Source organism: Gopherus evgoodei, chromosome 1, assembly GCF_007399415.2.
Source record: "Gopherus evgoodei ecotype Sinaloan lineage chromosome 1, rGopEvg1_v1.p, whole genome shotgun sequence".
In the NCBI taxonomy this organism is placed as follows: domain Eukaryota; kingdom Metazoa; phylum Chordata; order Testudines; family Testudinidae; genus Gopherus; species Gopherus evgoodei.
This window is the reverse complement of record NC_044322.1, coordinates 107,874,241-107,946,329: the sequence shown is the minus strand read 5'-3', so window position 1 is coordinate 107,946,329 and position 72,089 is coordinate 107,874,241. Positions and strand designations below refer to the sequence as shown.

At 42.7% G+C, this 72,089-nt stretch overlaps 1 protein-coding gene across 2 annotated transcripts; it reads left to right on the top strand.

Moving 5' to 3' along the window:
• Positions 1-17,518: 17,518 nt before the first annotated feature.
• Positions 17,519-71,212, top strand: CARS2 (cysteinyl-tRNA synthetase 2, mitochondrial). 2 transcript variants are annotated; one of them, XM_030568610.1, is made up of 15 exons: positions 17,519-17,918; positions 18,212-18,262; positions 26,966-27,083; positions 31,597-31,668; positions 32,257-32,362; positions 33,172-33,255; positions 34,047-34,176; positions 34,531-34,664; positions 40,716-40,783; positions 43,893-43,959; positions 53,868-54,006; positions 56,222-56,345; positions 58,800-58,898; positions 60,640-60,900; positions 70,997-71,212. In XM_030568610.1, the coding sequence occupies exons 1-15, from the start codon at positions 17,650-17,652 to the stop codon at positions 71,069-71,071; spliced, it is 1,797 nt and encodes a 598-aa protein (XP_030424470.1). In that variant the 5' UTR covers positions 17,519-17,649; the 3' UTR covers positions 71,072-71,212. The 2 variants fall into 2 exon arrangements, with proteins under 2 accessions (XP_030424470.1, XP_030424479.1); XM_030568619.1 differs by lacking the exons at positions 17,519-17,918; positions 18,212-18,262; positions 26,966-27,083; positions 31,597-31,668 and having other exon boundaries at positions 32,345-32,362; positions 33,200-33,255.
• The last annotated feature ends 877 nt before the right edge of the window (positions 71,213-72,089 follow it).

The following is a 72,089-nucleotide window of genomic DNA, read 5'->3' as shown; positions in this document are numbered from 1 at the left end:
TCTCCCACTGCAAAGATCTGACCACCTCGTTTCCCGCCCCACTCTTCTGCACTACTCTGACCTTCCCTTTCCTTCTACAAGCAGCAAGAGGAGAAAGGGTGAGCTCGCAAATTAAAAAGGTCCCTCGCAGAATAATCGCTTATTCATTGAGGGATAGAAGAAAATCTTTTGGAAATTTAGTTCTTGTCATGTACACCTTGTCCATGGTAAGTTGCAGGGCTGTTACTAGCAGATCAAGCTTCTGTGCAGATATCTCAGATAGATATACACCAGATGTGTTCAATATAAGATCTTTCAATGTGTTTCAGGTATGGCTGAGGATAACTTAAATAAGCTATCAGGTTTCAGAGTGGTAGTCATGTTAGTCTGTATCAGCAAAAAGAATGAGGAGTACCAGCAACGGAAACAACCCCATCACCTACATCACTTCCAGAGGGACCAAACCCAAGTCCACAGTCTAAGGAAGAACTGGTGTCTCTAGCTTCAAGGGAACAGTTCCAGACTGAGCAGGAAGCAGATGACAGCCTTCAGAAAGCTTGGGCGGCGACACGGAGCACCGCACCGCCTCTCAGCTCTTCTAATCAATCCCGGTTTGTTATAGAACAAGGACTTTTATACAAGGAGACTCTTTCTGGTGGACACCAGGAAGACTGGCATCTGCAAAAACAGTTGGTGGTTCCAACTAAGTACTGGGAAAAGCTCTTAAGCTTAGCCCATGATCATCCCAGTGGCCATGCTGGGGTGAACACTGGGAGGGGATGGGCAAGGACGTTGCCAACTGTGTCCGGTCTTGTGAGGTATGCCAAAGAGTGGGAAAACCCCAGGACCAGGTCAAGGCCCCTCTCCAGCCACTTCCCATAATTGAGGTCCCATTTCAGCGAGTAGCTGTGGATATTCTGGGTCCTTTCCCAAAAAAGACACCCAGAGGAAAGCAGTACGTACTGACTTTCGTGGACTTTGCTATCCGATGGCCGGAAGCAGTAGCTCTAGGCAACACCAGGGCTAAAGCTGTGTGCCAGGCCCTAACTGACATTTTTGCCAGGGTAGGTTGGCCCTCCAACATCCTTACAGATTCAGGATCTAATTTCCTGGCAGGGACCATGAAAGAACTGTGGGAAACTCATGGGCTGAACCACTTGGTTGCCACCCCATACCACCATCAAACCAAAGGCCTGGTGGAAAGGTTTAATGGAACTTTGGGGGCCATGATACGTAAATTCGTCAACAAACACTCCAATAATTGGGACCTAGTGTTGCAGCAGTTGCTTTTTGCCTACAGGGCTGTACCACATCCCAGTTTAGGGTTTTCACCATTTGAACTTGTGTATGGCCATGAGGTTAAGGGGCCATTACAGTTGGTGAAGCAGCAATGGGAGGGGTTTACGCCTTCTCCAGGAACTAACATTCTAGACTTTGTAAGCAACCTACAAAACACCCTCCGACACTCTTTAGCCCTTGCTAAAGAGAACCTAAAGGATGCTCAGGAAGAGCAAAAGACCTGGTATGACAAACATACCAGAGAACGTTCCTTCAAGGTAGGAGACCAGGTTATGGTCTTGAAGGCACAACAGGCCCATAAGATGGAAGCATCATGGGAAGGGCCATTCACGGTCCAAGAGCGCCTGGGAGCTGTTAACTACCTCATAGCATTTCCCAATTCCTCTCTAAAACCCAGAGTGTACCATGTTAATTCTCTCAAGCCTTTCTATTCCAGAGACTTACAGGTTTGTCAGTTTACAGTCCAGGGAGATGATGCTGAGTGGCCTGAAGGTGTCTACTAAGAAGAAAAAAAAGATGGTGGCGTGGAAGAGGTGAACCTCTCCACAACCCTGGAATGTCTGCAGTGGCAACAAATCAAGGAGCTGTGCACTAGCTTCGCCCCATTGTTCTCAGCCACCCCAGGACGGACTGAACGGGCATACCACTCCATTGACACAGGTAATGCTCACCCAATTAGAACCCCACCCTACCGGGTGTCTCCTCACATCCAAGCTGCTATAGAACGGGAGATCCAGAACATGCTACAGATAGGTATAATACACTCATCTATCAGTGCATAGGCATCACCAGTGGTTCTGGTACCCAAGCCAGATGGGGAAATACGCTTTTGCATGGACTACCATAAGCTAAATGCGGTAACTCGTCTGGACAACTATCCAATACCACGCACCGATGAGCTATTGGAGAAGTTGAGACGTGCCCAGTTCATCTCTACAATAGACTTAACCAAGGGGCATGGGCAAGTACCGCTAGATGAACCTGCCAAAGAGAGGTCAGCATTCATCACCCATGCAGGGGTGTATGAATTTAATGTCCTTCCTTTCGGGCTGCGAAATGCACCCGCCACCTTCCAGAGGCTGGTAGATGGTCTACTAGCAGGACTGGGTGAATATGCAGTTGCCTACCTCGATGATGTGGCCATTTTTTCTGACTCCTGGCCCGAACACCTAGAACACCTGGAAAAGGTCTTTGAGCGAATCAGACAGGCAGGACTAACTGTTAAGGCCAAAAAGTGTCAAATAGGCCAAAACAGAGTAACTTACCTGGGACACCAGGTGGGTCAAGGAACCATAAACCTCCTACAGGCCAAGGTGGATGCTATCCAAAAGTGGCCTGTCCCAAAGTCAAAGAAATAGGTTCAATCCTTCTTAGGCTTGGCCGGGTACTACAGGCGATTTGTACCACACTACAGCCAAATCGCTGGCCCACTGACCGACCTGACCAAAAAGACCCAGCCAAATGCAGTTAAGTGGACTGATGAGTGTCAAAAGGCCTTTACCCAACTTAAGGCGACGCTCATGTCTGACCCTGTGCTCAGGGCCCCGGACTTTGACAAGCCATTCCTAGTCATCACAGATGCATCTGAACGTGGTATAGGAGCAGTTCTCATGCAGGAAGCAATGGATCACAACTTCCATCCTGTCTTGTTTCTCAGCAAGAAACTGTCTGAGAGGGAAAGTCACTGGTCAGTCAGTGAAAAGGAATGCTATGCCATTGTGTACGCCCTGGAAAAGCTACGCCCATATGTTTGGGGACGGCGGTTCCAGCTACAAACTGACCATGCTGCGCTAAAGTGGCTTCATACTGCCAAGGGGAACAACAAGAAACTTCTTCGTTGGAGTTTAGCTCTCCAAGATTTTGATTTTGAAATTCAGCACATTTCAGGAGCTTCTAACAAAGTAGCTGATGCACTCTCCTGTGAGAGTTTCCCAGAATCCAGTAGTTAAAAAGTGTTCTTAAAATGTAAAAGTCTGTTAGTTATATACTTATTGGTATATGTAAAGGTGCATGTGTTGTATTAATCTGTTTATTTTAAAGTTCTAGGAGGAAATCGCCGCCAGTGAGGTTCCTCACTGTCTGCAATTTGGGGGGCGTGTCATAAACAGATAGCTAAGGGTTAATGTCTCTTTCACCTGGAAAGGGGTAACAAACAACACCTGACCAGAGGACCAATCAGGAAACAAGACTTTTTCAAATCTGGGTGGAGGGAATTTTGGGTGTGAGTCCTTTGTTCTTGGTCTGTTCTCTTTCTGGGCTCTGAGAGTGACCACAGGAATCTCCAGGCTTTCTAATCTTCTGTTTCCAAGTTGTAAGTACAAGGATAGTAAGACAATAGGTTTATATATATTTTTTGTATTTACATGTGTGTAGTTGCTGGAATGTGTTAAATTGTATTCTTTTTTAATAAGGCTGTTTATTCATTTTTTTCCTTTAAGCAATTGACCCTGTATATTGTCACCTTGATACAGAGACCAATTTTATGCCCTTTTTCTTTCTTTTTATATAAAGCTTTCTTTTTAAGACCTGTTTGAGTGTTTTTCACTGGTTAAGGCTAAGAAACGAAGGGAGGAGGAAAATCTCTTTGTGTTAGATTTACTAAGCCTGACTTTGCATACCCTCTGGGTGAGGGGGGAGAGAGATTTGATCTCTCGGTACTTGTGTTTCAAAGACTTGAAGCAGGGAGGGTGGAATCCCTTTGTTTAGATTCACGGAGCTTGAATCTGTATATCTCTCCAGGAACCCAGGGAGAGAACACCTAGAGGGGAAGAGGGAGAAGGGAAGTGGGTTATTTCCCTTTGTGGTGAGACTCAAAGAATCTGGGTCTTGCGGTCCCCTGGGAAGGTTTGGGGGGACCAGAGGGTATCAGGCCCTAAAATTCCTGATTGGTGACAGCGCTATCAGATCTAAGCTGGTAATTAAGCTTTGGAGGTCTCATGCTAGCTTCTCATGTTCTGAACTCTAAGGTTCAGATCTGAGTAGGAGAGTTATGACACTCACTCTCACAGATCTTGGGAGACAGGCCAGTCCTCACTTACAGACAGCCCCCCAACCTGAAGCAAATACTCACCAGCAACCACACACCACACAACAAAAACACTAACCCAGGAAGCAATCCTTGCAACAAAGCCTGTTGCCAACCCTGTACACATATCTATTCAAGGGACACCATCATAAGACCTAATCACATCAGCCACACCATCAGAGGCTCACTTCTAATCAATGTGATATATGCCATCATGTACAAGCAATGCCCCTCTGCCATGTACATTGGCCAAACTGGACAGTCTCTATGCAAAAAAATAAATGGGCACAAATCAGACATCAAGCATTATAACATTCAACAACCAGTCGGAGAACACTTCAACCTCCATGGTCACTCAGTTACAGACCTAAAAGTCACAATTCTTCAACAAAAAAACTTCAAAAATAGATTCCAATGAGAAACTGCAGAACTGGAATTAATTTGCAAACTGAACAACATTAAATTAGGCTTGAATAGAGACTGGGAGTGGATGGGTCATTACACAAAGTAAAAACTATTTCCCCAAGCTAATTTTCCCCCTACTGTTACTCACACCTTCTTGTCAACTGTTTGAAATGGGCCATCCTGATTATCACTACAAAAGTTTTTTTCTCCTGCTAATAGCCCACATTAATTGATTAGTCTTGTTAGAGTTGGTATGGCAACACCCATTTTTCATGTTCTCTGTGTATACATATATTTTCCTACTGTATTTTCCACTGCATGTATCTGATGAAGTGGGCTTTAGCCCACGAAAGCTTATGCCCAAACAAATTTGTTAGTCTCTTTGTTAGTGCCACAAGTACTCCTCGTTTTTTTTAAATAAGGTATGTTATACCCAATGCCACCTAGTGGCTAAACATCATAATAAAGTTTAGCATTCTATTACCTCTCCTCCTTTAAGTTCAACTTTCCTAACATTTATAAAATTTACAATATCATGGTGTCTTTGAAGTATCAGTCTGTTAAGTGTGTCTGAATCATACTGTTTTTTTAATTACTTGACCCCAAACTTGGTCATCTGGCTGTTAATTAATTGCAACAATTGGCTGTGGTTGGTTTGGAATTTTTTAGTCTTCTTGTTCTGCAGCTGCCATCTGTAGAATTTGCTCAGTTGACTGTTTTTTCTGAGGAACAAATCATAAATGTCAACGGTTTCTGTTGAAGTCTCCATTGTCAGTCTCAATCACATATGACCTGGGTGATGAATTATTTGTCTTTATGACAGCTGAAGTTGTCTATCCTTTTTCTCCATCCAGTTTGACATGAATACAGTCACCAGGTCATAGACCTGGCAGTTCTCTAATTGAGTCTCACCATTAGTAAACATGTCCATAAGCTTTTTTTGCCATTTTATCTGATTTGGCTACTCTCTTCATGTCTGGCCACTTTAGAGAGAGATTCTTTTCCAAAGTTGGAATGGTAGTTCTGAGTTGTCTTCCCATCAGGAGTTGTGCTGGACTATATTCCGTAGCAGGTATCTGTGTTAATCTATAACTCAGAAGAGTAAGAAATGAATCTTCCTGCTGCAGGATTTTCTTGGCTATCTGAATAGCTGTCTCAGCCTCTCCATTTGCTTGTGGGTAATGTAAGCTGCTACAAAATCGTATTTCATTCATAATGAATTAAATTCTGCTGCAGTGAATTGTGATCCATTGTCCATCACTTGTTGTTTTGGAATATCAAAGTAAGCAAAAGTGCACTTCAGTTTCCCGAGAACACTGTGACATGTTACAATATGCAAGAAGTATATTATTTCTATACATCTGGAAAAACAGTCCACTATGACCAGGTAATGATATCCTTTATATTCATATAAATCTGCAGCTAGTCTCCTCCAAGGTCTGTTTGGTAGAGAGATATGTTATTCAAGGTTATTTGTATTGTGTTGCTCTACTAGTTCTACAATGTTCACAAACAAAAACTTTATGTCCTTGCTGATGCCTAACCACCAGACTGACTGGTTGACCCATTCACAACATTTAGTTAGTTTAGGATGTCTCTTCTTATTTTGTAAAAGCAGCAAAGAGTCCTGTGGCACCTTATAGACTAACGGACATATTGGAGCATGAACGTTTGTGCATGAATACCCACTTCGTCGGATGGATGCTCCAATACGTCCGTTAGTCTATAAGGTGCCACAGGACTCTTTGCTGCTTTTACAAATCCAGACTAACACGGCTAACATGGCTACCCCTCTGATACTCCTCTTATTTTGTTTGGAATTACAATGCAATCACCTGTAATCATGAGTCCATTTGCCTCACTTAATTGTCCATGTACTGCAAAGGAGTTTCTTATCATTTCCCTATTATCCTTTAGATCTTAGACCAGCCAACTCTAATGTAACTTAGAACTTCTTTAAGTTGTGTGTCAATTAATATTGCTCTTTGCGTCTGACGAAGTGGGTATTCACCCATGAAAGCTTATGCTCCAATAAAGCAACCAACATCTGTTAGTCTTTAAGGTGCCACAGGACTCGTTGCTTTTTACAGATCCAGATGCACGGCGACTCCTCTGATACTTGACTCAAATCCATGTTGTTTCAACAATACATCACCTAAGCCATAACTACTTGCATGCACACTGACCATTGTGGGTGTGTTCACATCCTAGTAGTTAAGAACTTGCGCTGTTGAGATAATTTCTGTTAGCTTTTTGAAGGCAATTTCTTGATTTGGCTCCATAACCAAGATGTGTTGGACTTTAACAGTTCATTCAGTGGTTTTGTCACTGAGGAAAGGTCTTTTAGGTCCCTTCTGAGATGACTGTGACATCAGCTCCTAAGTCAGTTTTAAAGTCAATCATCTTTCTATGAATATTCAGTTTCACTCTCCAGGCAGGTTCTGTGTCATCACATGTGACATTACATGTTCTGTGTCATCACATAGATACCACAAATAATGTCTCTTTCTTGTATTCATATTTAGCGCTCTCACTGCCTTAGTGAGGCAAACAGCTGCAAAATGTCCATATTTTGTGCCTTTATTATGTATTGCACCTTTAGCTGGACACACAACTTGAGCTATACAATTTTCCACATCTTGTACATTTATTCTGAAAGGCTTTGTAGTTTGCCTGAAATTTCCTCATAGCCTCAGGGCTTTTAAGATAAAGACTTTTAACGTTCATGTGTCTGTGTATGGCTTAGGGTTAGTTTACCTGAAGCTAATCTAATTTTAGGTTTTTAAAGCTGCTTCTGCCTTTTGTTCTGCTCTTTGATTAGTTTAAACTGTTTGCTAGTTGTATCGCTGTGTTTAGGATTAAGTCTGGTCTTAATTGTAGATGCTGTGAAAGATTTTTATCTGTTAACCCGCTTCTCTCTGATATTGTCTTGTTAACCAGCCTCTCTCTGATATTGTCGTGTTTTGCAGCCCCAAAATCACAGTTTTCAGACAATGCATGCAGAGTTCTTATTTAACATTCAGCATTTCTCTTGGTTCTTGAATTCACTGGTGAAAACATGCTCTGTCATAAATCACATTTCTCTGAGGTATAAAGTGTGCCTCAAACTCCTTCAAAAGCATCATTGTGACTGTCTTCAGTAAGGTAAAAGATTTAAAGATATGCTCTGCTTGATTCCCAATAGCATAAATTAAAGAGGATACCTGTATATCTTCAGTTTCCTATGAAGTTTTGTAGCAATTTGAAATCTTGCAAAATACTGCTTCCAGTCTGTCCATTGTGAGGGTTTGTCAAAGCTTTACATTCTCTGGGGCATTGAAGAGTGGCATCTTGATGAGATCCCGCAATCTTTGTTGCTTTATGCCTTCTGTTTGCAACCTGTGTTGCTCTTTTCCTTTTGTTTCTGTTCTCCTCTGGCACTGGTTTGTTCCTGACACCGTGTCGTGTCAGAAGTCACTGTAGGCTGCAGGGCTGTTACCAGCAGGTCAGGGTTCTGTAGCAGATAAGGACTGGCCACAGAACTTCCTTCTCAGACAGATACATACCATATATGTTCAGTATAAGATCCTTTAATGTACTGGCACGTATGGCTGAGGTTAGCTTAAACAAGGTACAGTAACTCCTCACTTAAAGTCGTCCTGCTTAATGTTGTTTCGTTTTTACATTGCTGATCAGTTATGGAACATACACATTTAAAGTTGTGCAATGCTCCACTCTTATGTTGTTTGGCTGCCTGCTTTCTCCACAGGGTTCAGCCCCCTGCCCCTGGTGCTTGCAGAGTAGGGGAAGATGCCCTAGACCCTAACCCCCCTATTTACATTAATTCTTATGGGGAAATTGGATTCACTTAACATCATTTCATTTAAAGTTGCATTTTTCAGGAACATAACTACAACGTTAAGTGGAAGAGTTACTATATGTGACACACAGTACTATCTAGTGGCTGAATAGTATAATACAGTTTAGCATCCATTACAGTTGTAATGTAAGCTCTAGTCACCAAACTAGGGTTTCAAAAATATATTATTAATTATTATTATTATTATTTATTTGTATTTTAGTAATGCCTAGTCATGGATCAGGACCTCATTGTGCTAGGTGCTGTGCAAACACAGAACAAAAAAGATGGATTCTGCCCCAAAAGTTTTACAATTTATACATAAGACAAGCGACAAAAGATGGATACAGACAGATGGCGGAGTACAAGGAAACAATCAGACAGTATTGGTCAGCATGACAGGCTGTAGCCACAGCACACCAGCAGCCTAGTCCTTGTCTTGTTTTTGCATGCATCACAGCCAGCAGGAGTTTTAAGAAGGGATTTGAAGGTGAACAATGATGTGGCTTTACAGTTGTTTATGGGGACCTCCTCTCAAGTGTGAGGAGCAACATGAGAGAAAGCACAAAGATGCTTGTTTGAAAATTTAACAAATGGGTGATGGAGGATGGCATCATGGACCAATTAGAGATGTGAGTTAATATTTTGACAGTGCTTGAGAGATGATAGGTAATTTGGGGACAGGTTGTGAAGGGTGTTGAAAGTGAAGACAAGTGGTTTATGTTTAATGCACCAGAGAAAGAGAAGCCAGTGGAGGGATGAAAGACAGGGTTAAGGCAATGGGCTAGGAAACATACAAACATAGGAACAGCCATACTGAATCAGACAATGGTCCATGTATCCTGTCTTCCAACAGTGGCAGGTGCCAGATGTTTCAGAGGGAATAAACAGAACGGGGCAATTGTCAAGTGATCCATCTCCTGTCGTCCAGTCCCAGCTTCTGGTAGTCAGAGGTTTAGAAACACCCAGAGCATGGCGTTGCATCCTTGACCATCTTGGCTAATAGCCATTGATAGACCTATCCTCCATGAACTTATCTAATTCCTTTTTTGAATCCAGTTATACTTCTGGCTTTCACAACATCCTATGGCAATAAGTCCCGCAGGTTGACTATGCATTGTGTGAATAAGTACTTCCTTAGAACTTCACGCAGTATTCCAGGTATGGGCATACCATGGATTTATATAACGGCATAATGATAGTTTCTGTCTCATTATCTATCCCTTCCCTAATGTTAGCTTTTTTTTACCGCTGCTGCACATTGAGCAGATACTTTCAGAGAACTATCCACAATGACTCCAAGATCTTTTTCTTGAGTGGGACAACCTAATTTAAACTCTATCATTTTGTGTGTGTCATTGGGATTATGTTTTCCAATGTGCATTACTTTGCAATTATCAACATTGAATTTCATCTGCCATTTTGTTGCCTATCACCCAGTTTAGTGAGATTCCTTTGTAACACTTTGCATTTAGCTTTGGACTTAACTATCTTCAGCCTGCAAACTTTGCCACCTCACTGTTTACCCCCTTTTCCAGATCATTTATCAATATGTTGAACAGCACAGGTCCCAATACAGCTCTTTGGGGACCCTGCTATTTACTACTTTCCATTGTGAAAACTGACCATGTATTCCTCCCCTTTGTTTCCTGTCTTTTAACCAGTTACTGATCCATGAAAGGACCTTTCCCTCTTATCCCATGACTGCTTACTTTGCTTAAGAGCCCTTAGTGTGGGGCCTTGTCAAAGGCTTTCTGAAAATCCAAGTACACTATATAAACTGGATCGCCCGTGTCCACATTCTTGTTGACACCCTCAAAGAATTCTAACAGATAATGAGGCATGATTTCCCTTTACAAAAGCTGTGCTGATTCTTCCCCAACATACTGGGTTCATCTGTGTTTCTGATAACTCTGTTCTCCTGTAGTTTCAACAAATTTGCCTGTACTGAAGTTAGGTTCACTGGCCTGTAATTGTCAGGATCTCTCCTGGAGCCTTTTTAACAATCAGTATTATATTAGCTATCCTCCAGTCATCTGGTACAGAGGCTGATTTAAGAGATAGGTTACAAACCAAAGTTGTAATTCTGCAATTTCATATTAGAGTTCCTTCAGAACTCCTGGGTACATACTGTCTGGTCCTGGTGATTTATTACTATTTAATTTATCAATTTGTTCAAAAACCTCCTCTATTGACGCCTCAGTCTGGGACAGTTCCTCAGATTTGTCTCCTAAAACGAATGGCTCAGGTGTGGGATCTCCTTAATATCCTCTGCAATGAAGATCTATGCAAATAATTCATTTAGCTTCTCTGCAACAGCTTTGTCTTCCTTGAATGCCCCATTAACACCTTGATTGTCCAGTGGCCACACTGATGTTTGGCAGTCTTCCTGCTTCATAAATAGTTAAAAAGATATTTGGCTGTCATGTTGTGTGTCTTTGGTATTTGCTCTTCAAATTCTTTTTTGGCCTGCCTGATTATACTTTTATACTTCCCTTGCCAGAGTTTATGCTCCTTTCTATTTTCCTCATTAGGATTTGACTTCCAATTTTTAAAGGCTCCCTTTTTGCCTCTTACCATCCCTTTTACTTTGTTGCAGTACTGGACTTACCATGGCACCGGGCTCACTCTCCAAAGGGGCCCTGGCCCAGCCCACTTTTCTCTGCCTCCTGCCCACCGCTCTCTCCTGTGGGGGCAGCGGACAGAAGCTTGGTCCTGCCAGCTCCTGCTGCAGCAGGGAAGGCTCCGCCAGCAGCCAAGCGCCTCCCCCGCCTCTTCCCCTGAGTGTGCCGAGTTCCTGCCACTCCCCCTCCCAGCACTTCCACCGCCGCCGAATAGGTGTTTGCCTGCGTGAGGGAGGGGGAGGAGTGGAGCCGCAGTGCGCTTGCCGCTTGGGGAAGGAGGCGAAGAGGTGGGGGCGGGGCCTTGGGGAACGGGGTGGAATCAGGGCATAGCCCCTCCAGCCCCCTGCCATGAGCCGCTCAGGCAGGGGGCTTGGAGCACTCCCATGACTCCAGCCCACACCCCCAGCCCTCTGCCCTGACTCCTGCACCCCTCCACACACCTACATGACCCCAGCCCTGAATCTTGTACCCCCACACATACCCAGCCCCCCACACCTCATACCTTGACTCCTGCATCCCCCTCACACACACTCAGCCCCCAGTCCTGACTTCTGCATCCCCCACAATATCCAGCCCCCCCATGCCCTGATTCCTGCACCCTCCCCATTCCCACCTGCACCCCTCACTCCAAATGGGAGCTGCCCCAGGTAAGGGCTCCACACCCCAGCCTATTGCCCTAACCCTGAGCCCCCTCCCTCACCCTAATTCCTGGCCAGACCCTGCACCCTAACCTGCTCCTGCACCCTAACTCCCTCTCAGACCTTGCACCCCCAGCTCTGTGCTCAGTGCACCTTCACCCTCAGCTCAGAGGAGAGAGAGACAAAGAGAATGGGCTAGAACCAGCGAGAAGGTAGGTACCCACTGTATGTGGGCAGGGGAAGGGGGGGATCCTGTTTACCCCCTCCCCAGCCCTGCACTGCTTCCAGTTTACCCCGGGCCCTTCCCTTGCTCCAGGGACCAACCATAGCTCGTACCCCACTGTGCTTTTGTCCCCAGCCCCTGCCTTGCTCCGGTCACCCCAATCTACACCACATGCCCCACTGTGCTCATCTCACCCCTGGCCCCAGCCTCACTCCAGCTGGGGACCAATTCTTCCCGCCCCTCATGCCCCACTGTGCTCTTGCCCCTGGCCCCTGCTTCACTCCAGCTAGGGAACAATCCTTCCCCCCACCATGTCCCACTGTCCGGGTGGATAAAAATCAATGACTTTTTAAAAAAATAATCAAAAACTCGGATTTTTTAAATTTAAATTGGATTTTTGAGGAAAAAATCTATCTAAATATAGTTTTAATTAAGATACATTATATCTCATCATGGAATAGGGATTATAAATTCTAATGCTATACTATGAGACAATATATTCATGTAACGTTTAAGAAAAGGTTTGTAAATGAGTTCTAATAGTTCATGTTAGGGACTCAATTTTATGGAGTTCCAGGAGCTTCTGTATAGATTATTTAGGTTAATCTTTCTATCTACCCAATGGGACTCAGTGCTCAGTCTAGAAGATAGCATCAGAGATGCTTAGTTTTGCAGTTCTCAAACTGTGGATTTGTGTCTCCAGAGGTAACATGCTTGTTAATGGCAAAAATGTTTTTAAACAAACAAACAAACAAACAAACAAACAAACAAACAAACAAACAATATACAGAGGTGAGAAATAACACACCTCAACTCTATTGTCCCTCTGCAGATTTGTGTACACAGAGTCAATCCGTTAACTCTCTTTAAAAGTTAAAAGTTGCAAAAACTTCAGTGAATAGAAGATTGTTGGGGGTGGAATAGATCTGGACAAGAATAGAAGTCTGGAAATAAATATGAGAAGCGAGGGACTTATGCTTTTTTGTTAAAATATTGTTTGCCGTAGAAGAAAAAAATCCAGAATACTTAACATTGTTGTTTTAATTAAATAAAACAATTTTAATGTCTGTCTGTCTGGTGATGTTCTCCTTCTAATACAGCCTGGCAATAAAATCTTTCAAATATTAATGATTAGCCTCTGTTGAATTGCAGATAGTTCACCTCCCAAGGACTTCATAAATATCTGCTTCAATTACCTTTGATAAATGAAACAACCAAACAATCATTCATTTTCTGATATAGCTGTAAAACTAATCTGAAAAGTTTTCAAAATAAATCACTCTTTAAAAATGTATCATGTGTACCTTCTAAAAATGAAGAATATGTATTGAGGCTATAACAACCAAGAAGAATGCACTTTTACGTAGAAATGCACTTTTACGTAGAAAAACATGATTAAATCGAGTCTTCCTGACTAGTGATTTAAATCAAATCCACCCCGCTGCTCTTGTCCCTGGCCCCTTCATTTCCCAGGGGGGCCACAAATGTTTGGTGCCGGGCCCACAAAAAGTTAATCCGGCCCTGCTTTGTTGTTTAGCCATGTTGGGATTTTTTGGTTCTTACTGTTTTTATTAATTTGGTATATATTTAGGGTATGTCTGCACTTAAAATGCTATTGCCTACCTGAGAGGTGCTAGTTAGGTAGATAGAAGAATTCTTCTGTTGACCTAGCACTATCTACATGGGGATTTAGGTTGGCTTAACAACGCCACTCACTGGTGTGGATTTTTCAGACTGAGCAATGTAGTTATGCTTACCTAATTTTCTAGGCCTTAATTTGAGACTCTGTTATGGTGTTTTTAAATAGTTTCCGCACAGTTTACAGGCATTTCATTCTTGTGATTGTTCCTTTTAATTTCCATTTAACTAGCTTCCTCATTTTTGTGTAGTTCCCCTTTCTGAAATTAAATGCTACTGTGATGGGTATCTTTCATATTTCCCCCCCTACAAGAATGTTACATTTAATTGCATTATGCTCACTATTACTAAGTGGTTCAATTGTATTCACCTCTTGGGCGAAATATTGTGCTACACTTAGGACTAAATCAAGAATTGCCTCTCCCCTTGTGGATTCCAGGATTAGCTGCTCCAAAAAGCAGTCTTTAATAGCATCTAGAAATTTTATCTCGGCATCTCTTCCTGAGGTGACATGCACCTAGTCAACATGGGGATATTGCTGTATGTAAAGTAAATAAAGTTTTTAAAATGTTTAAGAAGCTTCATTTAAAATTAAATTAAAATGCAGAGTCCCCTGGACCAGTGGCCAGGACCCAGGCAGTGTGAGTGGTGCTGAAAATCAGCTCGCGTGCCGCCTTTGGCACGCGTGTCATAGGTTGCTTACCCTGTCTTAGACCAGGCTCATCACCATACTATTTCAGAGCCTTTCAATTGTGCATTAAATAACATGACTAACATCTGCCATGTGTTTGTTCTCTCAGCTTTTCCCTTTGGCGAGAAGCATATGCAGTGGAGTGACTTGTTTTAGGAGGACTTTTTATTTTTAATAATAATAATACCTATTTCTATTTGTGTGTATGATAAAGAAGGCAAAGTCAAAGAAGAGCACCTTATGCCTGAAGAAGAAAGTAGTGAGGTTTGTGATGGCCTTTAGTTCCTCAAGGAGTTCATGCCACAGTCTCAGACCAGCCCTGAGAAAGGTGTCCCACACAGACAAGCTTTACCCTTATTGTAGAGAGTTCCATTGTGCCAGAGGATCAAAGCTGTCAACTATAGTCTTCATCTGGGAGTTTAGGTGGTCTTTTCGAAATCTTGGGCCCCAGCCATGGAATACTTCAAAGGTAAGGACTGATAGCTGGAATATGATTTGAAATTATTTGGGAAGCCAGTGTAGTGAGTAGAGCACAGGTTTGATGTGCTCTGAAACCATCTGAAGAAAAAAAATAAAAAAGTAGTTCTAAATGCATTCTTCTGATCAGTCAGCAATTTTAACCGTGTCAGCCAAACTAGGAAATGAGTTAAAAACATGCCATTAACTCTTATTTATTAATCATTTGAACTTTGCCAAAGTGATTTGCACTGTACAGAACAAAGATCACAGAGTTAATGACAACTCTTCTATCAGGATGTGCATGGAATTATACAGGAATAAAAGAGATCAGACAATAAAAAATGTTCACAATGGAAACTAAAGTAATTGGCCTGTGAAGCTTCACAAAAATATAGAAAGCATTATGTTCACACAGGTTCTTGGACAGTATCTTTGATTTCATCCCAGCAAGACTCAAAACAGTGAACCATGCATTAGTGAGGTTTCTTCCTCAATCAAAAATCTGAAATTGTTAGATCTAAATATTGTGGAAAATGACATGTTAGGGGAAAAAATAACTGCTGGAAGAATGCCAGGGCCCTTCCATCTTACTCTGTAAATCAGAATGAGACTCAGACATAGACAGTTTTGATGAAGAGAGATTTCTATTATCACACAAAGGCAATGAATGAAATAATCATAAATCCCAGAAGATTTATCTAGACCTATCCTTTATAGCTTTGAGGGGAATGTATAGGTTCACTTCAGGCCCTCCATGAGGCAGCATACCACAAAGAGACTTTCTATAATGTCCAGTCAAAACGGAAGGTTGTGGTCATTTATTTCTAACTAGAGCTGAGTGAAAAACTGATTTTTTTTTTTTTTGGTTTAATGGCAGTCCCAAAAAAATAGAAGAAAAAAAAATCAGGCCTGGTCAAACTAAATCTGATTATTATTATTATTTGAATTTTCAGTGAACTGAAAAAAAAAATCACTTCAATTCTGAAACACATCCTAGGGCGGGGATTGGCAACGTTTTGCACGCGGCTCACAAGGGTAAGCACTACTGGGTCAGTTTGTTTACCTTCTGCATCCACAGGTTCAACCGATCGTGGCTCCCATTGGCTGCGGTTCTTCACTCCAGGCCAATGGGGGCTGCAGGAAGCGGTACAGGTCAAGGCCAAGGGATGTGTCAGCTGCTGCTTCCCACCGCCCCCATTGGCCTGGGACAGCAAACCGCACCCAGTGGGAGCCACAACCCCACCCCTTCTTGCCGCTGTTCCTCCCCCACCCTGAACACCTCCTGCACACTGCTGAAGAGGACTGGGGAAGGGGGGTGGAGTGGAGGGAGTTTGGTGCGGGGTCTCGTGGTGTTTACTGTGGCTCCCAGGGTGGGGCTGCCAAGTCCCTGCAGCCCCTAGGTGCCTGGGTAGCCAGGGAGGCTCCATGCACTGCCCTTGTGCCTGCAGGTGCTGCCCCCACAGCTCCCATTGGTTGCAGTTCCCAGCCAATGGGAGGTGCAGAGCCTCCCTGGCCACCCCTTTGCCTAGGGGCTGCAAGGACCTGGTGGCCGCTTCTGGGAGCCACATGGAGCTAGGGAAGGCAGGGAGCCTGCCTTAGTCCTGGGCGTGGGCCTCTTTTCGACTGGGTGTTCCGGTCAGAAACTGGAGCCTAGCAACCCTAATGGACACTTATTTCAGTTTAAACTAAACTGAAATAAACAGTTTAAGTAGATTATGAACAAGATTAAGATAAACTGAAATAAATCACTTCTCATTCAAATTGAGTGTTCACACAAGGGTTTGCAACAGTTCAAGTAAATTGATTTAGAAGACAATTTAGGTTCAACTCAGACAACTTTCTCATGTATGCAAGACCTTTGTAAAGTTTACCTATCTGTCCTGAAAATTTGACAAAAATAAAGCTATTGTACTAATACTTAGCATTTATGTATTTTTATTCAAATTGTTTGACATTGGTTTATTATTCTTAATAAAAGCTTCTCCAAATCTAAGAGGAAGGATAGTCCAGTGTTTGGGGTGCTACCTGGGGAGCTGGGAGACACAAGTTTATTTTTCAGCCCTGGTGTGACCTTGAGCAAATTACTTAAAAAATATATATATCACTCCGTGCCTCAGTTTCCCCAAACCATACAATGGTGGGGGCGGGGGTAAGAGCACTTCCCTGCCTCACAAGCGTACTGCAAGTCTAAATATATTATAGATTATGAGCCACTATGATGGGGGTAGGGCGGCGCACACACGCAGATATACTTCCTTTGTTAGATATAAATTAGGCTTTCACCCTGCGAACCTTTAGGCACGAGTTTAACTTCAAGTAGCTGAGCAGATTACAGGCGAAACTGCAGGCAGCGACGTTTTTTACCGCAAGGGCAAGTCTAACCCCTCCCGTCCTTCCTATGTCCAGGCGGGCATGGCCGCTGCTCAGGCGCTGGAAGTTTCCCCTGCGAGCCCAGCTGGAGGAGAGCGAACCAGGCGCCGCTGCAGCATCATCAGCACAGCCCCAGGCGGCCCGGCTGAGTACCCCGCGCTGCTCTTCTCAAGTCCACGCGGGGCGGGGCCGGCGCTGGGGCAGAGCCCCAGACCCCTCCCCTTCCTGCCGCTCGGGCTGTAGCTACACCGCTCCCTCCCTGTGCCCGGCACAGGCGCTCCGGCTGCTGTAGCTACACCCGGCGCGGGTTGTGCCCCGGCTGCAGCTCCGCCTCTAGCCGAGACGCCCCAGCCCACCTGGAGCGGGCGCCGCTCTCCCAGCGCAGCTGGAGCCTGCAGCCTGGCGAGCCCCGCGCGGAGCTCTCGTCGCCCCGGGGGTGGTTGCGCGGCGCGGGACGAGCATGCTGCAAGCGCGGCTGGCTCCCGGGATGGCCGCTGCCTCCCGCTGCCTGCTCTCCGCGAGCCGGGAAGAGCTCCCCGGGGCAGCCGGCCGAGGGGTTGGTGCGGAGGCCGGGCTGGTGCGGAGTCGGGCCTCCCCGCCGAGGTGTTGCTCTGGCGTCAGGAGGAAGTGGATCAAACCCACAGGCCGGGATACTGGGATTCAGACCTACAACAGCCTGAGCAGAAGCAAAGAACCCTTAATACTGGCCAATGCAGGAGTGGCGACCTGGTAGCGGTTTAAATAGCATTAATCATTGGGCAGCCCAATACAAAATATAAAAGGTTATACTGGGCAGCCCTCTAAAAATAATGCTGCTGGTGAGATCGGGGAGGGCCTGTCAGTGTTCCCCTGTTTTTAAACTGATTGCAAAGGGATCTATCCTGCACAGCTGATCACCTTACTGTGATATTCAGTTTGATTAATGTATCTATTTTTAGTTGTCCATAGCAGCAGGTAATATGTCAAACAGTCTTTGACTGTTTTATGATTTGTTCTTCACTGGATCTTCACTTTGTTCACAGGTATAGCTGTGGGCCAACAGTGTATGATCATGCACACCTTGGGCATGCTTGGTGAGTTGTTTTTAAATTCTAGGAGGAAGACTCCGCATTAATGTTTTATGATGTCAGGAGACTGACTGCAGGGTAGGACTAGAAGGAACCTAAGGTATGTCAGTGCAGTAGTTAAACACTGACTCAGGCTCCAGTGCTCGGGCTATGGGGTTAATTCTGAAATAGATGTTCAGGTTCGGGCTGGAGCACAGGGTCCCAGAACCGGGCACCAGTCAGAGTCCAAATGTCTACACTACAGTTAAAGAGCCCTATGCCTGAGCCCCGTGAGCCCAAGCTGGCTGACATGGGCCTGTCACAGGTTTTTAATTGCAGTGTAGACAAACCTCTAGTGTCCAGCAGTCCAGGACAACCAACATCCTGAGGTAGATGAATGAAATGTAATTGCTATCCAAAGGACAAGCTGCTTTTCTTCACCTAAGAAAGATGGTACCTCTTACCAGAGGCAGAAAATGAAAGCTAGCATCATGCAATTGTTTCCTGGTGAAGTCTATTCAACAGTGAAACAAACGGCTCGTTTTGGTTCAGAGGAGCTGCTTGGCAACTGCCCCATCCTGTTCATTTGCTAAATTCTTCCTCTGGGAGTTGGACTTCTGCACATTGCTGATTACATGCTACAGGGTTAGAATTCAACATGATATTGAGAAATTAGAGCATTGGTCTGAAATCAACAAGATGAAATTCAACAAGGACAACTGCAAAGTACTACAGTAAGGGTATGTCTATACTTAAAATGCTACAGTGGCACAGCAGCAACACTTAATGTGTAGACACTCCCTACACCGACGGGAGGTGTTCTCCTGGCAGCGTAGCTAATCCACCTCCCCGAGAGGCGGTAGCTAGGTCAAGGAAAGAATTCTTCCATTGACCTAGCGCTGTCTATGTGCGGAGTTAGATCATCTTAATTGTGCTGGTCAGCGGTGTGGATTTTCCACACCACTGAGTGACCAGTAGTTAAGCCAATTTAATTTTCTAGTATAGACAAGGCCTTAGGAATTAAAAAATCAAATGTACGAGTACAAAATGGGGAATAGCTGGCCAGGTGGTTGTACTGTTGAAAAGGGTCGGGGGGGTTATAGAAGATCAGAAATTGAACATGAATCAACAGTATGATGCAGTTGTGAAAAAGACTTATATTCTGTGGTGCATTAACAGGCGAGTCATATGTAAGACACAGGAGGTAACTGACCTTCTCTGCTTGGCACTGGTGAGGTCTCAGCTGGAGTACTGTGTCCAGTTCTGGGTGCCACACTTAGGAAAGTTGTGGGCAAACTGGAAAGACTCTAGAAAAGATCAACAAAAATGATAAAAGATCTAGAAAACTTGACCTAGGAGAAAAGGTTAAAAAAATTGGGCCTGTTTCATCGCGAGAAAAGAAAAATGAGGAGGGACTTGATAAATCTTCAAATATGTTATAAAGAGGATGGTGATCTGTTGTTGCCCACTGAAGGCAGGGCAAGAAATAATCGACTTCATCTGCGGTAAGGGAGATTCAAGTTAGATATTAGGAAAATCTTTGTAACTGTAAGGATAATTAAGCTCTGGAATAGTCTTCCAAGGGAGGTTGTGGAATCCCCATCACTGGAGGTTTCTAAGAAGAAATTGGACAAGCACCTATGTCAGGCATGTCTAGATTTACTTGGTCCTCCCTTGGTGCAGGTGGTTGGACTGGATGACTTCCAGCTCTATACTTTTATGTTATATGCTCTTTTCCAGAGTGGAGCTGGGCGTACAGCTGCCATTGGTAGCATTTACAGTACAGAGAAACAGAAGGAGAAGTTCTGTTGTCTGTTTTAGCACTAAGTCAGACATATACTAGTTAGTCAATACATCCGGGCTTTTCAAGTTCTGATCAGTTCAGCAGTTTGTTCCTATGGAGGGGAAAACATTTTTTTTGTGTATATTTTCATTTATACAATTTTGGATCATACCTGCAGAATGTGACTATTATACATAATACATGAACTTTAATTTGCTAGACAGTTCCATATCAATCTGTCTTAAACATTTTGGAAGAAGAGCAGCAGATATGACGCATGTAATTTGGATTAAAAAAATGAATAATTGTGCCAATTGTTTATGAAATATTAACTTTAAATCCTTAAGAATAAACTGCTTGAAGTACATGTTTACTAAACGCCTGTGTGCAGACAAGTTAAAGACCGTTAGATTTCTATAAGCAGCTCTTTTGATCACATTACATACGAACATAGGCTGCAAGAATGATTTCTTCCTTTCATTTGGCTTGGTTACTGTGTCAGCACTTAGAAAAAACAGTATGGGGCTGTTAGCCTTTTAAAGGGACATTTTTAAGGTTGGTAGGCTCAAAAATTCTTTTTTTTTTTTTTTCTTTAAACTGTTTGAAAAGCGTGTGACTTATTTTTTCCTCCCTATAAAAAATTCAGTGCCTTTTGTTTTTATAAAACCAAAGCACACAAACCTGCCAACACTTCAAAATTCACTTAACAGCTTTATAGTAATAAACCAGTTTGTGTGTGTGTGACCGGAGTATGGGGTCAATTGTAAAGGAAGTATTTCATCATAAAAAAAAAATAGATTTAAGGCATGTGATAACTGCTAGTGTGAGCCAGAGAGACTCTAAGGGCCTCGGGTTGCTAGTCCTGCAATTGTACAGTAGACAAAACTCTTGCTGATTTGGAAGTTTAGCTTTCATCTGTACTGCAGGAGCAGGAGAAGAATACGTATAGCTTGGACAGGAACTGTGGATATGATCTTACATTTTCTAGACAGCTTGTTTCAATTTTGGAGTGGAGTTACCTCCACTGGTGGCGAGAGGGTAGTTTATTATATGGTTACATTCAATTTAGGGTTTTTCTCTGAGAGAGTGAACACATCACTTTCAGGCTTCCCAAGAGATCAATACAAACAATAATATGATGTGCTAGTATGGCAGAAATAACTTTGAAAAATACGTTAACCGTGTTAAAGAAAGGATGCTGCTAGCTCTGCTAAGAACTGGGTGTGCTGAATATCTGCAACTCCCACTGAAGACAATGGAAGTTGCAAGTGCTCAGCAGTTCTTATGGTTCATGCCTATGATACTTAAAATCATAAGTGCTGGAACTAGGGGTGCTGTTGCACCCCCTGGCTTGAAGTAGTAATAACAACCCATATACATGGTTTCTGCCTTCCTTACCTCCATTATAAAAGTTGTGCCAGCACCGCTGCTTAACATAGAGTGTATTGCATCTTACTCCATCTCGGAGGAAACATGTCTTTCAGGTCATGGTTAGTGGTATGAATGTCAAATGCCACTTAATATTGTAAATATTTCTTCTTAGCTTATGCTGCCTCATTGACTTTGACTGTGTTCTTTCTTTTAACCCATTGTGTTCCATTTCCCTCAATGTTTAGCTGTGGCAGGTACTGTGAGAGGAGAATTATAATATTGATTTCTATGTATCTCATGTAGAAATGCAGGTTTTGGAATACTAAGTGTCCAGACATAGAACTGGCAACCTCTCCTTTTTGCACTCCCAATACTTATGTGTTGCTGCATTTTTGTGTGTTTATTGCTGTAGTTTTCCATCCTTTCTGTAACTTTCTGACAGGGCTTTAATAATCTGGATGGCTAATAAAGGTCAGAAAATCAGGAAACCATACATGAATTATTTTTAATTAATACCTAATATGCAATATGATTATTTTTTAACTTCCAAATAACTCCTATTTTTAGTGCTACAAATTGGTGGGGAAGAGGGTTATCAGAATATAAATCATTGACACTGTTCATTTTGGAAGAATAGCTTAAAATGTCATTGTTCAAGAAAATTATTAACCTTGCTATATCAATAAACTTCTTTACTCCACCAGTACCTCATTCTAGGCTCTTCTTCAAGTGGTTTTTTCTCTCTGGGGTAGTTAGGGTGACCAGACAGCAAATGTGAAAAACCGGGACAGGGGTGGGGGTTAATAGGAGCCTGTATAAGAAAAAGACCCCAAAATCAGGACTGTCCTTATAAAATCGGGACAGCTGGTCACCCGGGGGAGGGGGGGGAGTGGCTCTCCACCTCTTTCATGTTAATCCCACGTTACAACATAAAGTTTTAGAACCCTTCTCCCATCTAATTGTAACAAATAGGAGTATCACTGCACATCCCTGAAACCTGTTTGGGACCCACTGGTTGGAAACCGATGCTCTAGGTTTTGAGAGTAGGGAGGTAAATGTCAACTGAATGCAAATAGCAAAAAGCAGTATTTAGTAATGGCCTGGGAGGAGGACACCCATAATTTTCCAGAAAGTTTTATTTTAATATAGCTCTTGTGTGCTAGCTTCTAAGGTACTTTAGCATGGGTGAGTACATTCTTTTAGTTCAGTGGAATACCAAAACATACACTATAGTAGCTCATTCCTAACTTGATATCCCATATAACTTTCGCATAGTGAATTATATTGGATCTCAAGGTAGAAATTGCTACTGTTTCTTTTCTTACTATTATCCCAGTTCCTTCTTACCCCTATTATCTTTTTCTGCACATATGTCACTCTTTTAGTGCAAACCCTAAATAGTCAGACATTATCCTGGAAATTAAATGGGGGGAGAATGTTTAATATTCATGGACTTTGTTAAAACAATGCACAACTAATTTACCAATTTACTACCCAACTAATGCATTAATTCTGTGGGCTAGAATAGCAGGAACCAACATAATGTATCCCCAGTTAGGGGTTTGGGAGCCTCTGGATCTGTATATGTACTTCCTCTGTGGCCCTTCTCTTTTCCACCACCACTTATTCAGAGATGGTGAGGAGGCAGTTCTGCATGTCTGCCCATTCATCTCTCCTCCCTCCCTCTCTGGACAGGTCTAAAGTTGAACAGGCCCTTTACAACTCAGGGAATTTCACCTTGTTTTGGTCTCTTTTTTCTGATTATCTGTCTAATGTATCCATCTATCCTTTTTGTCCTCTTCTCTCTGCTGCCCTTTGCAAGAAGGGGTATGTGGGAGTTCCTGATTTACCTTCTCTATATTATTTATTTTTTCATGTACCTCTTTTTGTCCCCTCTCTGAACTAAACAGCTCCAGTCTTCCATATAAGTAAAAAATGAAAGTTTCACCATGCCTCTAATCATCTTAATCTCCCATCTTTGAAATCTACCTCTTTCTCTTTTTTTTTTGTTATATAGGGTAGCTAGAACTGAACACAGCATTCAAAGTATGGGTGCACTATTGAGTACATAGCTGCATTACAATCTCTACTCCATTTCTTTTGCTTTTTCATATATTGTTTGTTGACTTCAGCTGTGCAGAGGCTTTCATTGAACTGGTCACAATGTCACTGACAGCTTTTTCTGAGCTGTTATGGGCTAATTTAAAATTCACTAACATGTATGAGTAATTCAAATGATTCTTTCCAATGTATGAGGAGTACTTGTGGCATCGTAGAGACTAACAATTTTATTTGAGCATAAGCTTTCGTGGGCTGAAGCCCACTTCATCAGATGCATGCAGTGTAAAATACAGTAGGAATATATATATATATATATATATATATACATATATACACACACACACACACACACACACACACACACACACACACACAGAGAACATGAAAAAAATGGCTGTTGTCATACCAACTCTAATGAGACTAATTGATTAAGGTCAGCTATTATAAGCAGGAGGGAAAAAAAAACTTCTGTAGTGATAATCAGGATGGCCCATTTCAAACAGTCAAAACTTTTCAAATGTCAAAAACAGACTCCAAGGAGAAACTGCAGAACTGGAAATAATTTGCAAACTGGACACCATTAAATTAGGCTTGAATAAAGACTGGGAGTGGATGACTCATTACACAAATTAAAAACTAATTTCCCATGTTAATTTTTCCCCTACTGTTACTCACACCTTCTTGTCAATGGTTTGAAATGGGCAGTCCTGATTATCACTAAAGAGGTTTTTTTTTCCTCCTTCTGATAATAGCCATCCTTAATTGATTAGTCTCGTTAGAGTTGGTATAGCAACACCCATTTTTTCATGTTTTCTCTGTGTGTATAATATACCTACAGTATTTTCCACTGTGTGCATCTGATGAAGTGAGTTTTGGCCCACAAAAGCTTATGCTCAAATTAATTTGTTAGTCTCTAAGATGCTACAAGTACTCCTCGTTCTTTTTGCTGATACAGACTAACACGGCTACCATTCTCACACCTGTTTCCAATGTGCATAACTTTGCACTGGTTCTTATGCCTCCACATTGCCCAATTGCCTTGCTTGGTTAGGTATAACTTAAGCATTAATTTGACTAAGATGGCAGGATTCTCTTAATTTCCCTCTGTAGTTGGCTGTTCTTATAGATTGCTTCTGCTCTAGACCCCTGCTTCTGCAGCTGCTGGTCAGTCATCTGCTGCTGAAGGATGTTCATGTGGAAGGCAGTTGATTAGAAAACATGGGGAGGCATCCAGGCCGATAATGTACGAGTGAGACCCACTGCTCGTAGTAGCATGAAGAGAAATGCTGCTGTCACTATGGCTCTGTTTAAAGCATTTGTGGTCCCTAAAGTTATATTTTAACTCTTTTAAAAATCAAAATTATTTTTTTTAAGGATGCCATTTTATTACTTGAATTCTTCAAACAAGCTTCTATTTTTCCTCTTTTTAAACCACGACAGACACAAGTAATGAAAGAAGTAATGGCACACATACAGAAGTGAATTAACAATGGAAATGAGATTATCATCTGCAGGGGGGATTTGAAAAGAATGACATTACATTTCCCCTGCCCCCTACAAACAAACGACCCTTTTATTTGCTGTGCAGCGGCCCCCAGGTGTCAGAACCAGGGTCCTGTGCACATTTGTACGGAGCGTGTGCCTCCATTTAAGAGAATAGCTGTTAATGGATCAAAATGTAACCTTGATTTTAAACACTGACTTCAGAAATTTTTTCAGTTTGCTGACATGAGGGTTTCAACTTGGTTAGGATCCAGCTTCTCATTTGAGTGATTCCTAGCAATAATAATGCCAAGAGCTGGGTTCTTTTCTGTGCCACCCCTTGACTCTGCTTTCTTCTAGTCAGCATGTTGCTATTGAAGAATAAAAGAATCCTGCTCCTTGAAATGCCAAGGTTTCTGCATGTTTCTTCCAAAAACAGAGTAGAGGTGTATAGCAGGGGACAGGGCAATGTTCATACGTGTACTAGCAAAGAAAACCACAGAGCTGGTGGATTTAATTTTAAGCGTTTTGACATTGATGGTGATTCTTTTATTGATAGTGAAATGGACTGAGAGGGCTCTGGCGTATTTTGGTGGACTAATACCACAACATTTTTATATTATTAGAATCTTACTTAGAATTAGCCAGGGATTCATTAATGTGATCTGTTTCTTAGTTGTATATGCTACCTTTTCAAAGACATATTTTAGTATGACATAATTCAAGCAAGTAACAATGCTTTTCTCCACGTGTAGTTCAAAGATGACATTTGTGATGTATGATGTGGGGCGGAGAATTTTTGGGAAGACATGTTATCACTATCACCTCCAGGCAGCTAAGTGAAAGGTGCAAATACATCTGCAGAGTTAATTGAGCTTTGTTTGTTTTTGCAGACACAGTAAACACAGTCTCCAGTTTGTTCAGCATGCTGGATGGAATGGAAAATGTAGATTTGTGAATTTCCTTCTGGACCCAGTCCTGTGAGGTACTGAATGCCCACAACTGCCTTTGAAGTCAATGGGAGCTGTAGGTGCTCATCACCTTGCAGGTCTGCGCCCTTTCCTGAGATGCTGCTGCTGTTGTTGCTTAGCCTTTCTGAAATAGCTGCCCTTTACTGAGTCCAAAGACATTTCTTTGGAAGTCTGACCTGAGATTCTTACAATAGCAAATGGCTTCATAGCATATCAGGGTTGGAAGGGATCTCAGAAGATCATCTAGTCTAACTCCCTGCTCAAAACAGGGCAAATCCTCAGACAGATTTTTGCCCAGATCCCTAAATGAATTGAACTCACAACCATGGGTTTAGCAGGCCAATGCTCAAACCACTGAGCTATCCCTCCCCTCATGAATTTTGTTAAAACAATATATTTGTCCTGAAGTTCGTGAATAATTTTAAATGGTTCCTTCTCAAACATTTGGAAAAACTGTTGCCTGGTATCCAAAAAGACCTGTGTTGTTATATAAATAAAACTATTTGTGTACTACGTTGGTGTAACTGAGGTCAGTACTTATTTAGCTGATCCCATACAACTTTATTTGGAACATATTTGTATTGATTTCTTTTTTTTTAATTCTGTGTTGTAGTACCTGAAAAAAGGAGTGTTTTAGAATGTGAATGAGGTATTAGTGGTTTTAGAAACTGAATATGGAGTATTGTGAGTATGATGTTCATTTTAGTGGTAAGCCTTTAGGTTAACCTAATCTCACTTCAGTATATTGTTTTAAAGAGATGAAGAAAAGAAAAAAAACACTTCAGAAAATTTGATGTAATGTGTCACTAGTGCCAGAAGAGGGTAGACCAGTTCAACTGAGATTTGCATAACTTCTTTACAGAATGTAACTAGTTCTGGAGTAGCATTTTGTATATATTCTCTCTCTCTCTCTCTCTAAAGACTATCATTGTTCTCTCTCTATTTCACTTTCATTATTAGGCCATTCAGAGCTTCTGTATGAGTGATTTTTGCTGTTTGTTAATTTTATTTAGATTTATTACCAATAATACACATTTAAAAGCCTTTCTTTTTCTTTTTCAGTTCCTATGTTAGATTTGATATTATTCGAAGAATAATAACTAAAGTTTTTGGAAACCAAGTAGTCATGGTGATGGGGATTACAGACATAGATGACAAAATAATTAAAAGAGCCAATGAGGTAAATATATGATGTTTACTTTGACAAAAGCTTATAGTGTTTAATGTACTGAGTAGTTTTGGACAACAACCTTGATTTTGTTACTGTTTTTAAAAATCACTGGCTAATTGTTTCCTGGGCTCTCAACTCATGGGCTAGTAGAGGCTGGGAATCTGGCAGAGCTGGCATATATAGCTCTGTGAAGGAGGCAGTGTATAAAGTTGTTCCTCAGTGAAATGTAGGTATAACAAATGCCATAGCATTGACTACAAAGGCAACCCTACTTAGTCTTCTGCTAGAAGGACCATTTTTGCAATATAAGGTTGTTGGGGAAAGTGGAAAGTCATTGAGGCTCTCATTCGAGTTGAGGAGTTGTCTTAAGCCCTCTCAGTCCTAGGTGGAAAATTTTAACCAATGAACTTTGGAGAGTTGTCCATAGTAGCTGCTATTTACAGAAATGATCTAACCTGTCGCTATTAGCCTTGGAATTGGTCATTAAAGAAGATTATTGTTCTGTAAATAAGCATGGAGCTTCCATCAAATCAAGTTGCAGGCGCTTAGCATCTCTCAAGTGTCTACCTGGAAGGATCTAGTTGTATAATGAAATGGACTGAGAGGGCTCTGTTATATTTTGGTCAAGTAACACCACAACATTTTTATATTATTGGAACATTACCTAGAACTAGGCAAGGATTCACTGACATGATCTGTCTCTCAGTTGTATATGTGCTACCTTTCTTAATGGTTTCCAAGGCCCTGAACTCAAATGGGTGTACTCACAAGCTTAACATGAAGGATATCATAGACTGTCAGGGTTGGAAGAGACCTCAGGAGGTCATTTAGTCCAACCCCCTGCTCAACGCAGGACCGATCCCCAGCTAAATACCCAAATGGCCCCCTCAAAAGTTGAACTCACAACCCTGGGTTTAGCAGGCCAATGCTCAAACCATTGAGCTATCCCTCCCCCCTACATATAAGTCTTTACAGCAGTGGGGTCCTAGATTGCTAGAGTAAAGGTAGTTAATAACTTTCCCAAAGTTTTCACTGTTGTCTCATGGCTGTTGGCTAAATTAAAAGCTTTGACTGTAAACTGCTCTCAGTGGGATGCTAATCAATTCAATTTTACCAACTGAGCTTAGTGAATTGTCATTCTACCTCTTTTTCTGCTCGATAAAATCCTTATCAGATCATAAAATGTTAATAATATACAGCTAAATTGTGAATGCTAATTATTTTTTGAAAGATTTAAAATGAGTTTTTTGGGTTTTAAAACCTGGTGGCTCCTGCCTTCTGGAACACGAGGGAATCTGTCACAATAGATCTCAGCTGCAAACTGCATGTTCTTTTCCTGATGTGAGATATATTGTGACAGTTTGTACAAAAATAACGTTTAATGATTAAAAGGAAAAAATCAATTTTTTAAACTATTATTCACAGTAAATGTAGAGAGTTTTCTCATACTGGTCTTGATATGCTTTTGATAAAATAATTTTTTGCTCATTCTTATTCCTTCCCTTAGGAATATTTTTTTCTTGATGGCTGCAGGCCAGTGCTTTAACATATGACCTACATTTAAAACGTGTGCGTGTCTGTCTTGAGAATTTTTCTTTCATAAGAGCATCATAGTGCTTTCTTTGGAGAAAAAGTTGACTTAATGTGTTTAAAAGAATTCTGGTTCATTTGCTCCATTCTTTTGTCAAGATTGAAGTCTGCGCTATGAAGTAGTTTTAGCAGTCAGAACTTTTATAACTATGCTAAACAAGTCTGATCCTTTTATTCTATTTTTACCAAGTCCCATATGTTCTTCTCTGAGAGGTGTTTTTTACAGTTAGTAGAACAGTGGCATACTGAAGTCTCCTCACCATTTTATGGGTATTTATAGAGGAGGTGTTAGAGTGGCCATCAGTAACAAATCCTGTGGTTAGGACTGTAGGTTTGTCGTAATACTGGGTGGGAAAGTCTTTTAGAAGAGTTGTGGTAGCAACAGCACAAATAATAGAAATCACTTACAGTTATTTAAAAATAAATCCCAGCTATGATTTGGTGTGCCTTAAATGATATTTACAGAACCAAGTCTCAGTTTAACGGACTGTGGGAACCACAATACTTTTAGATTGCTTAGCGTCTGCTTTTTCCCCTTTAGTCTTCTTCACTGGTTTAGAGCTCCAGGAAAGGCTCTTGGTCAAACAGCACCCTGAGCACACCAGAATTTGGTGCTTTGATCCCAACTTTATAACTTCTCTAGATACCTTTTGTGGTGTTTTTCTTTTTTTCTTTGGTATCTTCAAAACGTTCCCATGAACATTGTCTTCAGATGCAATTAGCTTGCTCTTTATCCCCATTTGAAGAATGCGTTTCTGGATAATATATCATAAGGACCTTTCTGCATTAGCAGGAGGATGTATTAGATGACCTAACAGGCCTTTTTAACATTTATTTCCTGTGATTCTTCCAGCTCTTTAAAAAAAGAGATATTTAATAAACACCAATCCTTGAGTGTCACTCTACAGGGCGACTATCTCTTATTCAGTGGGCATTAATCATTACCATTTGTTTTCAATCCTTCAGCCAGTTTTTAGTCCACGGGGGTAGGGTTTATATCCAAAGGAAGTGGAATTAATTTTGGAAGTAAGATTTCTTGACACTGTATCAGATGCTTTACCAAAGTCCAGATATAGGACATAATTGCATTCTCCTTCTCAATCCAAAAAGCAATTAGTTTTGTCTGAAAAGATTTGTTCTTTATGCTCTCATGCTGTTAATTACTGTTGATTCCTTCTATCCTCTAGATTTTGAACCAGATTGTTTTTCAAGTCCTGATAACGGAATACATTATAAGAGAGCCAAAGATCAATAAGCAAGTTAAGGAAGGGTACCCTCAGTGAGATTGAGGGGCAATGCCTTGTGAGAAGTCTTACTAATACTGAGATTCTTGTCGGGGTGCTAACTCCTAAACCTCGTTCAGGGATTCATTTTGGAGGCTCTAGTGTTTGAAGCAACTTCTTTGTGATTCCTAGAAGGGGGAAGAAGCTTTTCTTTTACACCAAGCCTTCTCTCGGCTGCAAGAGATGAGCCTCCTCTATTCTTCCTCTTCTCCCAAACTCCTGGCTACTCCGATAGATAGTTCAAAAAGTGCTAAGCCAAGGATCGGCAACATTTGGCATGTGGCCCGCTAGGTAAGCCCCCTGGCAGGCTTGGTTGGTTTGTTTACTGTTGGGTCTGGAAGTTCGGCCAATCGCGGCTCCCACTGCTCGAGGTTCACCGCTCCAGGCCAATGGAGGTGGCAGGAAGTGGCGGCCAGCGCATCCCTAAGCCCGCACCACTTTCCGCAGCCCCCATTGGCCTGGAGCGGCGAACCGTGGCCAGCGGGAGCCGTGATGGGCCAAATCTGTGGACGTGGCGGGTAAACAAACCAGCCCGGCCCGCTAGGGTGCTTACCCTGGCGAGCTGTGTGCCAAAGGTTGCTGATCCTTGTGCTAAGCACTAGCCTGGTGAAAATCAGGCCTTTTAAAGATGTCTTAAATTAGGCATCCAAAGTCACCTTTTAAAATCTTGACCCTAGTGCCTGCCACTAGTTGCTTATAAAATTCCTGAATAGCATCTGCAGAATAAAACTGATGTGTTTCTGCTCACCTGATTCTGAATGGCAGCAATAAAATTGAATTTTGTTCTGTTAATTTCATTCTGTTGTTCCTGTCTGCCAATTTAGAAAGACAGCCTTCCGTTGGTTCACATGCAGCAGATTATTTTCCAAAACGTAAGGACTAGAAACTTAAATCTTGCAAAATTAGATGACATAGCACCTCCACTTGCCAAGGAAGGTTTTGTTCTGGTGAATTTTTCAAGCCCTGGATATGATGAGTATTTGCGACAAATGTAATATCAAATGCAAACTGACTCTTTATTTCTGCTTCCCACTTATTTATTCACTTTTGTAAACATCCCTGTGCCTAGCTGTCAACAGAGTCTACATTTGAAACTTGTAGATATTGTTGGAGTGTTACTATGCTTTCAAAAATATTTGACTATCAGTTCATTTCCCCAATTCCATTCACATATTTGAGGAACAGCAATGAAAAGTTGAAATATCATATTAAATTTCAATGATAAAAAATATCCTGTGTGGTGTCTGTAAGTCTCTGTTTTATAACTCTGACATATATTGGTAAGGGTTGTAAATGACTTTCTTGCACCATGAATATGAGGTAAGCTTAGCATTGGAAGTGAAGTCCCTTATTGAATAAAAATAAAAGGTTTCTGGACCTAATTTTTAGTCACTTTCTATAGGAAGTTGTGGATTAAAATGTTCCTATAATTAAAAAAGATAAATAAAATAACACTTTTATGCTATAACTATCTTTTATATAGCCTCTGTACTGAATGTTGGATTAATAAACCTTCCTTACTTTTTTTTTTTTTTTTTTAACCTCAGGGGGCCCCATAACTCTTCCAATTAGCCATTAATTGACTACTAAGACTATAATATTTTGTATTATTTTGATTTATGATTCACTCATCTGCCTCTCTTCTACAGATGAACATATCACCATTAGCTCTTGCCCGAGTTTATGAAGAAGACTTTAAACAAGACATGACTGCATTAAAGGTACAAATATTTAATATTTATCTTTTAAAACTGAAATTATTATAAAGTACATTTATTTGTTAAAGGAACAATGACAACCTGATTTTTAAGTTATATTTTTAATTGACTAATTTGAAAATACTTTCTGATTAATCATCCTTTAAATAGTACGTAGTGAACATTTTTTAAATTCCCTTTTGAAAATTTTTATAATATTTCGTCTGATCCCCATATGTTTACATGTGTCTTTTGGTAAGGAAGAAACTGTCTCAGGGAGTGAATGAACAGTTATAAGCTTTTCAGGATGGGTACTGTATACTGCCTGTGTTTGGGCAGTGCCTAGCACAGGAATTGGCAACCTTTGACCCGTGCCCCGCCAGGGTAAGCACCCTGGTGGTCCGGTCCGGTTTGTTTATCTCCCACATCCTCAGGTTCGGCCGATGAGACTCCTACTGGCTGCGGTTCGCCGTCCCAGGCCATTGGGGACTGCAGGAAGCAGTGCGTGCCGAGGGATGTTTTTAAGTTGGCAGTGTTCCTTTAAACATGCTAGTATTGTCATGAAATAAAGTAGCTTATCAGCAGCATATTCCTTTTGCTTCTTTATTTAAGGTTCTTCCCCCAACAGTATATATGAGAGTGACTGAAAATATTCCTCAGATAATTTCTTTTATAGAACGAATAATGGCTAGTGGACATGCTTATGCAACCTCCGAAGGTAAGACTTCTAGCAATAAATTTGATGTTAATGTGTATGCAAGAAATTCATTCTCGTAATTGGAGTTATGACCATACCACTTTGGGGTCAGTTCAGATAATAACATCTCTTCCTTTGATTGATAACTAATAAGGAAAATGCTGTGAATAACTTTAATACACTTTGTATACAAATGCTAAGAACATGTATAATTATATTGTAATTTAAATGTAACTGAGTTTTTAATGTTGTTCTTTATGAGCATTAACTGAATTATATAATTCCTGTGGGGAAATTCTGGGCTAGAAAACCATGGAACTGGCGCTCTCTATTACACCAGAGGTTTGTGCAAGATAAGAACCTGGTATTCCCTATGAGAAGATGTGCATCCCCTATGCATTGCAGAGCACATCTTTTGCAAAACAGAGTGCATAGTAGGGTTTTAGAAGCAGGGCTTGTGGTTGCTGAGGGACCTCAGCTGCGTATTAACTACACCTGTGAGAGGCTTCATTTGAGTCCTGAAGAGTACAGTTGATATTATGTGAGCAGAAAAGAACCCAGTATGACTTTTATATCCTAGGGTGGGTTTGCGGTTAGAAAAAATAGTCTTATGTGCGAGACAAGCAAACTTAATCTGTAGTCTTTGAGACACTGTAAACATGGAAACCCATGCTCTCATTATTGCAGTTACTTTCCAGAGCAGAATGATTCTTTTAGGAAACGGAACGCAACAGATGCCTTACTCAGGAAAAGTGTTTACCTTTTCACCGCACTGGCAAAGTGCATGCTCCGTATCTTTGTAATAAATCTCAGTGTTTGTTTTCTAACAGGTAATGTTTATTTTGATGTCAAATCTAGGGGAGAACGATATGGAAAGTTAACAAGTGTTTACCCTGATGTACAAGAGGAGATGGGTATGTTGATATGGACTGGTTTGGATCAATACTTTGTTTTAGTTAAATGTGTTTTCTGAGGCTTAACTAGTGTGTGTATGAAATCCTAATGTGAAAGGCTAACACAATACAAGCAGTGCATCTCCTACTCAGCCATAGTTCTTTTGTAACTTTAATTCATAGATAATGTTTATTTAGTGCTAAAGAAGTTTTGACCATTTTTTCTTGCTGTATGTATTTAAGGTTTTTTTTTTTTCTGACTCTACTTCACTTAAATACAGTTTTCTTGCTGAAAAATTGGAAGGAAAGTTATTCTGCAACCACCGGATCATCGGTGTTTAGAAGAAATGTGTTTTATGTTTTCCAGGTTATTGCTGGATGGAATAGAGTTAGAAATATGTTAGGTGTGGGTCTGTTAGTGGGAGCTAAGATCAGCTTGGTATAAATAAGATGATATACTTTAGTCAAATACAAGTTACTGAGTTCAATACAGGGGGAATTGGGTGAAATTCTTTAGTCTGTGTTACAAAGGGAGTTAGATTTGATGATCCAATGATCCCTTCTTGCCTTAAGGACGACGGATGAATCAGAGTCCATTTCTAGCTCACAGTAGATTGTTCAGGATATTATTTTTGTTGAACACTTTGTGTCCAACATGTCTGTCCTCCAGGATAGGAAAAAAAATACAGGAAAATGGAAGGGTCTGTTCAAGAATAAAATCTGGATAGCTCCCTTTACTGACATTCTGAATGGTTCATGCATTTACTCTTTTTGGAGACTTATCTTATTAACAAATAATAAATGATTGGCAGTTGATAGTGATAAGCGACATGTCAAAGATTTTGCCCTGTGGAAGGCAGCCAAACCTCAAGAACTTTACTGGGCTTCTCCTTGGGGAAAAGGAAGACCTGGCTGGCACATCGAGTGCTCTACAATTTCGAGGTCAGATTTCCTAGATCTTTAATTTTGTGCACGTGTGTGTGCCTGCCTGCGTGCGTGTGTGATTGATGTGGATTTGCTAACTGGAACAAGGAAAAGATATTGTAATTTGTAATTCTTTAATCTAAACAAAAATAAAAAGTTGCTGCCTATAAAGAAAACGTGTTCATTTTTGCGGAAAGTGAAAATTGGCAAATACATTGCTGAGATTTTATTATTTTTTAAAATACTTGTTCTGTTACTGTAATAAACTGGAGAAAGCATTTGGACTTAAAGTGTTTCATTCTGTTAATTACTGCATTGCCTTACAAAGGCTTTTGTGGTGGTCTGGTTTTGACCAGTAAAATATTGTTATAGTACAATGTTTGGAAGCCAACTGGATATCCATACTGGTGGCATAGATCTTGCGTTCCCACATCATGAAAATGAAATTGCACAGTGTGAGGTTTATCATCAGTGTGAACAATGGGGAAATTATTTTCTACATTCTGGTAAGTAACAGGTTAAATTTAGTCTTCTTAAATTTTGTATTTGGCTTTCAGCTTTTCATGGCATTCTTTTATGCTTAAAAATGTGGAGAAAAACTTACATATAGATGCATTGCTACAATGACCAAGTTTGTTTTCTCCAAATAAATTAAGAAAGGTCATTGAAAATGAATTTTACCTTAAATAATACAAATTGACTCATTTTATTTAAATAAGTTCAGAAATGCAGGAGTTTTTAATTGTAATTGGATTTTTGGAAGTTTCTAAGTAGTTAAACTAGGTTTTTTTGCCCTGGATGAAACAATTGGAAGGAAACGTTAATTATTACTCCTTCAAGATATAGTCTCTCAGAATTCTCATTCATCCTTCACCTGCTTTCCTTAGAATGTTGAGATCATGTGTCTTTTTTATATTTATTTGTCCCAGAAAAATAGAAGAGATTTAGTTAGTTACTTTGGTATGCGTGTGCATATATGCCTAAAAATAGAAAAACACCACACCTTGGAATCAGAACCCCCAAAATCTGGGTGAAGGTGAGCGAGGTAAGTAGGTGAGTCAGGATTCTGTGAGATGATGTCTGATGATAATTTTCAGAAGCACCAAAACTGTGATGGGTTACAAATCATTCTTGGAGTCCTTTAACTCACAGCATCAGGTGCACTGGGCTTGAAATAGTGTTCAATAGAAAGCTGTAATCAGAACGGCAGTATTTATAAATGTAGTAAAAGGATTTGAGTCGTAGTAGGGAAAGTCATCTGTGCCAATGGAAAATGAGACCTGAGGATAATGCTGAGGTGTATGAACAGATTAACAAAGAAAAAAACCCAGTGGTGTTTTCCAACAGAGAAACAAGTGGATTAGAGAAAGATACCAGAGTTCTGAATATGTAATTATTCTGTTGTTGACATAGCACTTAACTCTAAATCCACTAAATTCAGCAGAGAAACTTTTATCTATTAATAGCATTATTTCCAATCATGAGAAGAGAAACAAGATTGTTTGTGTCTAACATGCTCTGTAATTGACTTCCTTTGCTTTATTCTTGCCTGTCCTGGGGTCCTGGCATCCTGGAAAAAGAAATAACTTCAAACAAAGATTTCTTCTCTCTGCCTCCTACTCTTTTTCTCAGTCTTGTTTCTCCACAACTCACCACAGTTGTTGTATTGCCCAATCTATTTGAAACTCACTCTCTGGGTACTTTACCTTTAAATTTTCCCTAAAGCCATGGGAGCAGTTCATCAACTGGTCTAAATTGTCATAACTCTATTAAAGTCTTTCTTTCTAGCTTTCTTTAACTTCGTCTTAGTGATCCAAACAATTTACATTGTCTTTGATGTCAGGGTTGACAAACTAGTCACTTTATATCTTGAGGAGATTCACATACCCCTTAGCACAGGTGAGCACCAGAGGCAGTTCAATTGCCATATCAGCTATGATATACCATTTGGATTTATAGCAAACTGTTTTCAAGCATGGTTTAAAATTAACTTGGGCCATATTGATTTTTAAACACTCTATTATCAATGTGAACTTTATTTAAATCAAATACAGAAACCATATCTAGCCTATGCAACCTTAACTGATTTTAATCACAATTTGGCACCGTCAGCATTGGCCAGAGGGGAAAAGAAATAATTAAAGGGCAAGGTTAGCTAAAGCATACTTCTGAATGTCCCCTTCAGCTTGGTGAGTGGGGAAATTCAGCATGGAATTGTTCAGAGGTCTAGTGTGGATGGACCCATAGTGTAGACAGCCTCAGCCTCTTATTTCCACACTCTTACAGAGCTTAAAAAAAGAGAGAGAGAAAGATTGAGGGTTGGGTGACTTTGTCACCTGTTAAGACAAAAGACCTTTTTCAGACAGTTACCTCATTGGTTTTGTCTAAATAGATTCTGTGACGGGCACAAACCCTTGTCTCACAAAATCTCCTGTTTGTGGCATTGCTCAGGATTGAATAGTGCCGTGCTTTGCCGCTCTGAGTAGGAACACTCCTAACACTTCTTTGTACAACACTCCAGATAATTTTGCTCTGCATTAGGCTTTGCCACTGCATCATCTTATATTGGTATTGGGGATATCTACCCTGTATATTATGGTCCTCTTTCCCACAGTGGTTATTCTGACTTAGAGTGACCATATGTTAAGGGGAAAATATTGGGACCGCTGCGGAGGGGGGAGAAAGGAAGTGTTTTTTTTTCTTTTACACTTACCCATCCAGGACTTCAGTGGCAATTCGTCAGAGAGCCCTTTAGTCGCAGACAGTCTTTGGCGGTATTTCGGTGGGGGGTAATAAACCTTGCCGCCAAAGACAGAAGCACCTGCCGCCAAAATACCACCGAAGACCATCCATGACTGAAGGACTCTCCACCAAATTGCTGCTGAAGACCAGGAAACAAAATATCGGGACAAATGGCGTCCCAACCGTACTCTGGTCAGGACGCGGGACAAACTCCTCAAGATCGGGACAATCCCGATTTGTCGGGACATTTGGTCACCCTATTCTGACTTTCTCCAAAGTTGGTGGTAATAAAGCCTGATTCTGCATCCCCAGCCCCTGTACATGTTGAGTACTGCTTCTTCATGCAAGAAGTCCCATTGTGTTCACTGAACTACTCATGTGAGTAAGGGCTGCAGAATAAGACCTGTAGTATGTGGTATATAAACATAGGCCTAGCACAGCTTGCTTAAGCAGTAGATTTAAATTCATGGGTTTTGCAAAGTGATCAGAATGAGACTAAAGAACTGTAGAACTGTAATGCCCATAGTACAGTTCTGCTTGGAGGAAGCTCTTGTTGCAGTTGTGTATATCTGTAATGTTGGAGCCATGGTTGATCAAATTTCCAAATGCCACTGTTGGTTTAAACCCAGTCTGTGACCCAATATGTTTGAGTTTAACTTTCTGAGACTACAAGTATAGACACTACTGACCCCTGGATTCTTACTGCTGCAGCTCTAATGCAAAAATTCCTGAGCTGTAATCACAAAGTATTAGTTTTCAAGTCAATATAAATCTGTCCATTTTTGTTTTGTCTGTTAATAGGCAAATATGACCTTCATGGGGCCAATGGAAATTTTAAAATTTACTAGGAAGCTCTTTGGGGCAGAGACTGTCTTTTTTTGTTTGGGTTTGTATGGTGCCTAGTACAGTGGAGTCCCTATGATAATATAAATAATAATAATAATACTGTACTGGGAATGACTCGGAGTGTTTCATGTATTACCACCTGCATTGGTTACACTGAATGCAGGTTTCAGCTCGCAGTGTAGAGTACAGTATGTTGTAAATCAACAAATGGAGCTCGTCCCGTGGCAGTCTGTTATCCACAAGAGGTGAGCTTTATTCCCTAAATCCAGGAGAGTTTAGTGGTTTCTCTTGTGAAGGATGTTCACTACTTTTCAATGAAGGATTCTAGCTGGCAGAACCCTTTCAGTTTTTTTCTTAAATGTTCTAAATCAAACTGTAGAAACATTCTTGTCTAGGAAAGAATGAAGGATTCTGAGTTCTCCTAGAAAGAGAGTGAGAACTGGATTCCAGTGAGAATTCAGTTGACCATTCTCTAGAAGCCAATAAATTACATTCTTTCAGTTAAGGAATGCTGCTGGAGGAGGATATTGTGAATTATTTAGGACAAATGATTCAGCTGCAAAAATAATTCTGCTAACACTCCGGAATACTGACAGGCTCAGAATCATAAGAGCGGTCCCCATTAGAAGAAAATCCCTGCAGAGAGGATAAATCATCTTCTAAAGATTTTATTTTTAGACTGCTCATCCTCTGGGAAGAACACCAAGCCAAAGTTCTGAAAATCCTGATATTTTAGACTCTTTAATGGAACCATCCTCTGCCAGTGATGGGATTCTCTCATATAGAGGAGCGGGATTTGAAATAATTCAGATGTTGCTGATGCCTTCTCATGGAACCATGTGATAGAGATACTCTGGTCAAAAATTTAAAACTGTCCCGATCTTGAGGAGTTTGTCCCGCGTCTCGACCAGAGTATGGTCGGGAGGCCATTTGTCTCGATATTTTGTGTCCTGGTCTTCAGCAGCAATTCGGCGGAGAATCCTTCAGTCGCGGACGGTCTTTAGTGGTATTTTGGCAGCAGGTGCTTCTGTCTTTGGCAGCAAGGTTTATTACCCCCCACCGAAATATCACCAAAGACCGTCCGTGACTGAAGGGCTCTCCGATGAATTGCCACTGAAGTCCTGGATGGGTAAGTGTAAAAGAAAAAAAACACCCTCCTTCCCGCCTCCCCCCCCCCAGCGGTCCTGATTTTTTCCCCTTAACATATGGTCACCCTAAATCAGAATAACCACTGTGGGAAAGAGGACCATAATATACAGGGTAGATATCCCCAGTACCAATATAAGATGATGCAGTGGCAAAGCCTAATGCAGAGCAAAATTATCTGGAGTGTTGTTCAAAGAAGTGTTAGGAGCGTTCCTACTCAGAGTGGCAAAGCACGGCACTATTCAATCCTGAGCAATGCCACAAACAGGAGATTTTATGAGACAAGGGTTTGTGCCCGTCACAGTTACCTCATTGGTTTTGTCTAAATAGACTCTGTCTGAGAAAGGTCTTTTGTCTTAACAGGTGACAAAGTCACCCAACCCTCAGTCTTTCTCTCTCTCTTTTTTTAAGCTCTGTAAGAGTGTGGAAATAAGAGGCTGTCTACACTATGGGTCCATCCACACTAGACCTCTGAACAATTCCATGCTGAATTTCCCCACTCGCCAAGCTGAAGGGGACAATCAGAAGTATGCTTTAGCTAACCTTGCCCTTTAATTATTTCTTTTCCCCTCTGGCCAATGCTGACGGTGCCAAATTGTGATTAAAATCAGTTAAGGTTGCATAGGCTAGATACGGTTTCTGTATTTGATTTAAATAAAGTTCACATTGATAATAGAGTGTTTAAAAATCAATATGGCCCAAGCTAATTTTAAACCACGCGTATGGGACCAAGATGTGTTGGAGATGGAAGGGAGCAGGTTTATCCATGACTATTTGCAGGGATGTCAGATTTAGAGCATCGCAGTCCATAGGTATAAACATGATGCAGCCAGGACCATACCGTTCACGTGATCGGGTTATCTAAAGTGGGTGCATTTTCAGGGGCTTGCCTTCTGTTAACTGGGGCTGGTCTGTTGTACTAGAGGGGCAGCCAGGGAAATATCTGTCTTGTGTGAAAGGGATGCAGTCCCAGATACAGCATATTATTTTCAGTATATATTATGACTCCCCCTTTAGTTCATTCTTCTCTGGTCTTCCCACTAACTTTCTGCATGACTTTTAGCTCCTGAAACATTTCTAAGTCCAGATTTTCACAAGGAAAACAGCCTCCAGTTACCTTTGCTTTGGGAAGCTGCTGGTAAAAACTATTGATTGCTTTTCAAAATCCTTGGCTCACTTTCAAGTCCTTTTAAGGTGGAACTTCATTGTGTATGTGTGACCTTCCTTATATCTTGCCAGCATTGTTTCATCTATTACAGAACCCTTAGTATCACCTGCTCCTATTAAATCCTAAATTTGATGAAGGTTTGTATGTCTCTTCCCTACTTTGAAACTTGCCCATTTTGTATGGGCATTGTTGTAAGGCAAAGCTTCTGAATTAGTTGTCTGGCAGTGTTACACCTTTATTCTATTTTTGAATTTGGCTGGAAAATGCCTTGCTTTGCATGAGGATACTATATGTTTGAGGAGGCTTTACAGGACTCCAAATATCACTGTGGGATGTCAAGAGATAAGACTTTTTTCTATTATTATTTAGAAGTGTGTGTGTTGGCATTTCTGGTAGAAACAAGCTGTTTATTTTCTTCCATTCCATTAGTTTTATTTCTTTAGATTGGTTTAAAATGTCCCCATCCAAAGCTCTGGGTGCCTAATGGTGTAGGATTTTGGGTAAAGCTGTGGTTGAAAATACAAAGCACTGCATTGAAATGGTTATGAAAAATCCATCCAAGTATATTCTACCTCCAGTTCCTCAAAGCAGAGTTTGCTTTTCCATCCACCACTCATTCAGAAGCAGACTAATTTAACTACATTTTTTCTTCCAGGGCATTTGCTTATTAAAGGAAATCAAGAAAAAATGTCAAAATCATTAAAAAACTACATTACAATTAAGGTAATATGTTGTTGTGAACTAGAGAAGTTTTGCTGTGTGTGTGTTTAGTATGCTATAATTCATTATGGCGCTGATTTCAGGAAAACACATGGACATGTTCAAATCATATGCTTAAATCCTGTCCTTTATAGGAGCACTCTCCCCAGATTTCCAGACCTGAAGAAGAGCTCTGTGTAGGCTTGAAAGCCTGTCTCTCTCACCAACAGAAGTTATCTGTGTTCCCCACATTGGGGGCCTTTGTGCCCATTATGTTTTATTTGGGCATATTAACCTTTAGTAATCAGTATGACACCTGCTCTTACTCAAGGGTTGTTTAGAGTCCTGAGGCTGAGGCAATGGGCCATAATCAAAAGATATAGTTCAGTTCTCTTCACGTAGTGAATTTTAGACTCCTGTCTTAACATACGTGAGCAAAGATGCATATTCTGGAACCCAACATTCATACCATCTATTAAACTGGTCAGCAGACAAGCAGATATGAATTCATTAACATAGGCTATTAGATTCTTTTAGAATCTGGGGCACTAATTTTTTGAGACTTCATTCCTTATCTCATTTAACATGAAGCAGGATTTGGTAATGTAAACCTTTTTATATGGAACTGACATTTATCTTCCAATGCCAGTGTAGATGGCTGTTGTAGCTGGCATTTTTTTTTTTAATTTAATTTAATTGTTTTTTTTTTTTTACTGTCATTCTCTTATTAACTCAAATAGATCTTTACCTTGTAGCTAATATCAAGTGCCAGGAGTGGGTCTGTTTCAGCCTATGCGATCCTGTTATACGGTAATACCGTATTAGAGAGGCATAGGCTCTTGCCAAAAGTAGCTTTCTTAGCTAACGCCACAGAAGCACTCACTTCTGGTGGCTCCTGTCTATATGTTTATTAGTTTTTGAAGTGGTGCGTAACAGTTTGTCCTTGATTACATGTACAATTAAGCTGTGTTTAGCACCAATTCAGCTGCACTTGAGTGTCAGCAATGGGTAATTTTTCCTCATGTAGACAAGGATTAAAAGGCTGTCTCAGCATATACATTCCTCTCTCTCTGCCCTCCTGGAAGACTAATTATAATCCTTTGAAAATCAGAGTGCAATGTGATCTGCTTTATTCTTAATTCTCCTGATACTGTCTGTGTACGGCTAAGCCTCATCTGCCCTAGGAAAATTACCCATTGCTGCCAGTTTTGACAGTAATTTTCCTAGTGTAGACAGATGCTGGAGAGGAGTTGGAGGAATGAGGGTTAACGCAAAAAGAACAACTTAAAAAATTAGAAATCATCCACAGCTGCATTTCTAATGGAGTGTTATAAGCTGAGAGAGAATGTTCCTGTGAAGGTGAAGAGAACTTTGTCATAACCAGTAGTTTTTACATGCAGGGCAAGTCGGATACGTTTAACAATAAATAACTGCAGACCCAGCACTCCTCTCTGCCATATCCCAGAGTAATTTTTCTTTAGTCTGAATATATATAGATTAGCTGTGACTAATGAAGGTAATCCTGTCCTGTAGGTAATTTGCAGATCAGTGAACCAAACTGCCTCGCATTTAGTCATTCTGCATCGTGAAAGTTAAACCCTATATGGGACTTTTCATGTGAGCTCTAAAAAAAATCAAGGCTAGGATGATGCTGCCTATTGCCATCCCATTGTCTCCCCTGCCAGTAATACACTGAACACATTGCAAATAGTCAGTGAGGCATGACTTTCCTTTCCTGCAGCCACGTTCGATGCCCTTGATCAAGCTGTGCTTTTCTGCAGTATTCCACATGCACACACCTTCTGGTCTGTTAAAATAGCTATTCATATTCTCCCCCCAAATCAGTTTCGTGTGAATATTTTCAGTTTTCCCGCACATCCTATTTTGAAGAGTGACATGTTTTTCCCCTAAAACATAGATTTAAAAAATATACATATACCCATAGATACACATACCCCATCTATCGAGATCTGCCAATTCAGATGGGCCTTGCACCAGCTCAGAGTTTTAATTCATACAGTTTATTTCCTTCCTTAGGCATAATACTGTCTTACCATACACTATCACAATGTCTTCAGGCACTTTGAATTTACTAAGCTATATAAAGCGTATAGACAGATAATTTAGTATCCCAGTCCAGTTCTTGATTTAGCTTAGCCTTGATTGCCCCAATTATTTCTATTTTCGTTTTAGACACTGTATGTGGTCGACATTTTGCTACCTTCACTGTGTCGCTTGCTGTAATATTGAAACAGAAGCTAAATCTCCATATGCATTTATTTGCTTTCACATCTTTTCAGACTTGTACTAACTTCCCCTAAATTAAAAGATCATGAATGTAGCATTCGCTGTTACTTGCCACTCTTTGTGCTGACAAGTAGACAGGGTTGTCAAGTGGTTGACCATTTTTAAATATACCATCACGATTTGAAATGGTTCTTTGGAAGACTCAGTGAAATTCTTTGTCACAGGAGTGAAGTTTTAAAGCCACCTTAACATTAATCCAAAATGAGGGAGTTACTCTCTGGATAAGTAGGATTTTGACAGGTCTTTATGGATAAATCAAGGTAGTACAGGAGAAGTTAACTTTCACACAACCCTGATTTTCCTTCTATTCCTACATATTCTAAGCTCTTAATTATAACATAAATTAAACTCTAATCTAGTTCAACAAACCCAACATTCTGTTTGTGAAGCTAGCAAGGCTTCAGGGTACCTCCCCCCATTCTGTTGTATCTGAATCTCAGCACATTTCAGGTTTACTTTTCTCTTTGTCTTTCATACTGTGTGTTTTGTTTGAGATGATCATAATGATGAAAATTTAATCTCAAATGCATCTTTCAGGGCTTTATATCAACAGCTGGTATATATCTGACATTGCCTTGTTTAATTCTGTCACAAATAAACTTTAATTTAAAGTTGAACAATTAATATTTTAATCGTTTTCATACTTCAAAACATTATAATTGAAAAACAGGATAATCAAAAATGTATTTATTAATCTTTCCCAAAAGGCTAAGAAATGAACACAAAATACAGAAATGCAAATCCTACGTGTAAAATTACACAATGAAGATCTGTTGTTTAGACTGTGTCTGGTATAATACTGGTTCTTTGTTTGTTTATTGATTAGGATTTTTTGACAAAGAATTCAGCGGATGAATTCAGAATGTTTTGTTTACGCAGCAAGTACAGATCAGGTAAGAGGGGAAAAAAAAAGGGGCTGATTAGTTTGTCTTTTCACACAATCCTCTAAAATGCTGAGGGGTCAGTGCTGCAATGTGTTAGGTTATCTTCATGTAGAACCAACTATTTTAATTCCCATGAGTAGAAGACTGCTCAGCACCTTGGTAGTGTGTGCTGATCTGTTACATGCTGGGAATTTTCATGCACGAACAGTTCATTGACAGAGGTCTTTTTGCTGCTTAAATAACTTTAGCTATTTGTAGGAACTACACTTTTCCGCTGCCTCAATGGTTCCTTGCTCATATTAGGGGTATGTCTACAATACAGTAGCACAGCTATGGCGCTGCAGTTGCGTGGCTGTAGCACTTTGAGGTAGATGCTTACCTCATTGACAGAAGGAGTTTTTCCATCAATGTAGTTAATCTATGTCTCCAAGAGGCAATAGCTAGCTCAATGGAAGAATTTTTCTGCATCTTCCCTGGGGTTAGGTCAGCCTAACTCCAGTGCTCAGGATGCAACATTTTTTATAGCCCCTGAGGGATGTAGCTCGGTTGATCTATTTTTTCACTTTCACTCACTTAAAATCGAAAGCTCTAGGAATGCTGTTTATTCCTAAAATATTTCACAGAAAGGGCTGAGGAGAAAGTTGACTGAAGCCTGGTTTACACTTAAAAATTAGATGGATCTAGCTAGGCTGCTCAGGGCAGTGACAAATTTTGTGCCATGAGTGCCATCGTTAAGTTGTCTTAACCCCCAGAGTAGATGTGACTAGGTTGATGGAAGAATTCTTCCAATCTACTGCCTCTTGGAGAGGAGGATTAGCTGCTCGAATGGAAAACCCCCTTCTACTGATGTAGGAAGTAACTACGGTGCTACCGCAGCAAAGCTGTTGTGCCACTGTAGACTTAGCCTGACTCTCAGCAACAGACCTCCATTACTACGGAAAATAAAGAACAAATTCTAGATGAATCTGTATGCTGAGCAAGCCCCAAATGTGGATGTGTGAGAGGTTTTCTGTGGCAGGAATGCTGCTATTATGGATGGCATGCTCCTCACTTCAGAGTCTCTGCACCTGTCACAAGACACAATGAGTTTTGAGCACATAAATGGATCCTTGACATGCACCTCAAGGCACTTGGACCTTGAACAAACCTGTTTTATTTTAAGAAATAGAAACCCAAACTACATAAATGTATGTATGACGTAATACAACGATTCAACAGCTCAGCCAAACCTTATGCGGCTGCCCCTGGGGCGAGGAGAAGTGCCGACAGCCCTGCAGTGGATGAATGGTTACGCATCATTTGCTACAGCCTCATTCATTCATTTACAGGATGTGAAGACTTGCGGCAGTGAGTCTGAGCTCTTGTGCACATCTCATCTGATAAAGAATAAGGACAGAGGAAACCACACACTGTTGGTTGGAATCCAGTGGGAATAATGAGAATTTGCTGACAGTAACCTACAGAAGCAAACATGTATGTGTGAATGGCTGCTGCTGTCTATACAAGTGGGCACATAAGGTTAATAAGGCAGGACATGCTGTGGGACATGGGACTATTCTAAGGCCATGTCTACAGTGCAGAATTAAGTCTACTTAGGTTTTGTCAACCATCATAAGTTGCTTTAATAATTCAGTGGAGCACATCCATGCAGCGCTCCTTTTGTCAGCTGAGCATGTCCACAGTTGTTGCTCTTGCATTGACAGCATTGCAATTATGGGTAGCTATCCCACAGTGCATCTCACCACCCTCTGCCACTGGGAGCTCTGGGAACAGATCATGGTGCATCATGGAGACGTGCTTACTGTCCTATGAGGCAGTTATTTCCATGCCATCATTCCATGGACTTCGTTTCGTGCCATTTTTCAACAGCCCTTGTAAACTGTGCACCCTTCATCTCTGCCTGATAGCCTGGATCCTGAGCTGCTGACCAGTCAGATGATGAGCGTTATGAACACAACACAGGTGGTGCTGCAGTATTTCATGAGCTGTGAAACAGAGTGTGAATCAGTGGTGCCTGCCCTGCTGTCTTCCATGGAAACAAATAATTCAAGATTGCTGCTGGCATTCATGGACCAGCTTGCAACAGTGGACCATCGGGATCGCATCGCGATGCAGGTCTGGGATGATGAGTGGTGGCTGCAGAACTTTTGGATGCACAAAGCCACCTTCTTGGATGCAGTGCTTGCCCCTGCCCTGTGGCACAAGGACACCAGACTGAGACCTGCCCTCACTGTGGAAAAGCAAGCGGCAGTTACGAATCAGTTTGCAGTTTGGAAGTCTATGGTGCAGGCTATGGGGATGCAAATATATAGGACCATTAATTGCCTCCTGCTTTGAAGAACTGTGACTTTGGGTAATGTGCAGGAAATAATTGATAGCTTCAAGGCAATGGGATTCCCTAACTGCAGCAGGTTGATAGATGGAACACACATCCCAATTTTGGCCCCTGACCATCTTGCAATGGAGTACATCAACTGAAAGGGCTACTTCTCCATGGTCTTGTGGGTGCAGGTGGATCACCAGGCCAGTTTCACTGACATCAATGCGGGTTGGTCAGGGAAGGTGCATGGTGCAGGCATCTTTAGGAACACTGAATTGTATAGAAAGCTGCACACTGGGACTTTCTTTCCAGACCAGAATTTTCCAATGGAGGAGTGTGCAAATGCCCATAGTGATCCTTGGACACTCTGCCTATCCCTTGCTCCCATAGCTCATGAAACCTTACACGGGAAACCTAGACAGTAGCAAGGAGCACTTCAACAACAGGCTCAGCAAATGCAGAATGGCCATTGAATTTATCTTTGGCCGATTTAAAAGGTTGCTGGTGTTGGTTTTTATTTTTATTTTTTTGGCCGGTTAGATCTCAATGAAGAAAATAATCCAATGATCATTGTGACCTGCTGTACTCTGCATAATATTTGCGAATTGAAGTGGGAAAAGTTTCCCTGGGGAGGGCTGCTGAGGCTGATTGGTTGGCTGCTAATTTTGAGCAGCCAGATGCAAAGACAATTAGAGGGGTACAGTGGGAGGCTGTTCCAATCAGGGAGGCTTTGAAGGAGCATTTTGACAATGATTCCCAGTAGTGTGTCTGTATGTGACGTATTTGGTCAGGTTGCCATGAATTATCTCTGTAGTGCTCACTTCTTGAGCATTACTGTAACAAGCAAATATTCCTACCTACAGGCACTGTTTCAATGTTCACACTGAGCGATGTATGTATGTCACAAGTAAAGACTCAAGTTTAATAATGGTCTAAAACACAAACTTTCAGACAAACGGGTCATGAAAATGAGGAACAGTCTTGCAGTTAGGGCTCTTACAGCTGGGTGTAATTCCAGGTGTGGTGTGCATGGGGTACTGCGAGGGACCGGGAACACGCAACGAATGCAGTTGGGGAATTGGGGGGGGAGCATGGACCGGAGTTCTGTAGTGGCCAGAGAGGGCGTTGGGCACAGATTTGCTCTGATTGCAGGCTAATGAGGGACTTCAACATCTCTGTCTGATCCTCCAGGAGCTTTATCATCCACTCCTGCCCCTGTGTACTTTCCTGGCTCTCCAGCCTCAGTCTTTCATTAACTGTCCCACTCCATGCTCATTTTGCTACATGGTGTGTCTGACTGCAGCACTTCGTGGAACATCTCCTCCTGGGTCGCTGTCTTATCGGATGGAGACGTTCCACTGGTGTGGAGGAGTGTGTTCTCAAGGGCATATCTGCAGAAGACAAAGAAATAATGAACAGAGACTGTATTAAGCAACAAAGAGTCCTGTGGCACCTTATAGACTAACAGATGTATTGGAGCATGAGCTTTCATGGGTGAATATCCACTTCGTCTGTTCACCCACTTGGTCAGATGCATGACATATGTCTGACAAAGTGGGTATTCACTCATAAAAGCTTATGCTCCAATACACGTTTGGTGCCACAGGACTCTGTTGCTTTTTACAGATCCAGACTAACATGGCTATCCCTCTGATACCAGAGACTGTATTGTGAGTGCACTTACAGCCGTGAATCACAAAAGTTACACACACACTTCTTTGTCACTGTCCCTTGGCTAGCACACGGGTCGCTGCGAGTCCCAATTACAGTGAGTTTGCGGGAAGGGGGGTGGACAAGGGAGAAAGGGCAAGAAGGGACAAAGGGTGGTTTGTGAAGGGGGGTTATTTTAAGTGGTTAGGGAAACGGTTCTGAATATGGGCACCCTTTTCCACGGGCTAGAGTAATTGAACCTGATATCTCACTCCTAAGGGTAACCCAGAATGCAAGGGAGCATCTCCTGCATGCATGTGGATGCAGACTGGCCTTGTATGCCCCTTGCCTGTGTACTGCTCTGGTCCCTGCAGAAATAATTGCCAGGTGACACAGCAAAGTTTCCTAGAGCGAGGGGAGAAACAGCTCTCCCAAGGAACCTTTGGCAGAGGATTGCAGAATATCTACAGGAAAGTTTTCCTAGAGATCTCTCTGGAGGATTCCAGAGACATCCCCATGTACATTAACAAACTTTTCCATCCTGGCCCCACTGTGTAGATGCACAGGCTTGGTTTTTATTTCTGTCCCTAATCCCTCCTCCACCATATAACAAAGTGCATGAGAGCTCAATCTTATCTCACCATGCACTCTCAAAGTAAAATAGGCACTTCCTGGAGCTCCCCTCTCCTGCATGCTGTGCGCCATACTCAGAGTGCTGGGACTGGCTAGACCCCTCCAGAGTGGAGAAGAGCTCCTGACTCACCCCGCCACCGGATGATCCTGCCACATGCGCCACTTCGTTCTCCTGCTCCACCTTCTCATCCACCACTTCCTCACTGGGGTTGAGTCCACTGGCCGCTGCCTCCAGTTCCCCTGAAGTATCCTGGGGCTCTTGGCAGTGGAGATGGGATCGTCACCAAGGATGGCATCCAGCTCCCTTAGCAGCAGGTCTTAAGCACCCCACCAGAGCAATGGTTTGACTCGCTTGCCTTCTAGTACACCTGCCTACTGCGTGTCCCTTTTGTGCCCCTTCTCCTGCATGGTGCTAACAATCAGTCGTAGGTATCGAAATTCCTATGGCTGGTGCAAAGCTGCGACTGCACAACCTCTTCTCCCCATATACTCAGCAGCTCCGGTTTGCTCCACCTGGGAGCATGCCTGCTGCGTAGAGCCATCGTGGTCAGCTGGGAAGATGCTGTGTGAACTGTGTACGCTGAACAAACAGGAAGAGGAATTTCAAAAATTCCCAGGCCTTCAAATACGGGAGGGGCACATACCTGTGTACCTCCACGGCAGCAGAGTTCAAACTGCTGACCAGAGCGGTCATGATGGGCATTGTGAGACACTTCCCGGAGGCCAGTTAGGGTGACATAACCTAGTGAGATGTCTACACTGACACTGCGTCGCTCTAACTGCATAGCAAAAAGCTCCATGCTGCTCGTCAAGGTGATTTTATTATATCGGTGGGAGGAGTATTTCAGTGTGTACATCTCCACTGTTTTGTTGACAAAAGCTGACTTCTGTCAACAAAACTTTGTAGTGTAGACAAGGCCTAAAATAAAAAGCCAGAGTCTGTCTCCCTCTCTTGAGTTAGCTGTTGCAAGCCAATTTGTGTGTGTCTGTCTATCCGTCCGTCCCCACTGTTTAATTCCTTTTTAAAGCTTTTTTTTTATTACTTGCTTCTGTATGCTGCCTTTTGCAACTGCTTCCTATATAAATTACTTAATGGAGAGAAATTCTGCCTGAATTTGTTCTTTGTACCTCCTTGCTCTCCTTTGCTTGTTCCTCAAAAAGCTCTGTTAGCCTGCTTTTGGCCCAACGACACTATGATAGCTGTCTTTAAGAGGAGGCATATCCTAGTGGGTAGAATACAGACTTGGGAGTCGGGAGTTGTCAGGGCTGATTACCCACTCTGGTACTTCGAGTGCAGAAGGTGGGGGCCCGCAAGGATTTTAAAAATTAATAATGGCCACTCCAGGCAAGTTACAGTTTCTTTCTGAGCTTGGATGGGTAGATGCTGCCACCACCCAAGTGCAAAAAAAAACCCCTTTGAAACCAGAAAGGCATACTTGGAAATTCCTTCCTGTGGAGTGCTCTCAAGCCATTTCAATCCCCATTCTGGGGAAGAGCTGAGAGAGAGAAACAAAGGAAATCAGCTGTTGCCGCCAGCTAATTAAACAACGTATGCACAAACCTCTTAGGGATCACACACACAGCCCTCTGTTCTTAAAAAAGGTAATTTTTATTAAAAACAAAAAGAAAATAAATCTGGAACTTAGGCTTTTGCTAGAATTAAAAAATCCACTTACATTAATTAAACATCAAGAATAACCTTGAGGTCCAGCTTAAAGGTTACAAGCAAAACAAAAGCATTTGGGGTTACACAGAGGAGTCCACAAACCAATAAGAATTAAACAGAAATAAACCTAATGGCATCTTCCTAGACATTCCCTAAATTACTTACATATCTGGGCTTTCAGATAAGCAATCTCTAGGTATGATCTGATGGTTTTTCATATCTGACTTTCAGCTTCTCACAGCATAACTGCTCTCTGCTCCCCTCTTTCCCAGAGAACCACAGCACATAGACAAAGAGAAGTTTTTTCCCAATTTTAAAAAGTTCTAGCCCTCCCATTGGCTCTTTTGGTCAGGTGCCCACTCCCTTCCTTTTACCTGTGGGCTTGTTAACCCTTTACAGGTAAAGCATGTAGAGAACAGCTACTAAGAGGAATTCTATAGTTAACAGGCTGGCTGAGTGTCCAGAAAAGGTAGTTACCCCTCCCCCACTTTATTTATCACAGGAGTCTAATGATCTAGGCTCGATAATGATCTCCTGAAACTCTGAGGTATGGACAATGGTTAACAGCTCTGCTCCTCTGGCACAATGGAGCTGTCCACCAGGATGATAAAGGTTGTTTGTGCAGGAGACACAACTTTCTTGGGTACTTAATCCAAGGTGATTATAGACATGAATGAATGAACATAAGAACACAAGAGCTGCCATACTGGATCAGACCAACGGTCCATCTAGCCCAGAATCTTGTCTCCCAACAGTGGCCAGTACCAGAGCTTCAGGGATAGCATACAGAACAGTGTGATTTTTTGGAGTGATCCACTCCTGTCTTCCACTCTAGAGCTAGACACATTTGAACTGGACTATGCATCTGCACATGACTGTAACTGTAGTGTAGTAGATAGGCATAAATCATGGAAAAGAATTGCTTTAATCAAAGTGGATTTCACTGCATTAAACATTTATCATGTGTGCTTATGTTACAGTTCCTGTGACCAGAGTAATTAATTGGGTAATCTTGAAGGATAAAAATTGGCATCCAATTTCTGTAACTTTTTTAAACCCCCCCCCCCCCAAAAAAAAAGTAAATGTCTGATTTGAAAGACACAGTAAAGTTTTATTTTTGAAACCAACGTTAATGCGACATTAAGACAAATTTTAATTGTCCACAAATTGAGAACCTCTCAAATATAGAGCCAGATTTTGACCTCTGTTATAGTGGGGGTAAATCCAGAGAGAGTCTGTTTAAGCTGTTCAACTTGTTTTTGGATTTATATTGGTGTCAGTGAAATCAGGTCTAGCCTATGGCTTCCACCACAGTTTTAACTCTGTCTTGCACATACGGTTTACCTTTCTAAATGGTGTGTGTGTTTGCTCAGTGTTTGTGTAGTCATACAAAGCAGACTGTTGTAACACATGTGCTTGTGGGGCCAGAGGGAGGTTGCCAAGGAGACTGTAGGTCAAGCTAAGCACTGATATAAGGAGTGGTACACTATAATAAACTATACTTCGGTGTAAGTTAGTCAGAAAACATGTATATGTGGCAAGCAGTGTTACTTATGTTTAAGGCCCTACCAAATTCACGGTTTGTTATGGTCAATTTCATGGCCATAGGATTTGAAAACTGGTAAATTTCACATTTTCAGGTGTTTAAATCCGAAATTTCATGGTGTTGTAACCATGGGGGTCCCGACTGAAAATGGGATGGGGGGGGTGTCACAAAGTTGTTGTAGGGGGGTTGCAAGATTGTCACCCTAACTTCCGTGATGCATTCAGAGCCTAGCGCTGAAGGCAGCAACCACAGAGCTTCCTGCAGCCGCAGGAGGTTCCCAGAGGTTGAGATGTGTCTGATCTTCTTCCTCTCTTCCCCCAGAGCAGCTGTGCAGGGGATGGACAAGTCCTGTCCCTCCCCCAGCCCAGCCGGAGCCAAGATCTCCCTTTGCTGGGGCACTCCTAGGAATAAGGAGAGATTGGACCTATATCCACAAGCCTCCTTCATCTGCAGGAACCTCTGGTGCTGCTGTCCAGTCCCAGAGTGTCCTGCAGCCGGGGGAGGCAATGTAAGGGTGGGTCTAATCTCTCCCCCACATACACACCCAAAGCAGCTGTGCAGGGGATGGACAAGTCTTGTCTCTCCCCAGCCCAGCCGAAGCTAGGAGGCCCCTTTGCTGGGACATTCCTAGGAACAAGGGGACATCGGATTTCACTGAGAAGGGCTTATTTCACGGTCTGTGGTGCGTTTTGCACAGCCGTGAAATTGGTAGGGCCCTACTTAAGTTCAGTGGGTATGTGAAGGCTGTGTACCTTAGTCTGGCTTCATTCTCTAGAGGAGTAAGGTTTTAAATTCAGCCCTGATATTGGTGGGCACAACCTCCAGTGGCCACAACTCAATGTGAGTAGCACCCACTTACATTAGATTAAAGTAAAATTAAATTACAATTAAAAATTATTAAATAAAAAATTTACATGAGAGCTGCATTTGGCTCCAATATTGCAGTGTAAGTTAAAATATGTAGAACTTTGTGTAATTTAGGAAGATGATCCTCAGCTGATGTCAGTGGTGGGTGCAGATTGACTGGTGCTGTCCATGGTTTGTCTGCGGGTGTAGCCAAAGACGACTGTTCTCAGCACTATTTCAAAAACTATGGTTCAAACCTGAGCAGATTTTTTTTTTCTATCCGAAGCAAATATTTATTAGTAAGCCCTGACTTTAATTGCAGAGCTTTCACATAGGCTAAAACTAGGATCCCTCTTAGTGCAATACCAAGCTCCATGAAATACATTGGTATGATGGACTGAAGATGTTATTATGGTTAATTAAATATATAATATGTATGCCTCTTTAAAAACAGTAAATATTTTGCATTACACTTCAGATTTGATAATTTATTCTTGATTTTTATGAGTGAGTTATATACTTAATTTTTTAGTGGTAATTACAAATATGGCTGGTTTAACTATTTTGGGGTCCCTACTAGATCAGTGCTTCTCAAAGTTGGGCCACCACTTGTTCAGGGAAAGCCCCTGGCGGTCCGGGCCGGTTTGTTTACCTTCTGCATCCATGGGTTCAGCCAGTTGCGGCTCCCACTGGCCGCAGTTCACCGTCCCAGGCCAGTGGAGATGGTGGGAAGCCGCGGCCAGCACATCCCTCGGCCCATATCGCTTCCCAGAGCCCCCATTGGCCTGGAGCGGCGAACCGTGGCCAGTGGGAGCCACGATTGGCCAAATCTGTGGACGCGTCAGGTAAACAAACTGGCCTGGACTGCCAGAGGCTTTCCCTGAACAAGCGATGGCCTGATTTTGAGAAGCACTGTGCTAGATAGAAAGATTCAGCACATGAAGGACAATTGTAAAATATCAGATTCTGTTTCAGATAGGTTTTTTTCTCAATAATCTTTGGGCCATTGTATTTGCTTTCTATAAATATATGCTGTGCCATTTTTAATTACTGGATTGTTTTAGAACCATAAAATGTAATATGCCTAAAGATTAATGTTTTTAGTTTAATTCATAGGTAACTTAACAAAACTTTTGCTGTGACAGATAAATAGTGAAGAACTCATATTGTAATATTTTCTCATGGCCCTGTTTCCTCTGTATATTGCACAGTATCTTCTGTATCATAACATCTAAATGAATTTTTTATTTTTTTAGCAATAGAATTTGGTGATGACACCATGAATGATGCAAAGAACCTCCTTCAGGCCATCTCTTCTTTTATTAGTGATGCAAATGCTTATATGAAAGGACAGCTGGTGTGTGACCCCATTAAGGAAGATGTACTGTGGGAGATGTGAGTGCAAATATATATATTGTATCACTTGAAGATTCTGATTATATGAATGGTAATTTGTGAACTCCTGATTGATTATGAGGGATTGAACTCTGTACCACATTGCATGTCATTAAAAAGCTGTACAAAAATCCATCTGGTCAAGATAAAGGGGAAGAATGAGAAGTAATATCCTCTTCCTTTTCACTTTCCAATTGCTTTTTCCCCCCTTTCTTCCTTTAGTTGATGCACTTTTGCATAGTCTGCTACGCTCTGATGCATGGTGTGTATGTAGTGTAGCCTTACCTAGGTTCCTTTGCTCCTCTTGACTGACATAACCTCTCAATTGAGTTCTGACGTGGAGGAGAGGAGAGAGTGGGATGTGGAGAGGGCCAGAAAAAAGGTGGTATAGGGAAGAATGAGATCACAGCTGGGTGGGGCAGACCCTGAAGACACAGAGAGTGATTTTGCTGTGAATGAGACAGAAGGTGATAGGGAGCTGAGGCTGGCAAGATTGTGGTCCCGAAGGGCAAGTGGACAGGTCATAGTTGAGAGAAGGTGAATGAGCTCGGTATGCTGCTGAGAGAGCATCTCTGGCCAAACAGGAGGATGTCAGCAGCTGGTGGCAGCCAGTTGAAGAAAGTTAAGGCAGTCCGGTATTGTAGTGTTTGGGACAGGAGGAAGGGAAGCCGAAAGGGGATGTCAGTGAAGGATTTATAGGATAAATGAATTTAGGTGCCAGCAATGTAAAAGTGGCTGAGATTAAACAGGTGAGTGATGTTAATGATGGGGCAGTGGTAGATACACAAGAGAGAAGGGACCCTAGTGGTGACCTCAAGAGCAACAGTCTGTCATAGAGATCGGCAACCTTTGGCACGCAGCCCATCACGGAAAACTGCTGGTGGACTGGGATGGTTTGTTTACCTGCAGCATCCACAGGTTCGGCCGATCACAGCTCCCACTGGCTGCGGTTCATCAATCCAGGCCAGTGGGGGCTGGGAGAAGCGGCGGTCAGCACATCCCTTGGCCTGCGCTGCTTCCCACAGCCCCCATTGGCCTGGATTGATGAACTGTGGCCAGTGGGAGCTGTGATCGGCCAAACCTGCGGACGCTGCAGGTAAACAAACAGTCCTGGCCCGCCAGTGGCTTTCCCTGATGGGCCGCGTGCCAGAGGTTGCCGATCTCTTATCTATCATCTCATGAGCAATTGCCACCAGACACAGAATGACTACAAAGGGAGGAGCAAAGCAGAGTTAGAAGGGAGCCAGAGATGGCAGCATAATGTCTGAGGCTCTCAAGAAGGCTATAGAGCAATCATTCATGTCAGATGACGTACTGAAGTCAGTGGGAATAAACAGAGGGTTGATAAGCAGTGTAGGAGAGGAGGCCATTGACAGCTACACACTGTTTACAAGTTGCCATTTATCCCCTTTTACTAATAAATGCACTGGTAGCATTGATTCTTCCACTGGGGGAGAGAGGGCAAGAGCACCTCCCATATTGACACCCCCGAAGCTTCTCTGTAACAAAGGGCCTTCAGGCCTTTCCCTCTGAGCCAGGTATTGCACAGACGCGGTGTTGGAGTCCCACTAGCGCCGCAAATGAGAAAAGAGAGCTTGCTCCTCAACCTGTCTCCTCTGATGTGGCATCAGTGCTGCACCAAGGCTCCTCGCCGATTCCAAGTCAGCTCTTTTGCAATGCTTTGGGATGCTACATGCAACTTGGCTCCTGCAGACAGACCCACAGTTAGTGTGAAAGATGGACTGCTAAAAAAACCAACCAAGCAAACAAACTTGTTACTTTTTTAAATTATAAATGAGTTTCCCAAATGATAACAGCTGAATGGCCAAACTTTGTTCATGTAGCCATTGATAACTGTGAATTATGATGTCATATTTCCTGAGTGGATGTAACGGTTCAGTTTTAGATCAACATAGCTTTTTCCTTTTGCACTGAAAAATGTCTTCTCAGTGCTGTAGCATTGCCCATTATGGTATAGCTAGGAACAGAGTAGGGTAACTGTATAGCAAATGTGAAAAATTGGGACGGGGCGTGGAGGGTAATAGGAACCTATATAAGAAAAAGAACCAAAAATTGGGGTTGAACCTATAAAATGGGGACATCTGGGCACCCTAGAACAAAATAACTGTCATTTAGATGACTCCCTCAGGCTGATAGTAGATGAATTCGGTACTCTGCTGGCAACAGTGTCCATCCTTACCTTTTCTTTTCTCAGGCTAGCCAACACAAAAGCAAATGTAAAGGCTGCATTTGCAGATGACTTTGACACCTCCAGGGCTGTTGCTGCAATTATGGACCTCATTCACCATGGCAACAGACAGCTTAAGGCTGTTACTAAGGTAACCCATTAGGATAGAGAGATCAGAAAATGACAGCTGTCTACAGTCCTACTGTTTAATTCAGACAGATTAGTTTATTGTTCACACAACAGACCAGCAGAAACAAAGCTCTACAGATTGTTGACCTTAAAGACACACATTTGTCCAGACTGCATCTCTAGAATTCTGTGCTATTATTTTATGCTTCACTGTGTCCAAAGCACGTTTCTCTCCTGCTGCCTTGTATTCATAGGGAAGACTTCTGAAAGACTCCTGAGGGTGTTGTCATATGCCATAGGCTTTAATGCTTGTTGCACATACCTGCTTCCTACCCGCATAATACCGATAAAGAGTTGACTGGGGATTGATTGATTTATTTTGTAAAAAAGTCATTGTTATGACCAGGACTTCCAAGTGCATGGGGTGGCAATGGCGGTTAACACAGCACCTGTTTTATTCACCCTTCACCAGTTGCCTCTGCTATCGGCAAATCATAAATGCGGTCTCAAACTGCTCCATCTGTACTTCAGATCATACATTGGCAATTTGAGGCCCCATTTAAAACCTGATGCTGAAGCAGAGGAGGCTTTGGGTGGCTGATTGCAAGAGTTCAAGGATGGAAATAAAGCAAAAGCACAGCCCTGGGGGGGGGTTCTGATCCTAATTTTGGCACTGATGCTATCTTTGGTCTTGGGTCAGATACTTAACTTCTGTGCTTCATTGTCTCTGACTGCTTAATTATCAGTCTCTTGGTGTTAGCAGTTTGTTTTTACTGGGGCTGAGAGGGGCAAGGTTGAATATAGTAATAACTCATTTTCAGATTTTTTTTTTTTTTTTTTTTAAACTCTATCTCCTTGTAGTCCTGCAGCAGCACCAGTCTCTGAGATCTGGGCTTATTCACAGTCTTTCCCTTTCTTTATAGAATTCTTCTCCGAACCACTGAGCAAATCCCTGAGTCAGTCCAGTTTGTAGTTTAAGTCCTAGATAACCCAGCTGTTTGAATTCAAACAAAACAAGCCCTCCTCCCCCTTCGGATCATTTTGATTGATAATTAAAGGGAATTCAGAAACAATCTTTCTGGTAATGTCATGTCCAGAATTGGATGCACTATTCCAGGGGCAGTTACAGTTGGCTGTTCTGTGCATCTCTTTGAACTTTATTATTTTCCATGGTTTGTCTCCTACGGAGTATTTGAGAGTTGGGTGTTTTGCTCTAAAGGTACGTCTGCAGTTGTTACGGCAGTGTGCAGAGTAGCACATACCCTGCACGTCCTCCTAGCCCGGATATAAACAGCAGCATGGATGGTGAGGCACCGGTTTAGGCGAGTAGAGTGTCCTTACATGCCAGAACCTCAGGGGATGTATCCTACACAGCTCCCTGTATGCCCAAGCAGTGCTTCCAGTGTCACCACTGCTCTTTTTAGCAATGTAGTATCTTGCTGCTGGAGCCTTTCCCAACTGTCTGCCCACCGCAACGACAAATGTGGACCTGCCTTTCAGGGCAGCGTGTAGCCACACATGTAGTCTGTAGTCCTTGTACTCTACGCACACAGCTAATCTAGATGTGCTTGTATTTCCCTAAACTGAACTCATATCATTGTTTGCTTTTTTCCCCATGTTCCTAACTTGTATTTTTTTGATCCATTTGTATTTTTTTTCCTGGGTGCTGGTTCTAGCTCCTTCCAGTTTAGTGTCCTTTGCAAATTGCAAGCTGTTTATGGCTTATTCCAGTCATTAATGAAGATGTTAAATAAAACCTCACCAAATACCTCATTTTGATGCACCTCACGACATACCGGTCTCCAACTTAATATTTTGCCGTTGCCCTTTGCTAGCCAGCCTTAGTCCCCATAAATCTTTTCTCCTGTTCTTGCCATGTTAATTTTGAATGTTGAATTCATGCTGGGTAAATATAAAAGGAGAAAATGTTCCTGCATCCACGTTTACAAATGCTGCTGCTCAGGCGACCACCACTGTCTTGCAGCCAAATCCTGCCAGGGAGTCTGAAAACGGCCTTCACGGTGCCTAACTCAGCAGGACAGAAGGTGACGTTTGAAGCAGCTGATGTAATTAATTAACCTGAAGAACTTCAGCTGTTAATTTAGTTTTCATTTTTCTTCATGCTCATAGGCCTTGTCTACATGGGAAAGGGAGTGGGTTTTTTTTTTAATAACCCAAAACGGGAATTTAAAATGCAATAGTTATGAGTCCCTGGGATGGACACTCTTATTCCAGTATAGGAGTGTCTATGATTTAACTTAAAAGCCTTCCCAAATGACATAAGTGAAACTGAAAAAAATCCCACTCTTCTACCAGAATATTTCTCCGCATGGATGGATTATACTAGCATAACTGGTTTAAAAAAAAAAAAGTTTCCAAGGTAGTCAAAACCATAGACTTCAAACCATATATTGGCAGCTTGAGGCCTGCAATAAACTGTATTGGTCACCAGCTTTGTTGTTGTGATATGTAACAGGAAGGTGGATCTCCTAGAAGCCCTGTTGTGTATGGGACCATGCTTTCCTATATAGAGGACTTCTTTAACACTGTTGGAATATCTCTTGGAGACAGACAGGTATGAAATCGCTCTAAAGATCTATCATGGGTGGTGGTGGTTTGTATTATAACAACAATATAGTAACAGCAGCAGCATTACATCTTACAGAACATTTTACAAAAATAAAAGCACAATCTAGGTAAAACTGGTGGTTCTGATTGTTGTAACGGATGCAGAAACACAGATGTAAATTGTGTGGGTTAGAAGAGAAGGAAAATGAAACACGGCTGAACAGTATAGAACAAAGTATGGGCTAAATTCTGCTCTTGACTATTCCTATGCCTCTTCTATTGCGGCATTGGTGCAGTGGAAATGAGTTTGGGGCGTGAAACAAGAATATATTTGTGACTGACGTCCTTAAGTACTGGCTAAGGTAGAAACGGAGGAAAAGGAAACCAGTGAAATGCCAGAGCAAGAGTGCTATGTGGAGAGACGCTAAAAACCAAAGGCAATAATCCAATACTATATAGTTAAAAAATAAACAGGACAGGAACTGAGAGCTGTTCCAGGCTTGTTTTCTGTGGGTCCTAAAATTTGCAGATGCTATTAAATTCTTAACAGGGAGCAAATTTCCTTTTGTGAAGTAGAAGATCTATATCATAATTTTTGATGGAGTCAAACAAACATCCATTTATTTATAGTATATGCACACACAAGCCTTTTAAAATCAGCAACTTTTCAGCCATAAATTGAGGTAGTTCCTTTGTATTACTGTGTTAGAGCAGCTTCTGATGTATTTGGCTTCTGAACAGCTGTGTATGTTAGGAGCTGGCTATTAGTCCACACATTTGCTTTATGCATTTGTTGTGGTTTTTGGTGACATACTGTATTTGGGGGAATCATGTAATTTTCATGTAGGACATATTAATCTGCATTCTGTGCCCTTTGTACCTAGCTAAGTACATGCTTTTCTAACCTTTTGCACACTTTATGGGTTCTCTTGGGCTTTCAGGTGGTGCTGAAGATGTTGGTGTGGGGTAGGATTAGAACACTGAGAACTCTGTGCCTGGTTTTTCTCGAAGAGAGTTTGTTGTAACTGAATTAAAATAATGCCTTGATAAAGGGATGACTGTTTGGATCTACTGCAAGCATGCCAGAGCCACTGCCTTTGGAAGTGGATTAAGAGCATCCACAGATGGAGTTAATCAGGAATAGCTATTCTGGAATGACTTCCCTGTTTAGACAAGCCTGGAGTAGTTGTCTCAGTTTGCCACTTGCCTAGCCATTGTTGGATGGTAAAGTTTCTGTAGACATCCGAAAGTCAAGTCTTGAGGGATTTGGAAATGGATAAGATGCTGGTGCAAAAGTGCCTCACAACTAGAATAAGTTACACCAGCAAAGCACGGTTACACCACTATAACTGTGTCTAGTATAGCTAAAGCTGTACAACTTTGTGGGTAGCAGAAGTATGATTGCAGCATGGACTAGCATTACCTGCTCCAGCTTTAATCTAGATCGCACAGTTCAAAATACCAGTGAAGACATGATGGCATGAACATGTGATACAAGTATGTACCTAGGGTCCATGGCAGCATGCAGAGGCTGCATCACTGCAACAATGCTACTGGTTTTAGCTGTGTTAGCTTGATTAAAAGCTGGTGGAGGTATGCCAACCTGTGCTGTAATCAGACTCCTGATTGCAATGTACACATGCCTTGTGTGTAGACAAGCCCTTACTTAAGCAGTATTCATTCAACAGAATACATTCTGAACTCATTTTCTGATGTAATATTTTAATGCTACTGCTTTTGATTTATAGGTTGTCCCAGAAAACAAAAATTTAGCTATGCTTTCCAGTGTGATTGATGAGCTAGTGAGCTTCCGTGTCAAGGTGCGGAATTATGCTCTTGCTATGCCTGGAGCAACAGAAGCAATGCAGGTGGAAGGTACCATTCTAACAAAGGAAACAAAACAGGAAGAGAAAGAGACAAGACAGCAGTTATTGCTGGAGCGAGAACCCCTTCTGCAGGCTTGTGACAACCTGCGGCGAGACCTTGCTGCATTTGGAATCAACATAAAGGTTTGAGAAAATACTCTCTTTGCAACTCCTTTAGTAATTCTTAAAATCGTAGAACTGGAAGGGACCTCGAGAGATCATCTAGTCCAGTCCCCTGCACTCATGGCAGGACTAAGTATTATCTAGACTATCCCTGACAGGTGTTTGTCTAACCTGCTCTTAAAAATCCCCAGTGATGGAGATTCCACAACCTCCCTAGGCAATTTATTCCAGTGCTTAACCATTCTGATAGTTAGAAGGTTTCTCCTAATGTCCACCCTAAACTGTCCTTGCTGCAATTTAAGCCCATTGCTTCTTGTCCTATCCTCAGAGGCTAACAATAATAATTTTTCTCCCTCCTCCTTGTAACAACCTTTCTTCTTCGAGTGCTTGCTAATCAATTCCAATTAGGTGTGCGCGTGCCACATGCACACTCATTGGAAGATTTTTACCCTAGCAACACTCGGTGGCTCGGCTGGGTCGCCCCCTGGAGTGGCGCCAGATATATACCCCTGCCCACCCAGCGGCCCTTCAGTTCCTTCTTACCACCCAAGTTCTTTGCTCTTTACGGTGTTTATAGTTCGAGTTCTTGTAGTTATAGTTAGTGTTAGTACTTCTATTCATAGTTAGTGTATATAGTTGCAGGGGGGATTGGGGATTAGCCCCTTTCCTCCACCCCGGTGCGGGCCCATGCCCAAGGCACTGAGATTCAAACCGTGCTCGGCATGCCAAAAGCCGATGCCAATAGGGGATCCCCATGACTCCTGCTTCAAGTGCCTAGGGGAATCCCACCTTGTTGACAAGTGCCGCATTTGTAAGTCATTTAAACCAAGGACGAAGAAGGAGCAGGACTTCCGTTTGAAGCAGTTCCTCATGGAGTCGGCACTTAGTCCTGCAACATCGGCACCGAGTGCCCAACAGACTGCCTCCGTAAGGAGCGCCCCTTCGGCACCGGATCACTCTGGTACCGAGAAGGAGTCCTGGCACCGCTCCCTTTCCCTGACTGGGAAACAACATAGTGCTCTGACTCTGGCCTCGGGGAAGGAGCACTCGTCTAAGACTGTTCGTTGAGCACCGTCATCCGCTGCGGCACCGTCGAAGCTGGCACCACAGATTGCAGCTCCACCTGGCACCAGAAGGGCCTTTGAGTCCGGTGCCAGACAGCTCCCCGGCTCCGGCTGTGGTTGAACTTGTTCTCCCTTCTACGCCAGAGACCTTCTTTACGGCAAGGGAGGTCATTGCTATGACGGAGCCGATATGTCGTCAACCCCCGGCACCGCTGGTGCGGGTTGTTCAATCCATCAGCAAGCCGGCCCTCGTAAGGCCTCCTTCCATCGGTCCACCAGAGAGACGTCATTCCAGATCACTGTCTCACAGACGCTCTCGATCACGTCGTTCCTGCTCCTGGCGCCACTTGCAGTCCTGGCACCGGTCTCCATCGTGGTACTGGTCGCACTCGCGGCAACGTTCATCTCGTTCACCAGACAGATACTCCCGGTACCAATCTGGCTCTCGGCACTGATCTCAGTACCGTGTATCCCACAGTCGCTCCAGGCAAAGGGACTCGAGATCCCGGTCGACCTCCCGGCACTGGTACGATAGAAGGTCCCGGTCTTGCTCGCAGTACCGCCATAGCTCCCGGTACTGCCCTCCCAGGGTCTCTCGGCACCACCGTGGCCTTTTAGACACACATCATTATCGTCTCAGGCTGGCAGTGCATTCTGCCATCAGGAGGGGGAATCTGACGTCCCCAGCCATATCCGCAGGGACAAACCCACGAACAAGGGCCTCATCACTGGTCCTTCTGGACACCATGGGCATACCACCAGGCCCAAGGTGCTCCATCAGTGGCTCAACGCTCGGCCCTGTCACAACACCGGGTACCAGAGGCGACAGTGAGCCGCCCTCCCCCTATGGGCACGGACGAGGCTCCAATTCCCTCTGCAATCACTGAGGTTCCACCTGATGCAGATGACGCCCTTCAAGTGCACAACCCACCTCAGGACCAGTTGGTCTTGGGCCTCTCCTCCTCCTCGCCACCTGATGAGGCGGTAGCAGGAACATCCTCCTCAGGCCCTCCACCAATCCATCTCAGAGCCCATCAAGACCTCTTGAGGCAGGTGGCCCAGCATATGAACTTGCAGGTGGAGGAGGTCACTGAAATAGAGGACCCAGTCGTGGACATCTTATCGGCTGATGCACCCACTAAAGTAGCTCTCCCGTTCATTTGCACTATACAAGCCAATGCGGACACCATTTGGCAATCCACAGCTTCAATTCCACCTACAGCTAGGGGAGTAGAGAGAAAATATATGGTCCCCTCAAAGGGGTACGAATATCTCTACACCCACCCACAACCCTGCTCGTCCAATCTGTGAACGATTGGCCAGCAAGCTTCTGCTCCTAAGGCAAAAGAGGCTAGACACATGGACCTCCTAGGCCGCAATATATACTCGGCTGGGGGCCTCCAACTTAGGATGCCAAACCAACAAGCCCTCCTAAGTCAGTATAACTTAAATACGTGGGTGTCCATGGGGAAGTTTACGGAGCTTCTTCCCCAGGAGTCCCGTCCAGAGTTTACGGCCCTGCTTGAAGAGGGTAAAAAGGTAGCAAAAACCTCCCTCCAGGCCTCCCTGGATACAGCGGACTCAGCTGCCACAACTCTGGTATCCGGAGTGACGATGAGGCGTATCTCCTGGCTCCAGGCTTCAGGCCTTCCCCCTGAATTGCAACAGACCATTCAGGATTTACCCTTTGAGAGCCAGGGCCTTTTCTCAGACAAAACCTACCCCAGGTTGCAAAGTCTGAAAGACAACCGGGTCATAATACGCTCGCTGGGTATGTACACGCCAGTGTCCCAACGAAGGTCCTTCCGCCCCCAGCCACACCGCCCTTACAACCAGTCTAGGCCGCATCAGGACACTACCAGAAGGCGTGGCAGAGGGAATCGGCGGAGGCAGTCTGGTCCTCAAGAAACCCAATCAAGTGCCTCCTAAACCACCAACAGGGCCCAAACAAAACTTTTGATGGGACGTCCGAGGACGGCCCACCAGTTATCCTACCGGATCCTTCTCCCTCCTTTTTCAACCGCCTTTCCCATTTCCTCCCTGCCTGGTCCCAGCTAACCTCAGATCGTTGGGTCCTCTGGACGGTGGAAGCGGGATACCACCTCCAGTTTGTTTCAAACCCCCCCCCCCACCCGTCCCTCTTCAGGGACCCCTCTCACGAGCAAGTCCTCTTACAAGAGGTCCAGGCGCTCCTAAAACTGGGAGCCATAGAGGAGGTGCCAGAAGACATGAGGGGCAAGGGGTTCTATTCCCGCTACTTCTTAATCCCCAAGGCAAAGGGAGGTCTACGACCGATCCTAGACCTGCGAGAACTCAACAAATTCCTGATAAAGCTGAAGTTCCGCATGGTATCCCTGGGGACCATCATCCCATCCCTGGATCCAGGAGACTGGTATGCTGCCCTCGATATGAAGGATGCTTATTTCCACATCGCCATTTATCCACCACACAGACGATACCTCTGTTTTGTGGTCAACCACCAACACTTTCAGTTCACGGTACTTCCCTTTGACCTTTCTACAGCTCCAAGGGTCTTCACCAAATGCATGGCTGTAGTAGCCGCCTCCCTCCGGCGTTGTCGAGTACACGTCTACCTGTATCTCGACAATTGGCTCATTCAAGGGACTTCCCAGTCACAAGTATCGCAGCACCTGTGCATCGTCAGAGACCTCTTCGGGAGCCTAGGCCTCATGATCAACACAGAAAAGTCTACTCTGACACCCACGCAGAGAATAGACTTCATCGGAGCTGTTCTGGACTCCACTCTGGCCAGAGCCTGCCTCCTCCAGTTGCGTTTTCAAACGATGGCTTCAATAATTCGAAGTCTTCAATCCTTTCCAACAACGTTGGTGCGCACTTGCCTTGGCCTAATAGGTCACATGGCCTCCTGCACCTTCGTGACCAAGTACGCAAGGCTACGTCTCCATCCCTTCCAAACCTGGCTGGCTTTAATATACCATCCACACAGAGACAGTCTGGATTCGGTGCTCACTATCCCCAGGAAGGTTCTCAACTCTCTCACTTGGTGGTTAGACCCCTCTCTGGTTTGCGCAGGGATGCCATTTCACCCACTGCAACCCTCCGTGGCCCTAACCACAGACGCGTCATCTCTGGGTTGGGGTGCCCACCTCGGGAGCCTTCACACTCAAGGCCTCTGGTTGCCCCAAGAGCTGGCCCTGCACATCAATGTGAGGGAGCTGAGAGCAGTCTGTCTAGCATGCCAGGTGTTTCGGGACCATCTACAAGGCCGTTGTGTATCTGTGTTCACGGACAACACAATGGCCATGTTTTACATAAACAAGCAGGGCAGAGCACGCTCCTCCCTCCTTTGTCAAGAAGCCATTCGCCTCTGGGACTTTTGCATAGCCCACTATCGATTTGGTAGTGTCTTTCTTCCAGGAGTCCAGAACACGCTGGCAGATCACCTCAGCAGGTCCTTCCTATCTCATGAGTGGTCGATACACCCAGACGTTATCCATTCTGTTTTCCGGAGGTGGGGCTTTCCCCACATAGACTTCCTTGCCTCCTCGAGAGAACAGGAGATGCCAGGTGTTCTGCTCCTTCCAAGGATGCTCCCCGGGCTCCCTCTCAGATGCATTCCTGATCCCATGGAAGAGGCACCTACTTCATGCCTTCCCACCGTTTCCGCTCGTCCACAGAGTCCTACTCAAGCTCCGCAGGGACAGAGCCAACCTGATCCTCATTGCTCCAGCATGGCCGAGGCAGCATTGCTACACCCTGTTGTTCGACCTCTCAGTGGCAGACCCGATCCCCCTGCCACTCTGGCTGGACATCATAACACAGGACTTCGAGAGGCTTCACCATCCAGACCTGCAATCCCTTCATCTCGCGGCATGGCTGCTGTGTGGTTGAGCCAGTCTGAGTTGCGTTGCTCTGCCTCAGTACAACAGGTGCTCTTGGGCAGTAGGAAACCTTCCACGAGGACAACATATCTCGCCAAGTGGAAGCGTTTCTCCTACTGGTGTGCTCAAAATAACTTAGTCCCCAGACAGGTATCTGTCCTGGATTACCTATGGTCCCTGAAAGAGCAGGGCCTGGCGGTGTCTTCTGTAAAGGTGCATTTGGCAGCTATTTCCGCCTTCTACCCAGGAGAAAGTAGCAGTTCAATCTTTTCTCACCCCATAGTTTCCAGGTTCCTTAAGTGATTGGAGCGGTTGTACCCTCAAGTCAGACGCCCGACCCCTACCTGGGATCCAAACCTGGTGCTAACCAAGCTTATGGGTGCCCCTTTTGAGCCTCTGGCCTCCTGCTTGCTGCTGTACCTCTCCTGGAAGACAGCCTTCCTTGTCGCTATCACCTCAGCAAGACGAGTATCGGAGCTTCGGGCTTTGACAGCGGATCCCCTGTATACAGTATTCCACAAGGACAAGGTACAGCTGCGACCGCAGCCCTCTTTCCTCCTTAAGGTGGTGTCTGCCTTTCATGTCAATCAAGACATCTTTCTCCCAGTCTTTTTCCCCGAAGCCGCATTCATCACGTTAGGAACAACAACAACTGCATACCTTGGATGTCCGCAAGGCACTCACCTTTTATATCGAGAGGACCAGACCCTTCCGACGTTCGCCTCAGCTCTTTCTGGCGGTGGCAGACTGGATGAAAGGCATGCTGGTCTCTTCCCAAAGAATTTCATCTTGGGTGACATCCTGCATCCGAACATGCTATGAATTGGCTCACATTCCGGCTAGCCATCTCACCGCCCATTCTACTCGGGCGCAAGCCTCATCTGCCGCTTTCCTGGCCCATGTCGCACGGCTACCTGGTCATCAATTCACACCTTTGCCTCACATTACGCATTGGTTCAGCAGTCCAGAGACGATGCAGCCTTTGGCTCAGCAGTTTTGCATTCTGCAACGTCTCACTCCGGCCCCACCGCCTAGGTAAGGCTTGGGAATCACCTAATTGGAATCGATATGAGCAAGCACTCGAAGAAGAAAAGACAGTTACTCATCTTTGTAACTGTTGTTCTTCGAGATCTGTAGCTCATATCCATTCCAAACCCGCCCTCCTTCCCCACTGTCAGAGCAGCCAGCAAGAAGGAACTGAAAGGCCGTTGGGTCAGCAGGGGTATATATCCGGCGCTATAGCGGTGCCACTCCCAGGGGTGACCCAGCCGACCCACCGAGTGTTGCTAGGGTAAAAATCTTCCGACGAGCGTGCACGTGGCGCGCGCACACCTAATTGGAATGGATATGAGCAACACATCTCGAAGAACAACAGTTACAAAGGTGAGTAACCGTCTTTTTATATACTTGTAAATTATCATGTCCCCTGTCAGTCTTTTCTTTTCCAGACTAAACAAACCCAGTTTTTTTATATCTTTCCTCATAGGTCATGTTTTCTGGACCTTAATCATTTTTGCTGCTCTTCTCTGGACTTTCTCCAGTGTCAGACAGCATTTATTTTTGCCTTTTTCACACGCTTTGTCAGTATCTCTCAGTACTTGCTCTACGCTGCGTGCATTTGGACAAGTAGTGGGTAGAAATGAAGTGGTCGTGTACGATCAATCCGTTAGCTTTATATTCTTCCCCCACCTCTCTACTGCAGCTGTGGCTACTTGTGTACTTACTAAGAGCGTATTGTTTAGCTGTTAAAACATTCTCTGCCATATTCTGAAATCCCCATCTGGCCTTTTAGCTGGATTAAACAAGGGCCAGTGACGGTTATGATGTAGAACAGTAGCAATTTGGAGTAGGCTTGACAAGAAGCAGGGACACTATCTGCACTGATCTTTCATGCTCTTTGTTAACTTTGGTTTTGGATAGGAAGGTGGGGCTTTCCTCCTAGAAGTCATTGTGAAAAGCAACCTCAGTCCTCTCACTTAAATAGGACAGTGCAGAAGGAATGGAACTAAGTGCCTGTAGCCGCCTTCTTTTCTAGCCCTTCTCTCTGCCTCTAGTCTATCCTTAATGCCACTGTTGAATTATTTGTCTTTTCCCTTTCTCCAGCCATATTTCCCCTTAAAAAAACACCTTAATTGGCTCATTCTCATCTTCCATCATTTCAAGAGGTGCCTTCTCTCCTTCAAGAGATTACATAATCTCCCTCAAACCAATACCGCTCCTCCCATTCCTCTTGCCTTGCTATCCTTTCCAACGCTTCAGCTCTGTAATTGTAGCACAAGTATTCAGATCTGTGCTACAGTCAGACATCCCCTTGTTCTCAGCCCTTGCAAAACTGAGCCACTGAACTTTTGAGGCTCATCACTTAGAGCTGGGACTAGCAGTGACACAGATGAATTTCTGTTTAAGCAGCTACAGTCTAAAACAGGTGATGGATTTGGTCAGACACTTTATGCTATTTTACTTGTTTCCAACATGGAGAACAAGTAGTAATGGTCTCAAGTTGCAGTGAGGGAGGTTTAGGTTGGATATTAGGAAAAACTATTTCACGAGGAGAGTGGTGAAGCCCTAGAATAGGTTACCTAGGGAGGTGGTGGAATCTCCATCCTTAGAGATTTTTAAGGCCTGGCTTGACAAGCCCTGTCTAGGATGATTTAGTTGGGGATTGGTCCTGCTTTGAGCGGAGAGTTCGACTCGATGACCTCCTGAGGTCCCTTCCAACCCTGACATTCTGTGATTCTTGTAGAGCTATAGTGACAAAGTCTTAGCCACAAATTATTCGTTGTATGGCCTTGCCTGCACTACTTTGGGCCAAAAATATCCCATTGTTTCAGCAACAGCAGGAATGTTGCTGTAGAAAAGATGCTGGTGGCCACCTGAATCCTATTACACCAGCACTTTTATTGGGACCGATGGTGGGAAATTACTGACAAAAAAGCCTCATGTAGAGACCGCCGTGGTTATAAAGTGAGACATGTTCCTGCTGTCTTTTTAAAATAAGAATGTAAGAACTATTTGGAATCTGTCAATAGTAACAGTTTTGATAGTACCTGCACTAAAGAGGGCCAGGAAAACTCCCAAGTTCTAATTCCTAGAATGCTAATAAGTTAGTTTGTCTTTATTAATTTGAATTTAGCTTCAAATAAATCACTAGAGACCTTTTTTCCTGAAAGCTTATTTTCTTAAGCTATATAAAAATATTCAAACTTCTTTAAAAATGTCTCCTCAAACTCTGATTTACATAATATCATAATGTTACAAAAGGGTTTGTCCCTTTATTGGCTCAGATACTGAAGGTACGGATTTCGTCCAGTGTCTCACTCTTGTTGCCGATACAGATTAATTAACCTTACTCAGTTTTTTAAATAATGGAACTTTATCTGGTAACTCTTGCATGTATTTCACAGTTCTCTGTAGAAAGCTAATTTCAGGTTTAATAGAACTGAATTCTTTTTGACTAACACAGCTCATGCTGACAAATAACCTATTGCTCTGTTCAATCTGCTCATGTATCAAACTCTTTTTCTGTTCTATATGTATTTAATCCCTCATACTACTTTAAATATTCCTCATTATTACCAGTCAAACTTGGTAGATCTGAAAATTCCATTACTGGCTTGTTAAGAACTTCACTTGTTTAACTCTTCAGAGGCACTTTTCAGTTTATTTCCCAAAACTGCAGTCGAATGGCTACGTAATAATAGTAGGCAGAAGTGACTAGTTGGACTATCATACAAAGATATTTTATTAAAAATATTCAACCTTGCTTCATTCTTTTAAAGAGCTCAAAATGTACTAGGCACTTTATTCTCATTTAGGGGCCATAAAGGAGGCCCGTTTTATTTCTGCAAAAGTTATAAACATGAAAACCTATTCTGACAAAGAGAAGGTACACACTATTGTTTTAAAAAACAGTAGGCATAAGAGTATCTTCATCACCTAATCAATATTCTTCTCCTTTCAGAGAATGTGGTCTCAGCAATGTTTCAGAACTGTAGTTGCAATATTTTTCTCATGCCAATGCCATATTAATTTAAACATCATTTTGAAAAATTATTGTTCGGTCTTTGCCTCTTCACCCAAAGTAACTTGATCTTTTCTGTGAAAAGATAGGACCACCTTTTTCTTTTAACTTGATCAATAGCAATGCTATTGACGCTTGTGTCAAGGTCTTTTCCCCACTTTGAACTTTAGTGTCCAAAAAGTGGGGACCTGCATGATCACTTTTAAGCTTAATTACTAACTTAAATTTGGTACACTGCAACCAGCCAAAATACAGTGTTTGGCACAATTCCTGTTCCCCAAGACCCAAACCCCTTGGGTCTTAAAACAAGGAGAAAAAAAACGTTACCCATCCTTCCCCCTCCCTGGCTTGCCTTGGGACGCTATACAGATCCAAACTCCTTGGATCTTAAAACAAAGAGGAAGTAACCTTCCCTTCCTTTCACCCCCCCCCCCACCAATCCCTGGTGAGTTTAGACTCAATCCCTTGGATTCCAAAACAAGGAAAAATCAATCAGGTTCTTAAGAAAGCAAGCTTTTAATTAAAGAACGAAAAAGTAAAAATTATCTCCGTAAAATCAGGATGGTAAATGCTTACAGGGTATTTAGATTCATATAGACTAGAGGGACTCCCCCCCCACCCCCAGCCTGAGATTCAAAGTTACAGCAAACAGGTAAAAATCCTTCCAGCAAAAGACACATTTACAAGTTAAGAAAACAAACATAAGACTAATCCGCCTTTCCTGGCGAGTACTTACTATTTTGAAACATGAGAGACTGATTCAGGAAGATTGGAGAAAACCTGGGTGTACGTCTGGTCCCTCTTAACCCCAAGAGCGAACGACGAACCAAAAAAACAGCACAAACACAGACTTCCTTCCACCAAGCTTTGAAAGTATCTTGTCCCCCAATTGGTCCTCTGGTCAGGTGTCAGCCAGGTTTACTGAGCTTCTTAACCCTTTACAGGTAAAAGAGACATTAACCCTTAACTATCTGTTTATGACAGCTTGGAAATACAGCTTTCTAATAATCAAGTACCTGCTTGTTTGGTTTTTTTGCCTTTTGAGTTTAATACAGAATGTTTCAGATTCACTTAGACTGCTTCTAGGGATTTAAATAATTTAACCAGGTACAAAGTACTGTGTGTATTAAAAAATTTACTGGGTTTGACCCACTTATTTATCCTTACAGGACAGGGGTACTACTTCTACGTGGGAAGTGGTGGATCAACGAAGAGAAGAGCAAAGAACTGAAACTGGCAGCTGATATAGCACAGGAACATGAGTGGACTGATCATGTTGCAATGAATGCTTTAGGAACAACTAAATTAATTATTTCCCAATCAAAGTTTCAAAAAGGAACCTTACAGAAATGTGTCTAATAATAAAGAGTGTTAACTTAAATACCTCTCTGCTTGCCACAACTTGCTTTTCCCTTTGAGACGTCATTGGTCGTTTTCTGCATCTATTGTGAAATAAGCTGGTAGTAACACAGGTGGTTTTGTTCAAGTAATGCAGCAATAAACACAACTGAACAGCTGTAAAATGGGATCTATAATCCTAGTAATTAGCCTATGAGCCAGGTTCACATATTTTAAATAGGTACTCAGAACAAGAGTGCAGCTCTGAAGTTCCCTTTGCTCCTGCTGATTATTCATGCCCTCTCCACTGGAACCAGCCTAGGGGGTAACTGAGCTAGGCTAACTAAGGAGAGGCAGAGGCAACCAGGACAAAAAGGGTTGACTAATTTTTTTAGAACTTTTAAGGGAAAACCCCAAAATTGTACCAGGAGTATAAATAATATACAACATAAGAACACACTTTTCCCCCACTGCAGACAAGGACAAAAGGGTCTGTTCTTGCATAACTTATGTAGGAGCAGGGCCTCAGTCTCTTCCAATGAGATTCTCCATAAACATAATACTTATAATAATAAACTATAGGCTACCAACAAATGAACCTTTGTGAGCTTGTACATACTACTATTGTCTGTGCAGATACCAAACATGTTATTAACAAAAGCACTTATAGTGTCACTTAAGAGAACAATCAACTTTTCCTCTCCTTGGCTGTCAGTCCAGCTCCATGCTTGCTGTCCTGTCCTTTGCTTCTCTTCCAAAGGACATGCTCCTTACGGCTGCTGTTCCTGGGGCTGAACCTTTTTCACCTAAAAGCAGCAAAGAGTCCTGTGGCACCTTTTAGACTAACAGATGTTTTGGAGCATGAGCTTTTGTGGGTGAATACCCACTTCGTCAGATGTTAGTAGCAGGTGTTAGTACTACTGT

Excerpts from the sequence above, each read along its gene's own strand:
- CARS2 (XM_030568610.1), top strand. The coding sequence starts at position 17,650 with ATGCTGCAAGCGCGGCTGGCTCCCGGGATGGCCGCTGCCTCCCGCTGC. Across the intron at positions 31,669-32,256 it reads AAGACATGACTGCATTAAAG|GTTCTTCCCCCAACAGTATA; the intron begins GTACAAATATTT and ends TCTTTATTTAAG. Across the intron at positions 56,346-58,799 it reads AGCTTAAGGCTGTTACTAAG|GAAGGTGGATCTCCTAGAAG; the intron begins GTAACCCATTAG and ends GATATGTAACAG.